Below are 70,091 nucleotides of genomic sequence, written 5' to 3' on the forward strand. Positions count from 1 at the left end.
TGTAGTTCTTTTTCAGATTACCTAAACTGCTAAGCAATGATCTGTATTTGACTATTAACTAAATACCATACAGAAAACATGACATATGCTTTTGTATGCCCATTTAAAAAACAAAAAACAAAAACTCACTCTTAAGTATACACACTAGTCAGCAGTGACAACTAATATAGGCTAATCAAACTATTCAAACAAAAATTAAAGCCCCACAAATTAAATAAATAAAAAGCTAAACACATTCAAGACTTAAAAACTATAGCTTAGCGGTTATTAGCTTCTTTTTTGTTTTGCTGTGTGCCTGCAATGAATCAAGCTTATAGCTTATAGATGATTTATCATATAACACAAACTACGCATTGTTTTGACACTGTTGCAGTTAAAGCTTTAATGCTTAACACTGAAAATTCACTGTTTCGAAGCAGCGATTTGAGAAGTGTGTACTATTTAGTTCCATTCGTCACTCAGGAACCTAAACTATTGTAACACCGGAAAGTTTAGTACAAGTGTGAGTGCAGGCCAGCGGGGCAGTCGGGAGGGGGGATAATCGCGCTTGGGCTCGGTCCAAAGCAACTACGCCTAGTGTCAGGACACATTCAGACGACTCTTTCAGAATGTTTGCTGCAGAACTTCTTGTATTCAGCTCTGTTCTCTCAGGTTGGTCTTCTTGTTTTCATATTAAAAACTTGGCAACCAGAAAGTTAATTTTACTGTATTTTATCAATTTTACAGTCTAATTAGAATACATTTGCATTTCAGCTGCTTGGTGTCAGTCGGTCTTTAACGTATCATACCCCAAAACCCTGAACAGCACCAGTGGCTCCTGCCTTCTGATTCCTTGCCTATTCAGCATTTCAAAGGAGAAAGAAAACATTCTTGACAATTCATCAGTAGTGACATGGAGACGAGGATCTCTGTGGTCACTCTACGATACAGATAATTTCACCAACGTTCACCGTCAGATGGAACCTGCGATGGAAGTGGTGGGTGACCTACAAAAGAAGAACTGCACTTCTGTCATGAGGAACCTCACCAGCCAGCATTCAGATCGTTACTACTTAAAGTTACAAACTAAGGGCTTTAGTGTCACTGAAACAAAAGCTGTGCGCATTCATGTGTCAGGTAAGGAAGAGCAAATGTTTTAATAATAAACCAAAGCCAAGTGGTGTCAGCGGCATCAAATCTTTGAAAAATGGTCAAGGTTTTGACGAGGCACATATGTGACCCTGGACCACAAAACCAGTCTTAAGTCGCTGGGGTATATTTGTAGCAGTAGCCAAATATACATTGGATGGGTCAAAATTATCGATTTTTCTTTTATGCCAAAAATCATCAGGAAATTAAGTAAAGATCATGTTCCATGAAGATATTTTGTAAAATTCCTACTGTAAATATATCAAAACTTAATTTTTGATTAGCAAAATGCATTATTAAGAACTTCATTTGAACAGCTTTAAAGGTGATTTTTTCAATATTTAGATTTTTTTGCACCCTCAGATTCCAGACATTCAAATAGTTGTATCTCTGCCAAATATTGTCCTATCTTGACAAACCATACATCAATGGAAAGCTTATTTATTCAGCTTTCACATTATTTATAAATTTCAATTTCGAAAAAAATTACCCGTATGACTGGTTTTGTGGTCCCTGGTCACATATTTCCCACATCTTAGAAGTTAATTTCACATTCAAAATGCAGAAAACTACCAAAACATTTGTTTCAAAATCAAATGGGTAAAATAGGTGCTCGCAGTTGTGAAGGGAAAATGTAATAGTAAGCAATAGTGGTGTCTGGTTCCTGAATGATCAGTTGATTCATTTCGTTACTGAATGATTCAGGGTTTTGAATGAAACTAATCGGTTGAATGACCCTCTAAAGACATTCCCATGGCGCGACATTCCCTTCACTTCATGATATAATTTAAAGGAGAAGTCCACTTCCAGAACAATAATTTACAGATAATGTACTCACCCCCTTGTCATCCAAGATGTTCATGTCTTTCTTTCTTCAGCCATAAAGAAATTATGTTTTTTGAGGGAAACATTTCAGGATTTTTCTCCATATAATGGACTGATATGGTGCCCCGATTTTGAATTTCCAAAATGCAGTTTAATAGGGCTTCAAATGATCCCAGCCGAGGAAGAAGGGTCTTATCTAGCGAAACAATTGGCTATTTTCTATAAAAAAAATACAATTTAAATATTTTTTAATCTCAAACGCTCATCTTATCTTGCTAGTTCAAGACAGTTAGGGTATGTTGAAAGACTCTGATCGTATTTTCTCTCTCAACTTTGTCTCATACCCCTACAATGAATGGAACATATTTTCTTACTCTTTGCATTTTTCACATCATTATGGTAAAGATAATCCTATTAAAACCAATGTAGTAGACAAGTTAAGTCACAAGTAATCTAAAAGTAATCTGAAAAAATTATATTACCTAAAATGTGTAATGTAACAGATTATGTTACTCTTGTAATCTGTCATGTAATCTGGAATCAGTAATGGATTACAATTTTAATTAAGTAATCTACCCAGATCTGAATGTAAGTGTGAGCTGTTTCAACTGAAAGAAACTTGCACTGACTGATCTTAAAATATACCAGTGCCTTTGTTTTGTCTCAAGATGCACACCAGTAATGTTTTTTTCCAAGGCACCTTTATAAAAAATTGTTAAATGTCTTAACTGAACCAGTAATCCTGGTTTAGGCTAAACCCTGTCTATGAAACCGGGCCTACGTGTCGTAAAGTGGTTATGCAAAAGTACTTATTAATAGAATACATATGCTATAGGCTTACATGGTAAACAAATATTACAGGTTTTCTTGGTCGCTTTGGCTGAATTCTCAGATTTCTCAAAATGAGTAAAAGTACAATTTTCTGAATGCACATTTGCTAATTAAAACTGAGAAGTTGATTCATAGTGAAATTGTCAAACTCATCATAACTTCTAAAGATTCTTTCATCACATGCAGGACAATCCATTCAATTATCAGAATCTGTCAGAGATATATGTATATAAATATGACATGCTGATGATATTTCGGTAATTCGGCAAATGTTGATTTTATGATTTCACATTTCAAAATAATTTTTTTTTGAACTACACATTTTTACATAAATAAATACTGTAATATGATAAACCTACTGCTGAAATTCATATAAAAAAAGTATGGAAGTAATTGTGACTTTTTACCTCACAATTCTGGCATTTTTCTCACAATTTTGAGTTCACATCTCATGAGTCGTACATTTTTTTTAGGACTGACCCTTCACACAGTTTGATTGACAGGCGATCTGACCAATCATAACGCAGAATCCGCCATTTTGTCTGACAAACAAATCAGACAGGAGAGTAGATTAACTTCGACAAACTTAAACTTAAATGGTTTGTACTGGCGTCTTTCTGCAGTTGAAATAAAATACATTCTGTCATATTGGTCATTATGACCAGTACAACACAATGATTAAACTTTTCATTTTGGTGGCATTGGCCATTATACTGTTTGCAGGGCTCTACGCTTACTTTTCTTTTTAGGAGCACTTGTGCTCCTGTTTTTTAAAAAAAAAGTCAAAATTTTAGGAGCATCTAATAATCAATAATCAAAAAATCTGATCAAAAATTAGCCTTCCCATTACAAGGTGATATTTGACTCTTTAAAGTGATTTACGGGGGAATTTTGTTTTTACCTTGTAATGGCATTTTTCTAACTTTATTTTTTTTTCTCATTTTGTCTTTTTTTTTTTAATTATATATATTTTTAGTTTTTTTTTTTTATTTCTAATTAAAACATGATAATATAATAAGAACAAGTACAATAAGAGTAAGTTACCAATCAAATGAAATCAGTATTAACATAAATTAGCATAGAAGAACACAAAAGTGGCTTGTAGGTGTATTTTCATGTTTAATGAGGCTCAGAGGTGGCATGAGTGCAATCAAACTCATAAATTCATGTTGAGATTAATGTTTTACATTTTTCTTAAAGAAATATTAAATTATTTAAATAACTGAATTGATACTTAAAAAAAAAAAAGTAGGTGGAGGCAATTCACTGATTTAAATACTGAATAATTCATTCAGTATTTAAATCATTTGTTGATTTGTTTGAACAGCTGATTCATTCAGGAATAAAGCGACTGTCTTTACGAATGGGAAATTGAATCATTTAACTCTTTAGATTCATTTAAAAATGCACGTTCATTCATAAACAATGAATGTGTTTGAATGGAGATGCGCAGTGACTTGTTTCAGACCATTTTTTGATGACGAAATAGAGCAAAATCAGGCAATATTGTTATCAATATTGTCAGACAACGTAAGTCAATTAATATAAACTTCTTGTTTATTTAAATCAATATCTCATTTACAAACTCCATTAAAAATCATTCAAATCTGTCACTCATCTTAGTTCATCGCAATCTCACAAAGTTCCATTTTAATCAACGTAGCTCTCTCCGCTGCACAATCAATCTCTTATTTACACTCTCTCTGCACTTTATGAAAGAATTTGTGAGATATGTCTGTGATACATTACTCAATGTTGCAAAAACACACAGAAACCTTTGAAGCTCCCCTCAGTGCAAACACAAATAAGCTGATCAGGTCACTCGCACATGGCGATCCTAAATATTTGCAAATGCGACTGAAATGATCGCACTGTAGAGCCCTGGTTCATACATCAGACATGCAGTACAGCTCCTATTGAACATCTGTGACAACTGCACTTACAGTTTAGAGAACGTTAGAATTGTTTGGGGAAAAAAATTATAAAACTAAACCAAACTGATTGAAAAACACTGTGATAGACGTTAAAAATTGTTATTTGTAAACTCTTCTCCACATTTGACTTTCTACAAATCAATATTATTACTAAGTTCTCCTCTCAATATCTTGATAGATTCCTTGGCTGAGCCGAATGTGAATGTGCCGGAGCTCAAGGAGGGTGAGGAGGTGAATCTGACCTGCATTGTTCCAGCTCCCTGCCCCAGTCACCCTCCAAATGTAACATGGGTTCCTGCATTAGGTGCTGACGTTACACAGAGGACCCAGCTGAACGCTGATGGGACTCACAGTGTTTCTGCCATCTTGAAATTCGTCCCATCTTTCCACCATCATGAGCTTAAAGTGAACTGTGTTTCCATCTATCCTCTACACAGAGAGGACAAACCCCTGCTAAGCCACAAAACCATCATCCTCAATGTGGAGTGTGAGATTTGAACTTAACAGCTTGTACCTTTTTCTTTTTATTGTCATTCTGAAAATACACACTGCGTTTCTTTTTTTTTTTGTATCCCACAGATGCGCCTAAGAAAACGTGGATCTCTCTCACAAGCTCTGTCTGGCTGGGTAATAATGTGACCCTCACCTGTCAAAGTAATGCCAACCCTCCAGCGACCTACAGGTGGTTTACGAAGAGAGCAGGTGTAGAGGAAGAAGTGGCCGTGTCACATGTGCTTTCCTTCACTGCGGCCCATGAGAACACTGGGGAATACATTTGTGAAGCACAGAATCCACAGGGTGCAATGAACTCCACAAACCTACAGATCACTGTCCCAGGTCAGTCTGTGCATTAGACTGTAGAGTTTCACCATTGTTACCAGTTTTTTTCAATCCCTTTGGCATCCATGTCTTTATCTCAGAAACACAATCAGGAATCAGGGAGGCAAACATCATTTTCACCAGATTTTGAGTGTATACCGTCATGGCCAAAAATATCGGCACCCCTGCAATTCTGTCAGAAAATGCAGCACTTCTCTCAGAAAGATGTTCCAATTGTAAATGTTTTGGTATTCACATGCTTATTGTTTTTGTTTGCACTGCAACAATACAAAAAAACAAAAAAAAAACAAAGAAGAGAAGTCAAACTTGATAAAATTTCACACAGAACTCAAAAATGGACTGGACAAAATTATTGGCACCTTGTCAAAATTGTAAGAAATAACTACTTTTTAAGCATGTGATGCTCCTGTAATTTGTATTTAGACACACCTGTGGCCAGTAACAGATGTGGGCAATATAGTAATCACACTTGCAACCAGTTAAAATGGAGAAAAGCAGACTCAACCTTTGGGTTGTGTGTCACACTGAGGGCTCAAGGAAGACTAATGAGTACCAAACTGATCTCAGACCTGTAACTACCCAAATGAACTGCTGATAGTCAGTGAAATAGGATTTACACCAGTTTTAGGCTGTCCCCAAAACGCCAAAAGCACTATCAGGACAAGTAAATAAAAGACTATGATTAACAGTATCAAAAGGAGCACTGAGATAGAGAAGAATGAGAACAAAAACTCAGCCAGAATCAGAAGCCATCAGCAAGTCATTGCTAACTTTGACCAAGGCCGATTCAGTACAGTGAAATTTATGAACACCTGACTAAAGCGTTTTGAAAAGATCATCAACTTTGAGGTGGTTATACAAGTTAGAGGCAACACCTATTTTTTTTTTTTTTTTTTTTTAGTAAAGAACGTAAGATCTGAGATCTTGAAGTTATCTAGGTCAGCAGGATGTTATTTTTTCTATTTGGCGATTGTTAATGCTGCTTTTTTTGTTTTTGCAGGCATATCCTTTAGTGCTTTCCTCTCAATAATGGCAGCTTTATCATTGCTCATATGTGCACTTCTTGCACTTATTACTCTTATGATTTACCGAAGGTAGGATCTTGCAAGATGTTTTAAATTATAAATGTTATACATTATTTGAGATAAATGAGAATGTTTCCTTGTTTTGCTATACAGGTATAAATGCTGGTCTAAAGAACTGATCAGAAGTGTAAGTATGTTTTCTGCCATGGTATGTTCTTAATGGAAGGATCCTTTATGAATATAGATGATTATGATGGTTATAATGTATGTATATATGTATATATATACATATATATATATATATGGTATATAATGGTTTCTATTTTAATATACTTTAAAGTATAATTGTCATCAGCCATTACTCCAGTCTTTAGTGTCACATGATCCTTCAGAAACCATTCTAATATGCTGATTTATTGTTAGAATTATCTATGTTAGCAACAGTTGTGCTGCCAAATATTGTTTTGGAACCTGTGATACTTTTTTCAGGATTTCTTTTTGAATAGAAATATTTTCTAACAATAATACTCAATACCGTTCAAAGGTTTGGGGTCAGTACATTTTTATTCTTTCTTTTTTGAAAGATATATAATAATATTTTTATTCACTTTTTTATATAAAAAAAAGTGATAGCAAAGACTTATATTGTCAGAAAAGATATATATTTTAAATAAATGCTGTTCTTTTTTCTTTTTTTTTTTTTTTTACTTATCAAAGAATCCTAAAAACGTACCACATGTTCCAAAAGAATATTAGCACAACTGTTTCCAACACTGATAATAAATCAGCATATTAGAATGATTTCTGGAGGATCATGTGACACTGAAGACTGGAGTAATGATGCTGAAAATTCAGCTTTGATCACTTAAAATGTATTCAAATACAAAACGGCTATTTTAAATTGTAATAATATTTCATAATTAATAATTATTGTAATAATCCGGTATTTTGATCAAATAAATGCAGCCCTGATGAGCATAAGAAATTTCTTTAAAAAAAACATTAAAAATCTTACTGATCCCATACATTTGAACAGCAGTGTGTGTGTGTATATATATATATATATATATATACATACACACACACACATACACACACACACACACACACACATATATATATATATACAGTTGGGGTCAAATGTTTACATCCCCCTTTCAGAAATTATTTTACCAAAATAAGAGGGATCATACAAAATGCATGTTATTGTTTATTTAGTACTGACCTGAATAAGAAATTTTATATAAAAGATATTTACATATAGTCCACAAGAGAAAATAATAGTTGAATTTATAAAAAATGAACCTGTTCTAAAGTTTACATCCCCTTGATTCTTAACACTGTGTTGTTACCTGAATGATCCACAGCTGTTTTTTTGTTTAGTAATAGTTGTTCATGAGTTCATTTGTCCTGAACAGTTAAACTGTCTGCTGTTCTTCAGAAAAAATCCTTCAGGTCCCACAAATTCTTTGGTTTTTCAGCATTTTTGTGTGTTTGAACCTTTTCCAACAATGACTGTATGATTTTGAGATCCATCTTTTCACACTGAGGACAACTGAGGGACTCATGTGCAACTATTACAGAAGGTTCAAACACTCACTGATGCTTCAGAAAAACAATGCATTAACAGCTGGGGGTGAAAACTTTTGAATGGGGTCATTTTTATAAATTCAGCTATTATTTTCTCTTGTGGACTATATGTAAACATCTTTTATGTGAATATCTTATTCAGGTCAGTACTAAACAATAACATGCATTTTGTATGATCCCTCTTATTTTGGTAAAATAATTAACATTTTGCAGATTTTGAAAGGGGGATATAAAAACTTCTGACCTCAACTATATATATATATATATATATATATATATGAGACCTACGGAAGTTCTTAGGGGCCATGCATTATAATTTTTTTCCGTCTTGTTTTCTCGTGATCACGACTTCATTTTCTCGTGATCTCGATATAACAAAAGTTGTTTTCTCGTGATCACGACTTCATTTTCTCGTGATCTCGACATAACAAAAGTTTTCTCGTTATCACGACTTAATTTTCTCTGCGTATCCGACATAAGAACATCAGCCAGCATCACTGCAGTATCATGGACGATCGTATTCGCTTTTATTTTGATCAGGGACTCACTCAAACTGAAATAGCGCTGTGTCTGTCAGTCACTGACAACTTACACTTAAGTGTTCGACACTTGAGAAGAAGGCTGGCCGGTCTGCGACAATATAGCGACCCTGAACGTGTAGTCAATTTCATTGCCAGTCAGCTTGATGGATCGTGTTATTTTAAATGCATTTTAATGTAATGGTATCAGTTGTAGACCAATCTGTCTACAATATAATGCTATCCAATAACTGCACTCAAACCCAGAGGATATGACTCGTTTAAGATGATCAGATCAAAACGGTTATTGTTGAATAGTCGATTCAAATCGAAATACGAACAGAGAAATGACAAAAATAGTTTGTATTATGATGATGATAATTATTATTATTATTATTATTATTTCGTTCAGTTTGAAAAATGGACAAACGAAAATTAAGCTAGATTTGTGAAAGAGCGTTTTATTATGTGCGTGGGCGGCCCTGTAAATCCAATTTTTTGGATTCTGTCTTTACTGTCTGTCCCATTGTGCAGAATAAGAGTTCATCCAATGTACCCCTTTGCAAATTAGTCACAATTAAGTTTCTTAATGTTTGGCTGTTGCATAGGCTATTTCTTGCGTACGTCATAAACGCAACACTGCACTTCTCGGATCGGCGGCGCGGGCGCGATCCCTTACATCGAGATAACAGAGGAACGAAATATAAATGTCTGCTTCATTTTGTGCACTTCCACAATAACAACAAAACGTTGCAAATTGCTTTTGCAAAATAACTAGGAATCGAAAACAAAATTTGTGTTTATTTAATTCGTATAAATCCAACAAGAGGTAGTGTAGCTACAGTCTTCCCCATCTGAGTTCATTATCTGTACTACTGTGCTCACTCCCAGGCGCAGCGCAACCTATTCCTAAAGCCTGGAATTCCGCCACGATGCCACGCGCGGCTGTATAATCAGAGTAAAATATCAAAGCCGCCAACGTATGTGAAACAAATATTAAAGCAATAAGCTCATTTGTTTTTACCCACGAACAAACATCTAGCTTAATTTTCGTTTTTCTGTTTCTCAAATACAACGAAACAATAATAATAATAATATTAATATTAATAATAATAATAAAAGGCTACATTATTATTATTATTATTATTATTATTATTATTATTATTATTATTACTACAAAATTTCGATTTCCTTTTAAATCATAGTTCAGTCCCTCAAATAAAGAAATATTCCAAGCCCAGAGTAGATTATTCAAAAAAACTGTTTTGATCTGATCATCTTAAAGGAGTCATGTCCTCTGGGTTATTGGATAGCAGTTATTGGATAGCAGTATATTGTGGACAGATTGAAGATGAATCCTAATAAGCATACCGCTACAATTAAAACCATTAACCGTGTATGTATATATATATATATATATATATATATATACTCAAAAAGGATTTGCAACGTTTTGTTGTTATTGTGGAAGTACACAAAATAAAGCAGACATTTATATTTCGTTCCTCTGTTATCTCAATGTAAGGGATCACGCCCGCGCCGCCGAACCGAGAAGTGCACACTGAAAAAAGTTTTTCAAGCAGTTCCTCATCCAATTAATAATTTGTCTTTCAATTCAGTTTACAATTTTTTGTTCTATTTTTCAAATAATATTTTTTTAGTTCAAAACATTGTTAAATATAAATGTTTTTAATTGAGAGCTCAACTAAAACATTTTTGTTTTGACGAATGTAAAATATCAAGGTTAAGTTAATTAACTTAAATTAAAATTATTAATTCATCTCCTGACCACGCCTCACCGACACTGGTGCAGTGAGTCGGTTAACGACGCCATTTCTGCCACTATGAGAGATCAAGGAGATTTGGATGGGAAGGTGGAAATTTAGTTTTAGATACTTCGATGGACGTTCTTTTCCGCTATTTACATTGTATCGTTCTTTCTTTCCCACGAAAAAACTGTTTGTGCTCGGCAAAAATTGTTGTTTGTTTAAATGATGGGACATTTCTCCGTTAGCTAGTTGGTTTTCTCAGTCGCCTGCAGCGGACAGACCAGCGAGTAAACGGGGCGGTTTTTCACCTATTCCTTTTTTTCACTCGAAGTTGTTTGTGAGGAGTGTAAACTGGTTTTACTCATACCGCAGCCGCGATTTCAGCGGAGGAGAGACAATGGTGGAGCTAATATGGTGAGTGCCATAATTTACCACCTTTATTTGAGACATGGCTATTGTTTGAAAGAGTACCTTTAAGTTAATTAACGGTATAAATACAAAAACGGATGAATATACTTCTGTTCTGTCTAGGCTGAGAGCCCTCTTAATGACTGTCTTGTTTTGGAGGGAACAAGAAATAGAAGAGATGCTCTGGAAGTGTAAGTATGATCTACATAACTGTTACAAGAGAGCACAGCTGTGTTAAACATTATACCCCCGTTTTCACAGACAAGACTTAAGGCTAGTCTCAGACTAAAATGCATGTTCAAGCAGTCTTAACTGAAAATATCTTTACTGACGCATCTTAAAATATGTCAGTGCCATTGTCTTGTCTCAAGATGCACACCACTAAAGGTTTTAAGGCCTTTTTATAAAAGTTATTTAAATATCCTAATTTAACTAAGGCATAGTCCTGACTTAAGCTAAGCCTTGTCTGTGAAACCCTGTCTCTGTGTTCAGACATAGAACTTATACAAGAACGGAACAATTTCCTTGTTTACATCAGACATGTACATACATTTAAATCACTTTATGCACAAAAACTGTACACTTATGCCACCACCATACCAAAACTCCAGATCAGCTGTATGTCGTGGATTAACTGAGACCTGGGGGCTGTTCCATAAAACAGGTTTACCAAATAAACCCGGCTTATTTCAGTTAGTCTGACTTATTGTCACTTGATTTGGTTTCAGAAAGCAAATTTACCATAGCTCAAGCTCAGTAATTCTGGCAACTTATGCTGGGAAACTAACCTGGTCCTGAGCAGGCTAACTATCAGGCTAAGGTAAGCCCTTTGTCTCTCACATACAATTATTTGACTTTATTACCAGTCCAAAAATAAAAGTATACAAAAAAAATCCAACTTAAATAAATCCAATAAATAAAAATAGCAGCCCCTGTTCTGACTTTATTGACTAGCACACTGCACAATTAAATGCAAACCATTAAGTCAGATGCCCTTATAAAGACTAACTTGCTCTTTTACGAACTTTTGCTCTTCACAGAAAAGTTGTCAGTGACAAGCCTGACATCACCCAGATGATAATTCAAAGGCCAGCTCTTTTTACAGTAAACCAGGTATGTAGGTGCATTCATCCCATGTTGTAATCACCATAATTACAAGATTCTAACTTGGGAAAAGTGTTCATGTCCTTATACAACTCATGATTATTCATAATGTCTTTGTCAATCTGTTTCTTCCTCTGTTAGGATGCAGCTGACAAGACAGACTCCAGTATGAATCCTCAGCATTGATCAAGAAAGTCCACAGCTCAAAACCCATCTAGAGTGGAAATCATCTTGGAAGAAAATTTTGTAATGGATGGACTGACCGATCTCAGACCTTCTGTGTCCATTGTTTTCAGACAGATTTATGCCCTGCACCTGGACTAAGTGTATGAAAAGCACTTTATATTTTACTCAGCAGGTAATGCTCAACCTCAGAAAAGGTGAGTTAGCACCTAAAATTCAGTACTGCCAAAATTGTGAACTGAGAGTGGAATAAAACCATAAAAAGTTTGTTAAACTATTTCATGTTTTATGTGGAAACATTTTCAGAAAAACGTTGTGTTTTGTTGTGTTTTTAAATTAACATTTGGAATTGAATTAAAATAAACCAGAATATTGCATATCGCTTTGTTTTGTTTTTCTTAATTTTATAGTTTAACAAATTGGAATAGTAAAACAACTGATGTAGATGTAGTAAAATGTTTTCATTCAACTAATTAACAAATTTTAGGGTAATGGTTCACATCTATATTTTATAATTTTAGCCAATAAAAAATAAATAACGTGTTCTAAACAATATTATTTTGATCTAAACGAAAAAAGAATTTAAATTAATTTACTTTGTTCAACAAGAAAAATATACTTTGTGTCAAGTTTTATAAAATAGTTTTCATAGACATAGAAAATATTGTTTAGGGCAAGTTATTTATTTTTCATTGGCTAAAATGATAAAATATAGAAGTGAACCATTACCCTAAAATTTTTTATTTATGTGAATGAAAATATTTTTACAGTGCAGTGTTGCGTTTATGACATATGCAAGAAATAGCCTATGCAACAGCCATACATTAATTAACTTAATTGTGACTAATTTGCAAAGGGGTACATTGGATGAACTCTTATTCTGCACGATGGGACAGACAGTAAAGACAGAATCCAAAAAATTGGATTTACAGGGCTGCCCACGCACATAATAAAACGTTCTTTCACAAATCTATTCAACAATAACCGTTTTGATCTGATCATCTTAAACGAGTCATATCCTCTGGGTTTGAGTGCAGTTATTGGATAGCATTATATTGTAGACAGATTGGTCTACAACTGATACCATTACATTAAAATGCATTTAAAATAACACGATCCATCAAGCTGACTGGCAATGAAATTGACTACACGTTCAGGGTCGCTATATTGTCGCAGACCGGCCCACCTTCTTCTCAAGTGTCGAACACTTAAGTGTAAGTTGTCAGTGACTGACAGACACAGCGCTATTTCAGTTTGAGTGAGTCCCTGATCAAAATAAAAGCGAATACGATCGTCCATGATACTGCAGTGATGCTGGCTGATGTTCTTATGTCGGATACGCAGAGAAAATTAAGTCGTGATAACGAGAAAACAACTTTTGTTATGTCGAGATCACGAGAAAATGAAGTCGTGATCACGAGAAAACAACTTTTGTTATATCGAGATCACGAGAAAATGAAGTCGTGATCAAGAAAAAAAATTATAATGCATGGCCCCTAAGAACTTCCGTATGAGACTGTATATGTTTGAATATGTTAAAACTTTATTTTTCAGCTTGTAGGAGTATATGGATAACAAAATAGACATTGAATAAAAGCTGTAAACATAAGCTTGTGTTTATATTGTGTCTGTTGTGAGAAAATTATCATAAAACTAACAGATTAAGTAGATGTTCAGAGCTAATTTATCATTGTATTTTAGGAAACAAGCCAAGACCAGAAAATTTATGCCAATGCGTCTGCAGCGAAAAACCAGCAGCTTGAATCAAAGCCATGTGACGATAGGGACACCTACAGCATTAACCCTGAATGCACATTCAAAGAGGATTTCCCCGACGAAAGCATCTATGCAAACTGTTGAAGTGAAAAGTATCCTGGTTTTAACAACCATTCATTGATCAGCACTGAACGAATTAGTCTCTGCATGTCGATAGTGATCATTTAAATAAGTATCAGGACAATTCCCAACATCTTAACACTGAATTTACAGTGAACTACCTGTCTTTATTATCTTTATTTTTTATTTTTATGTGATACAATTCCCTTCATGTAATTAAGGGAACTTTAAGAACCAGTTCTCACTATTAACTTACGATTTTTGCCTTAGTAAACTCCTAATAATTATTAATAGTTAGTAAGGTGGTTGTTAAGTTGTTATGGTGTGGGGTAGGGTTAAGGGATCTAAAATATGATCATTAAGGCATTAGTATGTGCTTTATAATTACTAATAAACAGCCAATATGCTAGTAATAATATATATGCAAGTTAACAGTGAGAATTGGTCCTCAAACTAAAGTGCTACTGAGAATGTTATAGTATTTATGGGTAATTTTTGCATTTGTGCATACTGTAAGAAGTATAGTACAAAAGTTTAGTATGCAGGTTGAAAAAAAAATGTCTTAGATCCTTTGTGAACCTAAATTTCTAAGACTCTTTCTCTGAATTTTTTTTCTCGCATTAGCGCGCCATGCAGTCAGACCAACCTCGGCCACCTGGTGCCAATATTAAGCATAAAATCTAATGATTTCTCTGCTTTCTCTATTGATTGGAATAATATATTTACATGGAGTTTTTGCACATCATAATTAAGACAAAATCAGGTTACATAATAAAGGTTCTAAGGATCCTCATATGTAAACGGTATGTGTGATGCTTTAAGAGAGCAATCATATATTTGTGTTTTGTTTTACTTTATTTTATATTCATTTATTTATTCATTCATTTATAATCATTTAATCATATTTTATTCCATTTAATCATATAATCATTTGTAATAATAATTATAGCTATTTATATACTCATTTCATTGATTCTTCAATGTATAAATCATCTACAGCTTATTATATTATTGTTTTTATATTATTTTTCCATTTTTGTTTAGATTTATGACTCTGAGGTTCAATAAAGCAATAAGCCCCAAGAAGCTGTGGTTTACAGTGAATTTATAACAGCTAAGGGGCATTGTTAAAAAAACTAACAAAAAAAACCTTTGTTAGATCAGAATCAAGGACTCCATTTTATAAAAGGATGTTTGTGTTCATGAATAAGAGATCAGTGGGAATGTATAGAAAACTGTAAACACAGTTTTGGGTACCAGAAAAAACATGAGATATTTCTAGCATGTAGGCATGATCTAACAATATGTACATATGCAATATTATGGATAGAGGACTTATATTTTAGCAGAAGCAGTGGTTTGAAGTCAAAAACACCTTGAAGAATTTGTTTATTATTGTCTATTACAAACACGCAGCGTTTTGCTTTACAAAATATTAACTGATGGACTGGAGTTAGACACGTCATAGAAGTGCTAATGGTCTGTGGTGCATAAAATCTTTATGAATATTTCACTTGCATTTTTTGCTTATGACATTTTAGACTCATATCACACTCACTATATTGTGTATGTGTGGTTTTAGATGTTTGTTAATAATAAATAGAATAACTAGTTTGTCTTCTTCTGTTAAAATTCATGCTGTGCATCAATGAACTGCTGTTTCCTGGTAGATTCTGTAATTATTTTGCAACATTTATTTGATATAAAAGTATCTTATCCACCTTTTTCTTCCCATAGACCCATTCATGGGTCTGGCTTCCGGTCTCAGCCGCATCCAGCTATATTTAGCAATAAAATTTTTCAGCTTGTTCTGCTGCTTGATTTTGCAAATTGGTGTGTCTTACCATATAATTTTAATGTATTATCTTAATAATGAGCACACAGTTTGTAGAGCAAAACAGTTTTACCGTTTACTACACGCTGTTATTCTTCTCGTTATTTCCCTATAGCGACTAATGAACTGGAAGTCTCACCCACAGGCTTAAGTCTATGCTGAGGAAAAAAGGTGGGTAGATGGTTTGAAATAAAAAAGAACATTTTGTTTCATGATCTAAAAGTGCTAAACACATTTACTTTTTCTGCAACTTCATTATCTTCACAAAATCTTGTTTGCATCTGCTTCCTTTCTCTACTTTCACACATTTGTATCAATGCATAAGAGCATGTGTGAGCAGTGTGGTTTTGTTTGGTGGGGTTGGTCACATGTGTTGGCCGCTGATTGGTCACATGTGTTGACGCAATCAGCGTGATGGATACTGGGAGATGTAGTCCGAGATGTGCATTACATCTCGTTCTACATCTCCCAGTATCCATCACGCTGATTGCGTCAACACATGTGACCAATCAGCGGCACTATAAAGCCCCGCTCTTTCCCCATGCAAGCCACGGATTGTTGTTGTTGTTGTTGTTATTTCTTTTGTTAGCGTTCCCTAGTTTCCTTGTTCCCTAGTTCCTAGTTCCCTAGTTCCTAGTTTCCTCGCCTGCTCCCCCGTTTTCGTCTGTTCGCCGCCTGCCTATTGGACTCTAGCTCTTGTTTATTGGTTTATTCTCCTAGCCCAGCGCCTTACGGATTACGTTCGCCACGGATCGACCCTCGCCTGTTTCACGGACTTCTATTGTGCATCGCCTTCGTTATACCTGTCTGCCGTTGTTTGACCCTGCCTGTTCGACCATGTATCTGTCTCGTCCCCTGAATAAAAGCTCGCAGATGGATCCGCTCGCCTCTCGTCTCTCACTCCTCGTTACAGAACAATCCGTCACAACAGGATCCAGCAGCTTTACCCCGGACATTCGTTTGACATGGACACTGACAGAATTCTTTTCAGAATCAAACAAGGACCACGCACACTAGAACAGTATATCCGTGAGTTTCTGGCCATCGCCAATTATTCCACCCTCCCGGACTGTACCATTATAGAAATCTTTTGCGATGGCGTAAACCAGCCTTTAAGGGCGAGGCTGAGACGCGAGGGTCCGCGTTCATCACTCGCGGAATTTATGGACTTTGCTCTGATGTGTGTGGGCTCTCCGTTTACCATGGGTGTCGCGGAGGAGGAGCGCGACGCCACGGAACCGCTGACCGCCTGGATCGCTCGTGAAATGGCTCGTGACCCTGGCGGCGACAACAGAGCACAAAATGGCGGTGACTGCGATGCCCGTTCGCAAGATGGTGGCGGCACCAGTGCGCGCTCACCAGATGGCGGCGACGGCGGAGCCCGTTCACAAAATGGCGGCGAAAACGGAGCTCCGTCACGTCACAGCTGCTATACCAGAGCCGTATAAAGTCACAGCTGCATTTCCTGAGTCAAGTCAAGTTGCAACTGTGTTTCCCGAGTCAAGTTTCCAACTCAAGTCAAGTTGCAGCTGTGTTTCCCGAGTCAAGTCAAGTTTCCAAGTCAAGTCAAATTGCAGCTGTGTTTCCTGTGTCAAGTCAAGTCAGAGCTATCGCTCCTGTCTCAAGTCAGGTTACAGCCATCCTTCCTGAGCCAAGCACTGTCAAGATGGCCGTCACGCCGGAGCCACCGCACAAGATGGCCGTCACGCCAGAGCCACTGCACAAAATGGCCGCTGTCTCCAAGCCATGCCACAAGATGGCTGCCATCCCAGAACTCTCGGCCAGCACTCGGACGCGGCCTGTGGTCATGATGGCCCACGTGCTGGATTCACCCCTAATGGCTGTATGGGCAGCTAAAATGGCGCTCCTTCACGTCGCGGCTGCTACCCCAGGGTCAAGTCAAGCTCCAGGGTCAAGTCAAGCTTCCAAGTCCGGTCAAACAACAGAGTCAAATCAAGCCAAAGCTGCTGTTGTTCTCCATGAATCAAGCCAAGACACAGCTGTCGTTCTCCATGAGTCAAGCCAAGACACAGCCGTCGTTCCCCACGAGTCAAGCCAAGTCACAGCTGTTCCCCACGAGTCAAGTCACATCACAGCTGTCGTTCCTGAGTCAAGCCATGTTGTTCCTGAGTCAAGTCACATTACATCGGCTGTTCATACTAGGTCAAGTCAAGTTACAGCCGTGTCTCCTGAGCCAAGTCAAGCTACGACTGTTGTTCCAGAGTCAAGTCAAGCTAAAGCTGTAGCTTCCAAGTCCAGTCAAGCTTCCAAGTCCAGTCAAGCTTCCAAGTCCAGCAACGTCAAGGCGGTCGTTCTTGCGTCAAGCAAAGTCACAGCCATGGTTCCTGAGTCAAGCAAGGTCACAGCCGTGGTTCCTGAGTCAAGCAAGGTCACAACCGTGGTTCCTGATTCAAGTAAAGTCATTGATCTTCACAAGCCAGTTCAAGTCACCGCTGTTCTTCACGTGTCAGATCAAGTCACTGCTGATCTCCATGAGCCAAGTCAAATCATCGATGATCTTCAAGAGTCAAGTCAGTTCACTACTGGTCTTCACAAGCCAGGCCAAGCCACAACCAATCTCCACGAACCAAGTCAAACCACAGCTGATCTTCATGAGCCAAGTGAAGTTATTGCCACTGTTCCAGAGCCAAGTCATGTCTCATCTGACTGCCCAGAGTCAAGTCACGTCTCGTCTGACCGCCCAGAGTCAGGTCACGTCCCGCCTGACGGCCCAGAGTCAAGTCACGTCCCGCCTGACGGCCCAGAGTCAAGTCACGTCCCGCCTGACGGCCCAGAGTCAAGTCACGTCCCGCCTGACGGCCCAGAGTCAAGTCACGACTCGTCTGACCGCCCAGAATCAAGTCACGTCTCGTCTGACCACCCAGAGTCAAGTCACATCATGTCTGCCAGTGTGATGGCGATCACTATTCTCAGTATGTGGGCCGCACACTACACTCCAAAGGTCATGTCTGTTCACAGGTCCGCCCCGGAGGTCACGTCTGTTCACAGGTCTTCCCCGGAGGTCACGTCTGTTCACAAGTCCGCCCCGGAGGTCATGTCTGTTCACAAGTCCGCCCCGGAGATCATGTCTGTTCACAAGTCTGCTCCAGAGGTCCCGTCTGGTCTCAAGTCTGCTCCAGAGGTCCCGGCTGGTCTCAAGTCTGCTCCAGAGCTCCTGTCTGGTCTCAAGTCTGCTCCAGAGCTCCCGTCAGGTCTCAAGTCTGCCCCAGAGGTCCCGTCTGGTTTCAAGTCTGCTCCAGAGGCCCTGTCTGACCACGAGTCAGCTCCAGAGGCCTTCCCTGTCAGAGAAGCCACGCCAATGCCTTCTGAGGTGTCAGCTTTGGCTGTAGATTCTCCTAGGGAGGCGGCGTTCATCCTCAAACACTCTGCTTCTCCCCTTATTCTGTCTGCCTCCTCTGTCCCTGTTCTCCCCAGGTCACAGTCTATTACACGGGTTCCTGCTCTGCCGTGGCGGCCTCCTGCTGCGCCTCCTGCTCTGCCTCCGGCTCCGCCCTGGAGGGCTCCTGTTCAGCCTCCGGCTCCGCCCTGGAGGGCTCCTGCTCCGCCTCCGGCTCCACCCTGGAGGGCTCCTGCGCCTCCTGCACCGCCTCTGGCTCTGCCCTGGAGGGCTCCTGCTCTGCCTCCGGCTCCGCCCTGGAGGGCTCTTGCTCTGCCTCCGGCTCCGCCCTGGAGGGCTCTTGCGCCTTCTGCTCTGCCTCCGGCTCCGCCCTGGAGGGCTCCTGCTCCACCTCCGGCTCCGCCCTGGAGGGCTACTGCTCTGTCGGTCCTGCCTCAATCACCGGGCCCTCCACATGGACCTGGTCCTCCAGCCCTCGCCCTGTCTCGCTCCCGCCCCACCGCTCCCCTGGACTGTTGTTCCCTTCGAGCGTCTGGAAGCCGCTCCTTGGGGGGGGGGCTATGTCACGAATCCGGTCGATGTTCCCCGGTCCGCTCACCACCAGATGTCACTCTCACCTTATCTCACACTGACTGTTGCATTACACCTCGGACTACATCTCCCAGTATCCATCACGCTGATTGCGTCAACACATGTGACCAATCAGCAGCACTATAAAGCCCCGGTCTTTTCCCATGCAAGCCACGGATTGTTGTTGTTGTTGTTATTTCTTTTGTTAGCGTTCCCTAGTTTCCTTGTTCCCTAGTTCCTAGTTCCCTAGTTCCTAGCTCCCTCGCCTGCTCCCCCGTTTTCGTCTGTTCGCCGCCTGCCTATTGGACTCTAGCTCTTGTTTATTGGTTTATTCTCCTAGCCCAGCCCCTTACGGATTACGTTCGCCACGGATCGACCCTCACCTGTTTCACGGACTTCTATTGTGCATCGCCTTCGTTATACCTGTCTGCCATTGTTGTTTGACCCTGCCTGTTCGAGACCATGTCTCGTCCCCTGAATAAAAGCTCGCAGATGGATCCGCTCGCCTCTCGTCTCTCACTCCTCGTTACACCAACAAAACATAACACCCATCACAATTACACCAACAGCATTCTGTGTGAGTTGTATTTTTACTCTAATGCTGTTATGGCTTTTCCCAATGCAGAATCCTTAGAGTATTATCTTAACAGTTTTAATTTTCTCGTTACTAATGTTTTACCAATGTTTATTAATCTACAATACAAGACAAGTAGTAACAAATTCAGTGACAATGTAGCATATTTTGGGTTCCTTTTCATCCGGCTCTCTGTATTGTTTGCTGATCTTGTTCTTGTAAATCTTGTTTTTCCTGATGTGTCCCTCAGCTGTCAAGGTACAGCAGTCCTCAAACTGGTTGTTATTAAGCCTAAAATAAGTTTAGTCAACTTGAAATGTGAAGTTGTATTAAGTAACAACTTAGATATTTGTGTTTGCTAAACTTAACAGATGGGTAAGTAACCCAGCTGACTTAAAATTTTAAGTTGATTCAACTCAAATATCTAAGTTGTCACTTAATTATGCCTTAATTTTAAGGCAGCCAGGTTACAAGTTTTTGTTTTCTCACCGATGGAGTTTTGGTTCCTTTGACACACTATTTTTCTGTTTTATGCCTGCCGGCTAAAGCCATGTGTTAAATCATAATATATTCTGTTCACTTCATGACTTAAAATACACTGGAAATTTTAAAAATATATATTTGTTACAAAACGCTGAGCACATTTACAACTTATTGTTGATTTAGTTATATAGAGGTCAATGTTCTGTGGTCTGTTTATTTTGGTGGAGCACTGTCTCAGTTGCCCATACAGATGAGCAGCAGCTGTTTGAGTCCCTGTCCCACAAGAACACTCTGCATGTCCCTGCCAATAATGAGTCTTATGGGGATGACACAGCCTAACAACTGCGTCCCCTGTGTCAGAAAGCCTCACTGGTGGAGAAGACGGGGAGGGGCTGAGGCAGGAATAGAATAATATGGAGGGTAATACAAACAGCAGTGTTATATCACAGGAACCTCAAACGGCCAGTAGTGCAGTTTCGACTTTTTGAAAACTTTTTTTTTTTTTAATCACTTGCACCTGTTTTTAAGTCTTGCCATTTTAAGCATTCAGGCTATTTTAAACAGTTTAAACCATGCATAAACACACAAAAATGACTTACATTTGGATACACTGCACTGAGTGCTAAGTTCTCTTTTGCGTTTTACCATGCTTGAAAGGACAAATAAACACTAAATTAAGTCAAAATGCCCTTTTTTGTTGAGTATCCTCATAAGATGAGTTAACAGAGTTAAAATAAGCATTTGGGGAAAAAAAAACTGATGTGTCAGGTCTGTGGTCTTAAAGTGACAGCCGCTTAAAGGAACAGTTCACCCAAATGAAAATTCTGTCAGCATTTACTCACCCTCAAGTTGCTCCAAACCCTTATGCTAGCACCCTTATGCCTTTATGCCGTTGTCTTCCATAGCATTTTCTCCCCATACAGTGGAAGTCAATGGCTACCTGATTTCCCACATTCTTTGAAATGTTTTCTTTTGTGTGATTACAGCTGTGTGCTTGTAAGAAACATCCTTCAAGACATTTTTCAGTTGCTTCCAACTATCTAGAATATATATTCAAAAAAATGTGTACGTATTTATATAATATTAATTTATTATGAGTTTAATCCATATTAAATTGTCACTTAAAAACATTCTTAAAAAATACTTAAAGTATTCTTGAATATTCTGAGGAATGGCAGTAAATATTGTAATTCTTCAGCAGCCAGAGGCAGTATAACTACAAGAATCATCTCTCTTAACTCCACTGTTAATTTTTAAGATATTTTAGCATAAGAATCAATACAATTACTGTTATTACTGAATGTGCAGTAAGCAATATCTGTGCATTCTGTAATCAACAAAGCATGGCAAAAAATAGATGAACAGTGTTTTTAATGTTACATTTCCCCCAGTAATTTCTTGACATAAGATGGTAATAAAATGAAAAGGATAAAATGAATGCTATAAATAAATGTATTAATGTCTCTAAAACTGCATGTCATAGTTCACACAACATTAGTTACAGCTATGTTTCTCATGCACACAGACATATTCATACAAACTCACAATGGTTCTACATGAAGATAAAAGACATTAGCAGAATCTACAGTTGAGATCAAAAGTTTACATACACCTTGCAGAATTTTGCTAAATGTCAATTATTTTACCAAAATAAGAGGGAAATATCTTATTCTGGTCACTACTAAATAAAAAAAAATAATATGCATTTTGCATGAACCCTCTTATTTTGGTAAAATATTTAACATTTTGCAGATTCAGCAAGGTGTGTGTAAACCTCTGACCTTAACTTTATGTGGAAAGTGCTGAACACACACACACACACACATACATACATACATATATACATATACATATATATATATATATATATATATATATATCCAAAAAAAAAAATGCTAGCATAATTGAGCAAATGCTTAAAATCTTTTAAAAACGGCCTATATTCACTTATGAGTTATTGATGCCTCAGTCTGTCACAGTCGTGGTGTGTGGGGAATAAGGAGGAGGAGCGAGGAAATCCAGAACATGTACATTGATTAAAACAATCCACACAGCGAGCAGGAATGGACAGGAACAGCAGGGAATCCAAATATAAACAGACTTAGAAATAAACGGAGTGAACAACAACAGACCGAGCATGATATTAACAAACTGAGAGTGACTTAAACAATACCCGACCACCAAACTTGTAACACAACCAAACGTATATACCCAGACTAATCAGGGGAGGACAGGTGTAAATGATTAAACAGTGACGTAATGACTGAAAACGGAACAGGAAGACCAAATAAGGGCATACACAGGGAAAAAACACACAAAACAGTCCACAGGGGTGTGACACAGTCAATGAGTAACAATGCAACTGCAAAATTATACAAAAATGCAAGTACTGAAAACAATACGTCATTTGGATTGCCTCAAGCCTGTACATGCAAATACAGACAAGAAAACAGCTACATCAGCTAGATAGCTTTACCTAAACATCCTCTGTACGCCAGCAAAACAATGTTACCAGCAGACGCATTGCAATTATTTTGAATTAACCCTGTATTTTGACAGTTTTGCGAGGAACAGAGGAACGTAATACTTTTTCAAGAGAACGCAAAAGTTTTTTGAGTGAAGACAAAGATTCTCAGGGGAACACAAAACTGAGAGAATGCAAAATGCAAACATCATGTTAACAAACACAAAAGCATTGAAACATATATTTTCTCCCATCTGACGATGCAGTCTGCTTGTTAAAGCATGCAGACTCTAACAAAACAGTGCTTTGTCTATAGCGGTTCACCCACCAACAGTTTCCTCATTCCTTTATAAGTGCCTACTTCCTCTATATTTCAAACGAAGTTAAAACCTGTTAATCCTAGAAGATTCTTGCTGAAACAGAATTGGCAAACTGAGTTGCATAAGGTGACCAAGATAAGGCAACACTCACTTATTTACTTCAATGAATGATGAACTTAATAATGAACTTAATATTGTGTTTCATTTGTGCAATTCAATATAATTCACACAGACACACTTGGATATTTAAAGAGAAAACGATATAACACTCTAGACACATTAAAAAATAGTTCAAGCACACAGTCTGAACTTCAAAAACAAATCATACTTTTACTTTTTTTACTTTTTTCTTTTAACTTATGACTAGGTTTAGTAAACACAGTGATGTGTATAAAGATAAGTAAACTGTTATCATAGATCACCAGTTTGAATAATTCATCTTCCACTACACTAGTGTTCCAGGAAATGTTGTTCCCAGTACCAGTTATTTTCAAGGTACACTGCCATCTTTATCACTTACACATGCGGAAATCCAACTTGCTTGCAAACTTGTTAAATAGTGCGTCTTTTGTTTTTAAAAATTAACACAGAACATATTGTGAAGAATGGACAATATATATATATATATATATATATATATATAAAATGCAGTCAGCGATGTCCAAAACGTTTCAACTTCAAAATAGGACATAAAAGCAGTGTGAATCAATCCATCAGCATTACTAGTATTGCATAATTTAAGTCAACTCTGTATGATGACTGAATCAAAATGTGACCAAACTATATAAAATATGAGAGCAACCAATGTTAAATACATTAAAAAAAATTCTCAAGTCATTCCAAAACTGTATGAATTAAGGACACAGAATATTTTAGTTTTTATGTGAATGCAAGGATATGAGCATACTCTATGCACACCATCCGATTTTTGTCACACATATGCACTGACTTGGTTTTGCACTAATCAGTTTTTACACAAGATGCCAACACTGTCCCAGGCCGTTGTGTAACAGTACAAAAACAGAACTAAAGGGATGTAACAGATGGCCACATTGACAAGCGGGTTATAAGATAGCAGAAATTTAGTTAGAAAGAGTACAAAGACATTTTTATCAGTCATAATTAATGGAGAAAAACAGAGCAGATACTGGACAAAAATAAAGCTTTCTTTTCGAACGCCTGCGTTCACTTACAAAAAATTTGGGTCTTTATTTTTTTCTGTGCACCACAAAAGAATATATTTTGAAGCATGGTAGCCACTGATTGGGCTTTGACTTCTTAGGTGAACTATCCCATTGTAAGGTTTCTGTTTCCATGTGTGGTTTTTTTTTGGGGGGGATTTGAGAGTGAATAAAATCAACTGTGATTCATTGATCATACAACATCCCAGCAGGCTCCAGACGTCAATATAATGTCAGGTTGACACTGGACCCCAACTTCAACAGACGTTGCATGTTGGTTGAGAATGAAAATCGGGTTGATGTCGGCATTTGACGTCAATTTGACGTCGACTTAATATTGGTTACACAGCCTAAAAACAACAAAATATCAATGTCAGCTGACTTCGGTATTGGACATCAAATTAACGGAAACATTAGACGTTGAACTGACATTGAATTTTGGTCACCAGATGTCGCAACTGAAATTTAACCTAATATCAACATCTTATGACATTGTGTGCCTGCTGGGATGATCATTACACTACAGCTGAATCATATGGGTTGCTTTCACACTATCTTTATGCCTTTTTTGGAGCTTTAAAGATCTGGGCCCGTATTCACAAAACATCTTCAGGCTAAAAGTAGCTCACAACTTGCAGATTTAGGAGAAAATCTTAAAAATAAAGGGCGTAAATTTTTGCTTTTTTTTAAGTGTTTCTTAAAGCGTTTTAGCAGTAAAACTAGCTCCTAAATCTGTGAAACATTAGGAGCAGTGAAGAGGACTCCTAAGTCACTAAGACCAAGTCTCAAAATATCCTAAGAAAAACAATACAAACCATCACAGAAATTCTAATGGTTTCCACTACAAACATTACAAACCATCAACTTTTAACCATTAAAACTATTAAAAAGTTTTGTTTTGGAACATGTTCCATTAGGATTTAGTGGTTTTAACAAGCCACCAATAGAATGTGACCAGATACCAGTACAGACCAACAGGCACCATTACAGTTACCATTAAAAACAGTACAATTCCCATTATAACCAGTAAAACTATTACAACATCTGTGATGGTTTCTATTGGGTTTTTTCACTTCCAAAATAAAAAAAAATCCTGATAATATACCATGTCATCCAAGAAGTTCATGTCTTTCCTCAGTCAAAAAGAAATTAAGGTTTCGAGGAAAACATTCCAGGATTTTTCGCCATATAATGGTGGCCAAAGGGTAGAAGGTCCAAACTGCACTTTCAGTGCAGCTTCAAAGATCTCTACACAATCCCAGCCGAGGAATAAGGGTCTTATCTAGTGAATCGATCAGTCATTTTCTAAAAAAAAATAAATAAATAAATAAATATGTATATACTTTTTTTAACCATACCTTGTCTTGCACTATCTCCATCTAACATATTATGTAATCACGCGCACGTGACGTAGCGGGAAGTTCCGACCTAGTGTTTACAAAGCGAACGTGCGAAGAAATTCAAACGATGTAGAACGATTGTGAAGCTGGAAGAGAAAATGAATTGAGGTTTGAATGAAATGAGGATTTTCAGAAAAATCCTCTAGCTCCTGCACATTATTTGATTTTTCCAGCATCTTCTACATTTTTGAACACTTCCCAAAAGTGACTGTATGATTTTGAGATCCATCTTTTCACACTGAGAACAACTGAGGGACTCATACATAACTACTACAAAAGGTGAAAACATTTACTAATACTTTGCATTAAGAGCCAGGGGGTTTTAACTTTTGAACAGGATGATGATTTATTCTGCAACAACATCCAAAATGTTCATGTCTTTCTCTTTCTTCAGTTAATAAGAAATTATGTTTCTTAAGGAAAACATTTAAGGAATTTTCTCCATATAGTGGACTTTAATGGTGCCCCCAAGTTTGAACTTCCAAAATGCAGTTTAAATGCAGGGCTCTAAACTATCCCAGATGAGGAAGAAGGGTCTTATCTAATAAAACAATTGGTTAAAAATTAAATTAAATTAAATAATAAAAAAAAAAAGACAATTTATTTACTTTTTAACCTCAAATGCTCGTCTTGTCTAGTCTCTGCGATGCACATGTGTAGTTTGTGTAATCCGGGTCAATACAGTTAGGGTATGTCGAAAAACTCCTGTCTCGTTTTCTTCTTCAACGTCAAAATCATCCTACATCGTTGTTTTACCATTTTTTGTAAAGGGCGTTTGATCTTCTTTGCATGTTCACTTCGTAAACACTGAGTCGGTACTTCTGCAGCGATGTAGGACGATTTTAAAGTTGGGAAGAAAACAAGATTGGAGTTTTTCGACATACCCTAACTGTCTTGACCGTATTGAACCGGAAAAAAACAGAGTTCACGCAGACTTCGACAAGACGAGCGTTTCAAACTTGGGGGCACGAACATCTTGGATGACAATGTGGTGAGTAAATTATCTGTAAATTTTTGTTCTGAAAGTGAACTTCTTTAAGATACAAGGGTATGTAAACTTTTGAATGGAGTCATTTTTATATATTCAGTTATTATTTGGTCTTGTGGGGTATAAATAAACATCTGTTATGTGAAATAGCTTATTCAGGTCAGTACTAAAAAAATAACACACAATTTTCATGATCCCTATTATTTTGATACAATTATTAACATTTTGCATATTCTGCAAAGGGTATGTAAACTTATGACCACAACCTAAACACTCCAATGGTGCAGAAAGTAATAATGCAAACTCAAAGCCTAAAAAAAGCCTAGGTCCTCAAATAAAGCTTAGAGATTTACTTTCTTCAGTAGAGCATGGGGATTCATACAAGACAGCTGGTGCTTGGCGATGTAGTGAGGTTTTCTGAAACAAAATGATTGGTCTGTGAAAAGGAACTGAACATTATTTACAACACCACTGTCTGTAATCCACAGTCTTGGGCAAACAGTCCTGGAGCCCAAATGTTCTGTCACATAATGACATACAGTACTTTTCTAGTCTGTAAATGTTACAATTTGTAAATGTTCACAATGAAGACTCTTTTGCTCACCAAGGCTGCATTTACGTGCTCAAAAATACAGTAAAAACACTAATAGTGTCAAATAGTTTTAAATAGTTTATTTTTATATATATATATATATATTTTTTTTTTTTTTTAAGAGAAAATAGTTCATCCAAATTGTAACATTTTACAACATTACTGTTGTACTGTATATGTGATCAAATAACTGCAGCATTGTGAACAGAAGATATTTATTAAAAACATTTAAAAAATCATGATTCCAAACTTTTGACAAATACTGTATGCAAATCTGTAGAAAATCATGTGTGAGTTGATGCCATTGTTGTTTATAACAGCAAGAGAGGATACATGTGCAGAAGGCCATATAATCAATAAGTAAATGAACACAACTTCCACTGCCAAATCACGTTGGTTCCTACAACCTGAAAGGAAAGAAAATGTCAAAGTTTAGTCCTCCATCAAAAACATTCAAACTGAATTCCCTATACTTACAGCTGAGTTCATTACTATGTAGACTTGTCCAATATCATACCGGAATATCCATTCTAATTTTACAACATGGAAGCCTTTTTTTTAATGTGAGAGACTTCTGATTTAATAGCTAATACAGGCAATCTAGACACAGCTTACAGTAAACGATAAAACCGCAACGCACAGTAATGGCGGCTTTGGTAATGGAATTCCCGCCTTCTAAATGAAAGAGTAAATGGAAGAGAAGCTGCTGCTAAGTTATAGGTTCCTGTTCTGGTAAACATGTGACATGAGACATGAGACATTATACACTAACTGGACCAAACTCGTTCAAACTCGTTCACTCGTTCGCTCTCATAACATCCTTCGGGCGACTATATGGTATTTAATTTTATTCGTTAGTACATTGATAGATGTACAACTGCTGCCATGTAAGTCTAATTAATATTTTTCCCCTTTAAAGCGGCATAAAATTTTATAGCAGTATTCCTCATCACACCGAATATAACCGTGTTTACAGTATATTATGTATTTAAAATGGAAAAAAACTTTTTTAAAATTTATTTAAGTCTTTATTTAAATTCAACATTTTTTTAAAATTTTGGGAAAACTTTAAACAACAAAATTTTTGAAAAATCTTGAACTCTTTAGCCTACCCACTGTTATTGCCTGGGATATTAAATGAAAGCCCCCCTTTAAAAAACTCCCCTTATAAGAATTTGAGGTTTGGTCAAATTTAAGAACCCCAAAAAAAAATGTTTTAATTTTTGACAAAACTCTGAAACCATCATTCTGTTGTTAAAAAAAGATGAAAATAAAATATCTGTTATTCCATAAAAAGAAAAAATTTTAAGCCCAATTAACCTCAAAATTTACATAAAATAGGAACAAAACTTGCAATTTTTAAATAAAACCCCTTTTCCCCGGTTCAAAAAAGTTCCGAGTTTAAAACTTTTCTAATAACTCACCTTTTTCTAAACACAACGCTAAGAGTAATGCTGGTACAACGGCAAAGGGGCCGGGGTCTTCTCAAACTATGGTGTGGGGCGCGTGTCCCCGGAGCATCGGCAAAGGTTTCCTGTAATTCAAAGGTTCCCGGGGGACTGAGTTTGGGTGGTTTCAAAAAAACCTGCCCATCAAAGGAAGTAGGAAAGGAAAATGGGCGGTGAAATCCCCCAAGAAGTCCCAGAAGAGAGGAATTAAACTGGCTAGGCTAAATTCAGGCCCAAATTTGGGGGCCCTTTTTTCGTCTTCGTTCAAACCCTTAAGCATTCGGTTTAAACCATTAAAAGTTTAAAAGAATTTTAGTTAAAACATTTGGAACAGTTTGGATTTGTAGGATCTCCTTGGAAAAGGAGGAAATTTGAACCAGAATGAATTTTTGGCTTCGGTTGTTTGGCGTCAACCTGTAGGACCGAGGAAAATCCTTTTTCCTTTCCACCCCTTTTGGGGGCTTAAGGGTTGAATTGGGCCCTTAGGAAGTGACTTAAAAGGGCCCAATTTCGCTTCCTTTTTTGGTCGCTATTAAGGCCCAATCGTCTATAATTCCTGATTAATGCTGATGGAAACTAAATTGGTTTAAAAAACCCCGTTGGTTCATTATTGAAAAATTTAGAAATTCGTTCCTTAAATTTTTTTAAAAACTTCCCTTTTAGTTTTGGGGCTAAAGGGAAATTTAATTTTTGGGTTCAATGCCTTTCTTAATTTTTTTTATTTTTAGCGTAACGGGAGTTTTCCTGTTTTTAAAGAAAATGTTTGGGATAGGGTGGCTAAAACTTTCATTAAAAAATAAAAAAGTTAGGAAAGGGTGAGTTATTCCTCCTTTTTTAAAAAAATTGGAAACCCAAAAAGAATTTTAGATTGGCCCTTTACAAAGGGGGCCAAGACAAAAAAGGGGGTCAAAAAAAATTTATTAGAAATACAATTAAAAAATACAAATTAATTTTAAAAAATTAAATTTTAGATGAGAACCCAAAAATAAAATTTTATAATATCTTTGGCAACTGTTTCATTAAATGTCAATTTTTAAAAAAAGTCACAAAAACTCTTTTTGTTTTTTATTTCAAAAAAAATTACCCATTTTTTTTTTTAGGGGAAAATTTAAAAAAAGGAGTAGTTAAAAATGTTTCTAATTAACAATCGGGCCCTTGGGGGGCCCCCAGGATTTTTAAAAAGCCGTTCCATGCCATAACAACCATTGCCGAACCAAATTTTTCAACTGTTTCATTTTTGAAATGGGCAAAACAAAAAAAGGAAAATAATTTTTTTTCAGTTAAAATTAACTAGAAAAAAGAAAAATTGAAATAGTTAAAAAATTCTTACTTTTTAATATGAAGACAATAAGTTAACCTTTTTAAATGAAAAAATTTTAAACTTTTAAAATTAAAAAAAAGGGTTAAATTGAAGCCTTTTTACACAACATTTGGGGGTGTGTTGTAAAACCATTTGGGTAGGACAAAGCATTAGGTGAATGGATATGTTTGGCCTTTAAAAAAAATTCTTCCCCTTTTAATGATTTTCCCAAATGTAAAAAATAATTTATTTTAGATTGTATAAACAAACTATAACAAGTATTTCATTACACCAGTTTCCTACAATGAAAGAGTCACAACACAAAGGGCTCTATTTTAACGATCTAAGCGCATGGTCTAAAGCGCAGGGCACAGGTGCACTTAGGGCGTGTCTGAATCCACTTTTGCTATTTTAAGGACAGGAAAAACGGGCAGCGCGCCCGGCGCTTAAAGGGTTGTCCCTATTCTCTTAATGAAGTCATGGGTGTGTTTTGGGAGTAACATGCATTAAACCAATCAGAGTCTCATGTCCCATTCCCTTGAAGAGCCAGTTGCCTAGGAGCATATTACTAATACGCTTTTTAAATAACTAAAAATATTGCGCCATTGACTTTAGACCAGGTTTGAGTTGGTCAATGGCGCGCGTGCAGTATAGTTCAGTTGCCTCAAAATAACAACGCGTCAACAAAGCGCTTGAACACACCACGTTTTCAGACCAGCACGCCCATGGGCACACAAATTGGCGCAAATGCATTTGCTATTTAAACGACGTTGCGCATGACGTGAAAATGATAATTGCATCGGGCTGAGACTAGCAATAAACACTTGCGTCGCATTGCGCCAGGTGTATGACAGGACCCACAGCGTACTAAATTTCTTGCTACATTAACAGTTACAGTATGTATTTAGTAGACAATGTTTCTTTTACTAGACTTATTTTATAGGAAATTATATTTCCACAACAATGGTCGATGTTTATGTGGTAAACAGACAGGAGAGTACTTTTTGAGATCTTTAATTTCCAGATTATTTTATTTGTATGCCTTATTTCATTCTTGACTTATGGAACACAAAAACCACAATCTGACACTACATATGTTAATACTTTTTGATTACTCATCAAGTAATCAAGTAACTGGTTTTGCTAGTTTAGTCTTGGTTCCTGTCTTCAACCACATCATCTCAGTAAGCTTTTCTTACCCACAGTAACAAAAAAGCTTTTTTTTTCTATTTGCACATTCTGATTTTGCATTAACATTGTTCATATCCTGTGGTGGCTACATACAGCTGTGCTAAATTGTCTCCAGTTTACCAAAGTCTTGTTTACCAAATAATGTACTTCTACACACATGTATGCATCCATTTGCATGTACTCTAGTTGTAATATGTTTAAGCCTTATTTCTTGTTTCAAAATCAGCAGTTCTAGTTTCATGATTATGAGCTTTTTTGTCCTTTAGTAATTTAGACATTTTATGGCTATTAAGGTAGGTAACACAATTGTTTGTCCAGACAATTTTGCCTCTTTGCACAATATATTTCCTGGAAAACATGTATACTTGTTTAGACTTATTGTTTTTGGTAACACTGTTTATTTTCTAACTCTGATCTGCCTCTATAATGTCTTGTATATTGTGTTATACTGTGCCACATGTAGTATGTTATTCACAAAAAGAATGAAAGGTGCTGTCTTACCACTGTAAAGAGCTGGTCCTTGAAAAAAGCAGAAACTGCATATGTCAACAAAGAAAAGTGTTAATTGGACAGGCACTGCTATTCATTGAACGTAAATGGTAAAACTGTTTGCACTACAAACCAGTGTGCTCATAATTAAGATAATATGTTAAAATAATATGGTAAAACACTAATTTGCAATATCAAGCAGCAAAACTAGCTGTTCTGTACAGCTGAAAATAGCTGAAACGCTAGGGCTGTTTGATTCTGAAAATTTTGGAATCGAGTCCGATTCCGATTCCTGGTTCTGGAATCGATTCCTCGATTCCAAGAATCAATTCCTCACTGTTGTTGTTTTTTTTTTTAGAGTGGAGGAACCTAATTTTGCCATGACTGCAGAATATAAAGGTCTTAGACAGTAGCCTTATCATAATATTAAGCTTTATTTTTTAAAAACTATGATACATTTCTGTATTCAAATTGAAATTTTGTCTGTATTGCACATTAAATTAGTCATAGCCCACAGCACAGCAGTGGACATGCGTTTATTGCATGAATGGAACAAGGCACAATTCAGCTGAATGATGTGTACTTTAACACCGGTAGCATATGCTTGACGCAAAATTAACAAACTGTACACTGAAACAAAATAACCAGAACAACAACACTGATGTAAGAGCTGGTGGTTTATCTGTCAAATCAGATGCGCGCTCTGCCACTGATCTGTGCTCTCTGCGTTTTCTTTCAGAATTAGCATTGGCTGATAGAAAGGTCAAAAAATAGTATTTTATTTAGGATGAAAATGATCTGTTCTGTCATGCGGTGCTCAAAACTGTTGACAATATAAGGCCGTTTCACCGTAAAATAACTTCTGAATTGTTTTGGAACTGGTTCATTAAAACGATCTGTCCCGAAAGAACCTTTTCATGGAAATGAATCAGACTTATAATCACTATTAGCGAGCAAGGCTGCATCCTCAAACTCAAACAAGCTCAGCACCGACTCTTTTCATTCAGTTTATTTTCATGAATCAATGTTCAGTGACGTTTGATGACAGCAGCCGAGATATGCAGCCTTCGTATGGTGCAGCCTTTTTTTTGAGAGGCGCCCATAGACAGTGTTGGGAAGGTTACTTTGGAAATGTAATAGGTTACAGATTACAAGTTACTCGATTTAAAATGTTATAAGTAGTGTAAACTTTTCAATTAATTTATTAAAGTAATTTTTGATTACTTTTCTAAATTTCTAATATTTTCAACTGCTAATCATTTTGAAACATTTAAACAAGGCAGAGTTAGCCTTACAGTAGCACTCAACACTGATTACTGTCAGACTTTCAAGGGATAATATACATCTTTATTTTGCGATAACAACTGGCTGGATGCACATTATCCCACTTATTACACAGCTGCTTGATAGATTATTTAGATGTTTTGTGTCAAAATAATTAGACATGAAACACTGATCTGAGTTGAAATATTTGAAAGCAAAGCTTCCATGAAGAAATCAGTTGCTAGCAAAGGGCAAGTTCAAACTAGACATTTTAGGGATACGGTGCAGTCATACCACTTTTCTTACACAACATTTCACCACATAAATAATCAGTGTTCCCATCAAGGAGAATCAACTCCCCATTCATAGCCGTTTTCAGTTCAACAAAAAAATCTATGAGCAGTGTTGTGAATTACTAGTTACATGTAACGGAATTACGTTAATTATTTCATTACAAAATAAATGTAATTGTAATTAGTTACAGTTACTGAGACAAAATGTGTAATTAAATTACAGTTACTTTTGAAAAATGCCAGTGATTACAAAGGGGATTACATCTGAATTTTTTCACACACCCACCCCCACTAACAGATTTAATTGACTTCTGTCATAAATTGCATTGACTGCTCTAAACTGAGACACCAATGTTTCAGGACTTTAGGACACAGAATAGGACACATGCTTATTTGATAACTGTTTTATTTCCTATTTGGGTTTATGCATAAACTTTATTTTTTTTTTAACTGTTTTTTCCAAAGCATTGTTAGATGCTGGTGTTTTCTGTCATAACTATGCAAACATTTGATTTCAAACCCAGTATCATAGCTATTAAACTATTTCCTGTTTTCTTGATTTCAAATCTGAATTTATGGCATCAGCGCCAATAGCCTTGTGGTTAGCGCACCGACATGTAGCGCAACTGCGCTCACGGCGACCCGAGCTTGATTCCCGTCTCGAGGCCCTTTGCCAATCCCGCTCCCCTTTCTCCTCCAAGCTCTTTCCAGCTGCTGCCATTTATTTATTTTTTTTGTACACTGTAATGTATTATAAGATAACTAACAAACTAGTACTACTACTTAATTATTTATGTGGTGAAATGTTGTGTAAGAAAACTGGTATGACTGCACTGTATCCCTAAAATGTCTAGTTTGAACTTGCCGTTTGCTAGCAACTGATTTCTTCATGGAAGCTTTGATTTCAACTCAGATCAGTGTTTCGTGTCTAATTATTTTGACAAGAAACATCTAAATAATCTATCAAGCAGCTGTGTAATAAGTGGGATAATGTGCATCCAGCCAGTTGTTATCGCAAAATAAAGATGTATATTATCCCTTACTTATTATAATCTTAATTCAAGTGATAAAGGATTTTGAAAGTCTGACAGTAATCAGTGTTGAGTGCTACTGTAAGGTAACTGTGCCTGGTTTAAATGTAAAATATTAGAAATTTAGAAAAGTAATCAAAAAGTAATTAAAAGTAATAAGTTACTTTACTTTAATAAAGTAATTGAAAAGTTACACTACTTATTACATTTTAAATCAAGTAACTTGTAATCTGTAACTTATCACATTTCCAAAGTAACCTTCCCAACACTAATATAAAGCTTCCGCCAAGAAAAACTATCAAGCATATAGCATTGACTTCAGTTGCCCCAAATGAGTCTGAGTTATTAGTTTTTACCAATTGTTATCAGGGAATAACATACCTTGGAATGTCATGACTGACCAATCAGAATCAAGCGTTCCACAGAGTGTAACAATTTAATTTTACAGCACAGCCACCACAAAATCAGACTTTTTATGAGCTTTTTATGCCTTTTATTGTGATAGGACAGTAGAGAGATGACAGGAAAGAGCTGGGAGGAGAGAGGGGAGCGGGATCAGCATTTGAAATCATAACAAGAAGTATCTTAATAGCTATGATACTGGGTAACTAGTTACTCCCCAACACTGCCCATAGATAAGCTTTGTTGAACTAAAAACAGCTATGAATGGGGAGTCGATTCCCCTTGATGGGATTCCAACCTTTGGAATCGAGGAATCGATTCTTTTTGGAATCGACTCCCAGCCCTACTGGACGCAGATGAGACCAGAAACCAGACCCATAAAATTTACAAATGGCTGCGCCTACTCTTACAATAAGGTAAAATGTGGATATGGATCAATGATTTTGATATCACCCTGCACATCAGCTTCTAATCAAACTTTGTCCAATCAAATGCTCTCTAGAATCTAAAGCGCCCCACCCCCAAAATAGACGCTGAAGCTGTGACTGAGTCAGTCACTTGTTCAAAGAATTAGCATTTTCTGTACGATAAATGGCACGTACACTGTAAAAAACAATGTGTTGAGTCAACTTAAAATAATTTGTAACCTGGCTGCCTTAAAATTTTAAGTTCAGTCAACTCAAAAAAAAGTTTATTCAACTTGAAATGTTAAATTATACTAAGTGACAACTTAGATATTTGAGTTGAATCAGCTTAAAATTTTAAGGCAGCTGGGTTACTTACCCATCTGTTAAGTTTAGCAAACACAAATACCTAAGTTGTTGCTTAGTACAAATTAACATTTCAAGTTGACCAAACTTATTTTAGTTAACTGAACTTAAAATTTTAAGGCAGCAGGGTAACAAATTATTTTAAGCTGACTCAACAAATTGTGTTTTTTATTTTTTACAGTGTAGTGGAATAGGGAATGATTCAGACAGTGTAAATATCAAGGCGAAAGAAGTCAGGTTTCTGGTGTCACGCAAACCGCAGAAGCGCGTACTGCAGTCCGCTCCGGTCCAGAGACACGATAGCATTGGGTGGGTCGTATGCACAAGTCTCAACAGACTATTAAAAGTATCGGAGCCATTTGAATTCTACACAGATTTATAGCGATACGGATGAGATTGTGGCTGCCATACACTGTCAAATGCAGCTTTACTGAGCTCAAAGGCTCTGGCCCAAGCTGTGATAGAAACAAAATGCTATTGGCTATTTAAAAAAGGGGGCGGGACTGCTTGATATGTTGAAATCACGTCAACACATAGAATAATGCTGCGTGTTTCAAAGCACTTCAGTTGACCTTCAACCTTTTAGTATGTGTTAGGCTATTTTGACATAGCATATTTTTGTCTATCGCGGTGGGTATCACTTACTTTGTCAGTCATTGCCGTTTTGAGAGTGAATCTTGCATTTAAAGCAACTTTACGTAATTTTTATTTATTTATTTGTTTATTTAACCTTGAAATGTACGTTTTAAAGTCACTCTCGACTTGGAATACATTGAATAGCTTCTCTTTCTTTCCCCCACTCCCCACTGGGAGTATGTAAGTTTGGTGGGCAGGTACGAAATTCGGCGAAAAGGATTGCTTTACAGGAGCAGCAAATGCAAATGTACAGCTATCCACTGGAATTACGACAGTGAATTCCACTCACTTAACTGTAGGGGGCTGCAAAATCACGAAAATACACAGAACTGCATAGTTGTTGCTTTGAATGTAGTTGTCACCCCGACACTTTGCTGCATATACGCTGCTTGCCTTTTGACAGCATAAACTAAGCAAAGAAATAGTTTATATCAGGGGCGTTTCTGGGATTTGAAAACATCTGGGGCTGGTGCCAAAACATCAGGGGCTAGTAGTGGTGGATGGGAGCTCACATCATAATTACGTAAGATTATGTTAGACACAGGTGGGTGAACCTGGATCCTTTCTAGGGAGGTCCAGGGGGGCATACCCCCCAGGAAAAAAACTGATATATTTTTAAGTTAAATTCATTAATCTGGTGCACTTTTGGAGTTCAAAAATACAAGTTATAAGTCAACCCATGTTCAGTGTGCAAATTGAACAAAGAAAAAAGGTTGATGACCTGACTCACCCCTCTTCTGATACTCTGAAAACACTGGATCATGAACTCATCATGTGAGCAAAGTCATATTGTGCTTTCGATTTTATTTCATTTGACAGATACTTCCCAAAAGCAGTGGCACAAAACAACATTGTTACACTATGAAAAAGTAGTAAATAGTAATCACTGCAAATAGCAAACATATCAAAGCATTATCACAAAATTATAACTTTACAAAAATATATTACACAAATAAAATAATACATTTAAAAATATATTTTTTTCATGCAAAAATAGGGCCCCATTTTTTGTTTTCTTTTCAAATTCCATTTTATTTATTTATTTTTTTCTAAAAAAATTTTCTATTTTAATTTTTCTGGACTCCTTTTTAATAGGTAAATTAAATTTTATTAATCAAAAACATGTCTAATTAATTAAAACAATTAACTTATACAATTTAATGTAGGTTAAAGGTACAAACATTTTACTGAATGATAGTAATGTATTTCTGCCATAATGTCTATACAAGCTAAACCGAACTTTGATTTTATTTCTGTTAGTATATGACCCTGGTTTACTCAAATGAAAGTACTCTCAGAGCAGTTCTGGAGTTCATGCATTTTTTTATGGCAGACACTGAAATCACCGCGAGCGTCACGCGCGCTTGTGTGTAATAAAGGAAACCGTGCCTGCGTCTGCACCATTCATTCATAAAGAGACACACAGAACATGCAGGATTCATATTTAAATGGTATTTTGTGGAGTAATATTTACAGATACACTGTAAAAAATAAAAAGTTGAGTTAACTTAAAAAATTAAGTTAATCTGCTGCACAGCAATTTTGAGTTTACTCAACTTTAAAAGAGGGAAGTTGTGCCAACTCATATATAAAAGTTCAGTGAACTTCAGTGAAGTTGAGTGAACTACCAGTCAGAGTTGGCACAACTTAGTTCTTGAAGTTCAGTAAACTCAAAAATGCTTTGCAGCAGATTAACATTATTTGTTAAGTTGACTCATCTTAAAATATTAAGGTAACCAGCTGCAAAGCTTTTTTGAGTTTACTGAACTTCAAGAACTAAGTTGTGCCAGTAATTTTTTGCTTGAAGTTCAGTAACCTCAAAAAAGCTTTGCAGCCGGTTGCTTTAGTATTTTAAGCCAACTCAACTGCATTTTTTACTATTTAAATGTATAACTTTAAATCTTACATCCAGACTCTAAGCCACATTGTATGCTCCTCCACATCCTTTAAGAATACAAATGCATGCAGTATGAACAATGCTGTAAATATAACACAAACAAGATTTTGTCATCATTACAGAAAGTATTTATTGGCATTCTGCAAAATGAACATAATTTAGCTTTTCTCCACTCAAACTATGATGTAACTAGGATGTGACTATTTACAATAAAAACACTCTTAAACAAAAAACACACACTTAAAAATTATTTTTTTAAGTGCCAGAAAAATGTAACATTAAAAATATTAAAATTCTGCAGCCTTAAGTAAAGTTTTAAATCAAAAGTCACAAAAAAACTTTTATATAATTTAAAGGAAGCTAAACTTTACCGTCATTTTAAACGTTCATCTTGCTCCATCTATTATTTTGGCGCATCCATAATGCAACAAACACACTGGATCAAGAAACAAAATATTTCAACTATTAACACAACACTTAAAGGAATAATTCAACCAAAATTATTCTGAAAATTTATCATTTACTCACTCCCATGTTGTTCTAAACCGTTGTTCACACTCAACACAAATTAAAATATTTTAATGAAATTTGAGAGACTTCTGTATTGAAAGGCTGTTCACCCAAAACTTCAAAGCGTTCATAAAGAGATCATAAATAATTAAATAAATATATAAGTTAATATGAATTGAGCAGTTGAAGTCTCCTGAAGAGACGCAATTGTAGGGATGCATGAAATAGGATTTAGAAAATAGTACATTTGAAAATAGTTTATTTTCATTAATATTAGTATATTTATACCTTTGATACTAGTTTTACTTATTAATATTATTTACATATATTATCTATTAACATTTTTGTTTTTCCTATAATGTATTTTAGCCTGTATTAGGGTTTTACACACTCACACAAAAACTAAACAAAACAGCATGTAGTTTTAGTTAGGTACTTTTTATTTTTTTAATTGACATGAACTTGAAGCAAAAATGAAAATGCTCTAAAAACAGTTATTGGCTAAATACAAATAATAAATGACAGTTGACAATGAACATGAAAAAAATACATCAGAAAGTAAAAATGGAAATAGAAAATAAATGACAAAATTTCCAGGAGTAATGTATCTTCAGGATCCTCTGTGATGCCTTTAAGCCCATCGATGTGGTGTGATTGAGTGGCAGTTTCTCTGCAGATGATGAGGTTGTGAATATGATGCATCTGAAATACACAGTTGAGTTTACAGTTAAAGAGTGTCCATGTGTTTATGTAAAAACAATTATGCTTATGAAGGCCATAAGCAAAAATTGACATATAAGCAGTATGCCCTTCAAAATATTAAAAAAAGAAAAAGTGATTTAAAGTGGGATCTTAGGATAGTTTTATATAGCTTTAACACTTAAGCATAGACTCAAGTAATAATTTTAAGAAAAATCTAACAATGAATAAACTCATTACCTCTATTACTTAGTGGAGAAGAGAGTATCCTTAACCGAACAGAGCTGGTCACACAAAAAAGAACCTAAAAAAAAGAAAAAGACATTATTGGCAATGGGAAACAAGTTACAATATGAAAGTTAACATTTTATAGACATTGTAAGAAAGAACTTCACCTGTTGAAACTGTGTTGATAGTCTGTGTAGCTGGATAGTTGATGTCCAGAAAATGAGTAATGAGGTGTTTTGACAGTTACAATTTTTTTTTTTTTTTTTTTTTTTTTTAAAAAAGCCAGGAATAAAAAAAAAATACCTAAACTCGGTTCTAAATAGACCTTTAAAGAACCATCTTTTTAGAGTGTACTTATAATGCAGTGCTAATTGACATAGCTTTTAAGCTATCACTGTATAGAAAACTAAAATATAATACAATTTCTGGGGTTTTTTTTAGTACATGTTATATAAGACTCAAACTCACAGCACTTGCAGAGATGGAGCAGCATTTAGTGTGAAATGCGTGATGTGTAATGTGATCACGTCTCTTCAGAAGACTTTGTTTAAACCATTCGATTCTTATGTATTTGTTTTACAATCTCTTTATGAACATTTTGAAGCATCAGAATTTTAGGTGAATAGTTTTTCAGTGAATGGACAGAAATATCTCAGGTTTCATTAAAAATATCTTCATTTGTGTATTAAAGATAAACAAATGTCTTATGGGTTTGGATCGACATGGCTGTGAGTAAATGATGACAGAATTTTCATTTTTTTGGATGATCTAAATTAAGCCAAAGAGGACAGCAACAGCAGTGGTAAGGCCATGTATATATTCCAACACAATCTGCGTCTCTAGTACTACATCCTAGGCACCTTTAGGTTTGAGTGGATGACAACATCATCTTCCAGTAATAGTTAAGATGCTCATCTTCATACCCTTGGTGTGGACATCCTCTGGCTTTGTGTCCTGAAGTAAAATAATAATAATAAAATTCTGGATAAGGACTAGTTTTTACCAGTACAGAAATAAGTCAGAAATAATACAAAAAATACATGTATAAAAAAAATACTGCATATCTTCACTGTATGGAATAAACTGACTCTTATTGAAGCTGCTAAATTTGTTCAGTCAAGAGGAGTGAGTGTTGTCTTAGCTTTTTATTTATTTATTTATTTATTTATTTATTTATTTATTGTAACATTAACGGAACAAATATCAGCAGGTTTATGAGGCTAACGTTAATGCACGGATCAAATTTACTGACACACAGGCGATTCTATCTCAGACGTTGACTCTCATTTCAGACTTACAAGTGATTGTTTATGTAAATAATCACATTTTTACATAACTTTATGTGTATTTGACAATTTAAGCGAACTAAGCTGCTACAGAGAGATGAATCTGTGATCGCATATTTTCTGCACGCTTCGGTTGTGTCAATAAACACGTTTATCATCTTACACGTCTTGCACCAGTATATGCACCAGTATCGCGGATTCACAAAAAAACAAAACAACAACAACAACAACTGTGTGCCAGATAAACTAGTAAGTTATATCGCCTAGCACAACGAAATACAACACATAATTAACCTCTATCTGGTTAATTATATACTCGTTTAATCGACATTTGAACTGTATCTATAAAAATATATCTGTATACATACCTTGCAAATGCTAACGTTAGCTGATCGTGCTTGGAAAAACAAAGCTAGCTAACTAGTTAGCCGCCAGACTTAATTCAACAATGTTTATTCTTTCTTTAAAGAATATTTACAAACCTAACTGTGTAGTTTATTTGGCTTACTTTCTATATTAAATCTGGGCAGAAAGAACTTACCTTAAAAGAAGACATCCACTCCCTTTGCCATCGTTGTTTATGTTTGAAGCAGTAAACTCCATGTATAGTTCAGCGACGGCACTTTGCGCATGCGCAATAATGTCAAGTTGACCGCTCAAATGAAGAAATAAAAATACTGAGTTTGCTCAACTTTCTTATTTGTGTTCATTGAGAAAAATATAGTAAACATTGAGTTAACTTGTTTTTATGTGTAAACTCAACATTTTGCTTAAAAATGTGTCCACTTGACTTACATTTTTAAACTGAGTGAACAATTTGCAAGTTTTTACAGTGTACTAGTCTATATCGCGATTTGTTTTAAGTGCAATGACCGGCTTTTGATTAATTAATTCATACTTTGACAAATTCCGTGACATTCCTCGGAAATCATAGGACGATACAAAAACATTCGGGGCTAAAGAAAACATTTTCGGGGCTCGGGCCCTGAATGATTAGCCCTAACGACGCCCCTGGTTTATATTATCTTTCAATATTATGTAGGCCTAGTCATTACTATGGAAGCCTGTTTCCGCCACTGAAAATGAAACAAGAAAATTGCGACTTTTTATCTCACAATTCAGACTAAAACTCAGTCTGACCAATCATAATGCTGAATCCGCCATTCTGTCAGACAAACAAAGCAGACAGGTGGGTAGATTAACTTCGGTTGACTTAAACTTGAAAAATATGTGTTGACGTCTTTCCACGGTTGAGATAAAATACATTCTGATGTTCATTCATGTTTATTTTGTGCTTTAATTAAATATGAAAAGATTATCAGTTCACATATCATTTGAATTGAGGCAATACAGTGATCTGACACATTAAAGAGCCACAAAACATTTATTGTTTGAATTTCTTAAAAAATGACAAAATTTTAAAGCTGAGACTTTGTTTTATACCAGACGTAACCTACTCTGTCTTGTCTGATGGCGTGTTGCCAGTTTCTTCTTTGCTCAACGATGTATTTTTCACTGCATGAGAACATGATGTGTAGTGTGAGAGCAACATGTTTGCTGGACATAGCAACAGTGACTAAGAAGGGCGGATTTTTGCGAAGGGTCAATTCTAAGAAAAAGTCAAAATTGGGAGGAATAAAGATGAAAATGCAATAGTGTTATAAAGTCAGAACTGTGAGATATAAAACTCGCAATTGTAAGAAAATATTATCTTTTTTTCCCTTCAGACATTAAAACTTGCAATTGCATGTTTATATTTCACATTATTATATATATATATATATATATATATCAGTTTATATTTTGCAATTCGGACTATAACGTTATTTGTGACTCACAAAATTCTGAGAAAAAAAGTTGCACTTAACTATTTTTATTCAGTCCCGGAAAACTGGCTTCATACATTTCTTAGGGCTCACATAAAACCGAATAATAAAAGAACAAAATGCATCTTCTTCAGCGTGGTGAGGAAGTGGTTGTTCCCGGAAATGAGTCACGACGTGTGGCTTCAACAACTTTACACACCACACTGAGAAAATGCAGCTCTATTCATAACACGTATAAAAGTCTTTATAGCTCATATATAAATAAGTAAACCGTTCTCAAAACCCTGTTTTGTTATACTTTATATTTACACTTTAACATGAAAAGGCTCATCAGCAATTTGTCTTTCAAATATGTTTAAGCTGGAAATTATATTCAAATAGACATACTTTCTGTTTAACAAATGTTCCAGTGAATGTTTACTTTTTAAGTTATGAGAGAATACATTTTTTTAATGTTGCTTAAATGTTGTAACAAGCATTCTGTTTGAACTTAATTTATACCCCAAAAGTCATAACACAAATAAAAGTCATATATAATATGTACATAAGTACATAAAGTACATAAATGAGTACACCCCCTCTGAATAAATATAAAAGGTGTATTGCTACATTTGCTATATATATATAGCAAATGTATAATATTCTAGTACTTGGTATGTTCTCCAGAACTTTAAGTATACTGCTCTGACCCTTCTTGCCACTGAGTGTACAAGTTCATGACAAAATGTCACATCTGTCCTGTTTAACTCCTGGAGGACGACCTCCATAAAAGCACTGGTCTTTAATGAGGAGTGTTGCTCAGCTCGTCTCTACAGAATCCCCCACAGCTGCTCAAGAGTGTTAAGATTGAGTGAAATACATGTCCACTGAAGGATTTTCACCTTGGGAGAATGAATATCTTCATTGTCATGTTGAAAAAAATGCCTATGAATGCAGGGAATGAGGAAAGGGTTGCATCTTCTGTTTTAGGTTTTTGCATTACATCACACAGTGGTGTGTGAATTCATGACAGCATTGATAAAGCAAAACTCCCTCACACCTTTAGCACTTATTTTCAGGTGAACTATCTTTAAAATCTCATCATATAATGACAAGATCTCATATAGCCTACTCCTACTTCTCTGGCTCTTTTTCTAGCAAAAATTCACTCATCACTAAATGAAAAGTTAAATTGTTTTTGAATATCAGTTTTACTTCTGCTATATTTTAACACTTAAAACAATACTTTGGTATTGCTCTTGCACCATTGTCCTCATTTGTGCTAAGAAATATGTCACCTGGCAATTCTCTTCAAAGTTATATGTAATATACAGGGTGGGCCATTTATATGGATGCACTTTAATAAAATGGGAATGGTTGGTGATATTAACGTCCTGTTTGTGGCACATTAGTATATGTGAGGGGGCAAACTTTTCAAGATGGGTGGTGACCATGGTGGCCATTTTGAAGTCGGCCATCTTGGATCCAACTTTTGTTTTTTCAATAGGAAGAGGGTCATGTGACATATCAAACTCATTCGGAATTTCACAAGAAAAACAATGGTGTGCTTGGTTTTAACGTAACTTTATTCTTTCATGAGTTATTTACAAGTTTCTGACCACTTATAAAATGTGTTCAATGTGCTGCCCATTGTGTTGGATTGTCAATGCAACCCTCTTCTCCCACTCTTCACACACTGATAGCAACACCGCAGGAGAAATGCCAGCACAGGCTTCCAGTGTCCGTAGTTTCAGGTGCTGCACATCTTGTATCTTCACACCATAGACAATTGCCTTCAGATGACCCCAAAGATAAAAGTCTAAGGGGGTCAGATCGGGAGACCTTGGGGGCCATTCAACTGGCCCACGACGACCAATCCACTTTTCAGGAAACTGTTCATCTAGGAATGCTCGGACCTGACACCCATAATGTGGTGGTGCACCATCTTGCTGGAAAAACTCAGGGAACGTGCCAGCTTCAGTGCATAAAGAGGGAAACACACATCACATCATCAATGGCCCCCAAGGTCTCCCTGAACACATTTTATAAGTTCAATTCAATTCAATTCAAATTTATTTGTATAGCGCTTTTCACGATACATATCGTTGCAAAGCAGCTTTACACCAAATTGACATTTTTACTATATATGTAGTAGTAGCTGGATGTACATATGGTAGAGATGTCTGGTAAAGATCAATTAATGACGTAATCAAACAGACAAAGAACACTATAAATTTGTAGCAGAATTTGGTAGTGCTGTATGTTTTCAGGGTTGGCATCATCTGAAGTCCTCTGAAGGGTTGGCATCATCTTTTCTTAAGTGTTCTGGATCCACACTGGAGCTTGTGAATTCCTAGTTACCATGGGATGTCAATCCCATGGCAAAAACAGAGAACAAATAGGAACATAATTAGCGTAGCTGCTGTTCAAACTAAGAAAAGGAAGGAAGGTTTGTTAAACCAGAGCTAAAAGATTAAAATGAACATTTGATCAGATATAGCTGCAGAAAAAGTTTATGAGATGCATTATTTGAATGCTTGGCTAAAAAGATGTGTCTTTAATCTAGATTTAAATAGAGAGAGTGTATCATAATACATAAGTGGTCAGAAACTTGTAAATAACTCATGAAAGAATAAAGTTACGTTAAAACCAAGCACACCATTGTTTTTCTTGTGAAATTCCGAATGAGTTTGATATGTCACATGACCCTCTTCCTATTGAAAAAACAAAAGTTGGATCCAAGATGGCCGACTTCAAAATGGCCACCATGGTCACCACCCATCTTGAAAAGTTTGCCCCCTCACATATACTAATGTGCCACAAACAGGACGTTAATATCACCAACCATTCCCATTTAATTAAGGTGTATCCATATAAATGGCCCACCCTGTATAATATATATATGTAGCCTGTAGGCCAGTCTTCATTGATTTTACATTCAATCAGTAAGAGAACAGTGTGAACGCTGAGTTAGCAGTGCAGTAGCACAGCTCTACATAAAATAATCCAGTCCACACAACATATCTATCAGACATCTATCAGAGTTCAAAAGAGGACAAATTGCAGGACAGCAAGTCTTTGTGATGTAAAGAGAGCTAGGGCATCCAGGGTGGCATAAAACCATTAGGGACGAAAGATACCTGACATACCTGTCAACGCAACTCAGCGCAGATGCTGTCTGAAAGGGATGTCCGGGTTATTAACTTGGACTGTATCCAAAAAATATATTACCACACCTGACCATTACACTGCAGAATTAAATGTGCAGCTTGACTGTTTTGTTTCCACCAAAACTGTTATCGAGAATACCACAAGGCCAATATTTATGGTCAGGCTGCTATAGCCAACGCTAATGTTGTGGACTAATGAACCATTCTGGAGGACCATATGTGCACCCAATAGTTCAAACATTGTACCATGAAGGCGGTGCTGTGTATCAGTTTGATAATGCACCAGTACGCACAGCAAGACATGTGACAGAGTGGTTTGAGGTACATGAAGATGAACATGACCTGCCATACTTTTGAGCCACTTTGGGGTATTTTGGAGGATCAAATCAGGATAAATTTTCCTCCGAGATGAACGGCTCAGAATCCCTCAGGCCAACTGATGCTGTATTGGGGGCAAAAGGAGGCACTACACCATACCAATAATTATTGTGGTCTAAAACCAGGTGTTTCAGTTTCATAGTCCAACCTCTGTATATAGCTCTAAATGAGCAATTTTGAAAAACACATTTAAAAAGCAGTAAAGAATTCAAATCTTAGATGTTTACTAAGATCATTTTATTATCTGGTGAAAGCCACAATAATATTTCAAATGTCAGTAAGATTAATATATATAAAATCTTCATTTATTGGGTATTTTCAACATGGAGGTAACTCTCCTGAAGCCTAACCCATAAATTTCAACTATGAAAATGATATTGAGATAACTGTATTTTTTTTTGCATTGTTGTTTTTAAAAGTATCTTTTTGATTCTTTTAAAAAGTGAAGTGAAAAAATTCTTTATTTTATATTTTCTTTTTTGTAAATTAGGAAACTTGAGACTACACCCCTACATATTTATGTGTCACTCTCTCTCATAGCCACAAGGAAAATCTGTGTGTAACTTTAAGGACCGTCACTACCGAACACCATTTTTCTATAATTAATCACACTATTTTGGGAGTTATTCTATAACATTTAGTTAGTATATGTGTACAACTGTTCAGAATTGTGCTAGCTAACCATGTGCTGATTAGCACCTTTGAACTAGCTTTAAAAGTATCTAAAATTGTTACTACTGAAACATTTGGTGGAGTTTTGGTAGTGACATCTTTGTTTTTTGGGTGTTGTCCTATAAAATGATCACTACTGAAACATGTCATAATTGACAAAAGGGAACACATAATCTTTTCTTTGGGGGAAATAAAGTTTTACTACAACTATGCAAATGTTTTTAGTAGTTTTAGTATGCAAGTTAAAATCCTGTAATGTGATGACAGTAAAGCATTACTGTCACTTATGAAACATGAGATGTTTTGTCAAAAACAAAGCATACTGAATTATCAGCTAAGATGTTATGATAGTTTTTTGGTTCAATGCATATTCAAACTAATGAATCCTTAACTTTGAAATCAGTATGATCATCTTTTAGCCTTTTATAAAGAAAAATTGGATTCAAAATACAACAAATCTCATAAATCACACTTGAAATATTGTTAAACTTTTAATTGTTATTGATTTACCTCTGAAAACTTTTTAATAAAATAAAAAACATGTATGTATATACAGTGTAGATGTATGTAAAGTCTTAATAGGTCGATAAAACCCCTCTAATTAAATTATTCTTATTTTGCTAGTGACAAATTTGGGGAGAGGACAAATATTAGGCTACAAAACTTTCTGAAAATACAATATGAGAATTACTAGAAATATGTTCCTTAGATACTGTACAGTTTGCATGCATGCACATTTTTTGGAGAAATCTGTAGAATGGCCTATATACAATTACTTTTCTCTTTGACATAAAATATAATTTATTGTAATACCTTTTTTGACCTGTAAAACTATTCAATTACTTTACGACTCACAAATTCCAGTCCACCATGCTGGTGCTACTTCTCCTTTAAAATCTTAAGCATATGCCCCTAAAGCACAGACAGAAGTGACTTGTTTCTCCCTTTTTGGATAGTCAATAAAATCAGACTGTACAGGTTGAATCAGTTGTTATTTTACTTTTTTTCTTCACATGTCAAAATAAAAAAAACAAACTGCAAGAGCATTTCAAATAATTTTTTCAAGATTAGTCTACGCAGGAATCAGCAAGCAAAAACATCTGCAGAGATATAAGGTATGTTCTTTCCAATAAGAATAAAAATATATATGCCACTACTAAAGAATTGAACAGGATGAACCTAGGTGTTTTGTGCTCAGTAATACAGGTGCTCTGTGTCAGCCAGAGCACAAGGCAGGTGTGCACAGCACCCCATAACATTACTGTAGCTGGTTTCAGCTCTCATGCAACACTCCCACAAATCCCATTTAAACAAGCAGCCCTTCCTTTCTTTAGTGTTCTCCGAGGTCTGGCGGTACGGCCGTGTCATTGAGACAGAGAGAGGTAAAGCAAGGACGTTAAGGCACTGAGAGTTGAGCTGGTGGTGAAAGAGAGCGGGATGGAGATAGTCTGTACTGAAGTCAGGGTGTTAAAGGCACGAGGCAGAACGAGCGGCAAGGGGCAGAGGGGAGGAAGAGGATCCTAGCGAAGGTCACTTTCGTCTTCTTGTATGGATTTCTTGATACGAAGCAGCATGGTGGTGAGCCACTGATCCAGTCGTGAGATGGTGTCATACTCTTTTACCTGAAAAGTAATTATAGTGACAGACATCAATAGGCATGTCATGTGAGCAGCCTTACTCAGTTTTAGTGAAACTAGGAAGCTTCTTGTAAACTGAAAATTCTTTAAGAGGTTTTACAAGCAACAGGAAGTGTCTTACAGCGTCGGTATATGCATCCACATTCTGTTCCTCAAATGCATCTAAAAGTTTCTGTTAAAAAACAAGAAAAAAGAACATGTTAAGCACATTATTTATCCATCATCATTCTGTCTGGACCACAATGTACTGCTGTTACCCAACACTCTTCACAGACAAAACAATTGGGGTTTACTGACAGTACTTTGACATCAATGGTATGATTCTGTTAGACAAATAAGTGTAAACTCTCAATACATGTGTTTTCACTTTCACTTCACTTAATTAAAATTAAAGCAAGCAAATCCAGATACGTACATGTCTTCAAGGAAATATATACAAAACTCGTTTGCCTTGTAAATTGATGAATCACCTCTCATTTAAAATCTTAAGCATATGCCCCTAAAGCACAGACAGAAGTGCTTGTTTCTCCCTTTTTGGATAGTCAATGAATCAACTCAAGATTGCGTAAATTTGTAAGTTTACACAAGCTAAACATAGAGCACCCTTAAAGGAGAAGTCCACTTCCAGAACAACAATTCACAAATAATGTACTCACCCCCTTGTCATCCAAGATGTTCATGTTTTTCTGTCTTCAGTCGTAAAGAAATTATGGTTTTTGAGGAAAACATTTCAGGATTTTTCTTCATATAATGGACTTCAATTGTGCCCCCGATTTTAAACTTCCAAAATGTAGTTTAAATGCAGCTTCAAAGGGCTCTAAATGATCCCAGTTGAGGAAGAAGGGTCTTATCTAGCGAAACGATAGGTAATTTTTTTCAGAAAATAAAGATGTGTATACTTTTTAAGCACAAAAACTTGTGTAGCACAGGCTCTGGGACACACGTTCACGACACTACGTACTATTGAATCAAGTCGAAAGGTCACACGGAACGTAGGCGGAACTACAGACCCAGTGTTTACAACGCGAATGTGCAAAGACTAAGAAAGTGCAAGTAAGTCCAATGCTGTTTACAAACAAAAAGGTACAACGTGTCGGACTATTCTGAAGTTGTAGGAGAAAATAAGATGGAGTTTTTCGCCATACTCTACCTTTTTTAGCCGGAGTACACAGACGATTAACTTAGACGTGATTCGTAGTAGTGATGGGAAGTTCGGATCATTTTACTGTCTCGTTCAGCAAAATGAACGAATCTTTTTCAAGTCATTTTGTTAATTTTAGCAAAATCAGCATCACGTGACAGCCCCATAACATAACGATTCAAAAAACCCAAAGACAGGTGAACTAATTCCAGTAAAGAACCTTATAGGATGTTGAGCATGCACGACTGAACTAATCACTCCCCGAGACGACTCGTTCTTCCGAGAGCCTTGCTACGTGAGCTTTTGTGCTTAAAAAGTATACAATTTTTTCTTTTTCGAAAAAAATGACCAGTCGTTTCGCTAGGTAAGACCCTTCTTCCTCAGCTGGGATCATTTAGAGCCTTTGAAGCTGCATTTAAACTACATTTTGAAAGTTCAAAAACTGGGGGCACCATTGAAGTCCATTATATGAAGAAAAATCCTGAAATGCTTTCCTCAAAAACCATAATTTCTTTACGACTGAAGACAGAAAGACATGAACATCTTGGATGACAAGGGGGTGAGTATACAACACAATACTTTACAGTGTTATAAAAACCTTTAATCAGCCATAAAGTTTTATGAAATACTTTAAAATAAATAAGTAAAAATAAAAAAAAAAATAAAATAAAGAATAAATAAATAAATAGGGAAAAAATAAAATTAAATACATACATACTTTAGAAATTTAAACACAAATGCCTTAGGGTTGGGGTTTGTTCAAATCCCCAGTATGCGCAAAGAACTTTTCAAGTTTTATATGATTTATTTGTAAACATTTTGGAAACAAGAAACATTACAGAAGGGGGATAAAATGAAATTGAGGGTTAAATTACAATGAATAATAATTAAACAATATATATGTGTGTGTGTGTGTGTGTGTGTGTATATACATATACATATATGTGTGTATATATATATATATATATATATATATATATATATATATATATATATATATATGTGTATAAAAGTGAGTTTGCCTAATATATGTGTGTGTACTGTGTGTAATTAGTATGTATATATAAATGCAAACACATTCATGTATATTTAAGAAATATTTACAAGTATATATATCTATTATTTTTTTTATTTAATTTATATTATATATAAATATAAATCTTTTGTACATAACATATTTCTCTTAAATATATACATTAATTTGTGTGTATTTATATATACATAATAATTACACACAGTACACACACACATATATTAGGAAAACTCAAACTTTTATTTTATATGCGATTAATCACAATTAATCGTTTGACAGCCCTAACGCAACAATAATAAATAAAGAGAAAATAATAGTTGAATTTATAAAATAACCCTGTTCATAAGTTTACATACACTTGATTCTTAATACTGTGTTGTTACCTGAATGATCCACAGCTATGTTTTTTGTTTAGTGATAGTTGTTCATGAGTCCCTTGTTTGTCCTGAACAGTTAAAGTGCCCACTGTTTCATCAGAAAAATCCTTCAGGTCCCACAAATTCTTTGGTTTTTCAGAATTTTTGTGTATTTGAACCCTTTCCAACAATGACTGTATGTCATTGACTGTATGGGTGTTAAACTTTTTGATTTCAGGATTTCTGTCAAGAACTGCAGACCGTTTAACTGTTCGTACAAACAAGGGTTTCATGAACAACTATCAATAAACAAAAAAACACAGCTGTGGATCATTCCGGTAACAACACAGTATTAAGAATCAAGTGTGTGTAAACTTTTGAGAACAGTGTCATTTTTATAAATTCAACTATTATTTTCTCTTGTGGACTGTGAACCTCTTTTACATGAAATATCTTATTCAGGTCAGTACTAAATATAAAATGACATGCATTTGGTAAAATTATTAACATTTTGCAGATCTGCATGGTGTATGTAACCTTTTGACCTTGATTGTAAATAAGTTATTTTTAATAGCAATTAGACATTTTGTTGCTGTGGTCATTTTATGCTGAGATCAAGCCTTACCTTCACCAATTTGCATTCACGTGAGTCTGAAAAGGCTGGAAACATTTCCTCATACTTCTGAATGGCAAGCTACAAGGGGTGGCAACAGTGACAAAGAATATGACAGGGAACTGCAAACGAGACAGCTGTTTCCATCAGCTTGTTTAAAGATGTGGTTATGTTGGGGTGTTTTTCATACCTTAGCATTTAGCATGTCCACGCAGAAGTGGCAGAGAGCTGCCTTAAAGAAATAGTCCTTTGCGCTGTATTTCAAAAGAGCGCTGTCCATTGCGTGTGTTGCAACCTGGAAATCCCCCATCACAAATTAACAATTAACTTTGGAGTTTTACTGTTAGTGGCTGACATTTGACCCAACAAAGAAAATGCCTGACAGGTATCGAACAGCTAATATTTCTTTCACGAGGTCAGCCAGTTAATTTCAGCTAGAAAACACTGAAATCTATTCAAAAATAGCAGATTACATTGATACAAATCTATATTTTTCTATCCGCAATGGGACAAAGATTTAATATGCAACGTCTAGTTTCCATAAAAGCCACTGCATTTCCAAGATAGGTTTGTTACATAAAGAAAGCCTCACATGAATTACGAATAAATCTTCATTTGAGAAAATGAATGACAGGAATGACTACCTTTAATTACATACTCAAAATCAATGTTTGCTACACATGGAGGCAAAATATTTCTAAATCAACACTGATGACCTTTATTTGAGATGTCCCAGGGGATCAAATGCACTGAAACCAGACTGACATGGTTTTGTTTACCTGTTCGTAGATCTCAATGGCTTTAGGGTACTGCTCCAGTTGAGCTGCATAGGTGGCAACTTTGAGCAGGCACTTGTTGGCTGAACTTTGGCATCAAACAGAGAGAGCAAACAGATAACCAAAAATTTTAGAGTATTTTAGAGTATCAGCTACAATTATGGGAAAAAGTTCCTCTTAAAAAGATCAAGCTGTAATACATAATAGGGTCAGGTGTCTTTTGTGGCCTACAAGGTGGTGTATCTCAATAACGGTACTGTAAATGTAAGACAGGGGCAAAGGTCTTTACCTTCAGCAAATATGAATGCTATGCATTACGTACTGATACTGTAATGAAAACCCATTTATTGGATGAGGTCTGACTTTATAAGTAACCCATTTATTTCTGGTCCTTCCTAGATCATTTAGGATTGGTAAGTCTTGCGCAACAGGACTGAAACCAGCTTTAAAACTGCCGTACCTTGTGGATTCCTCGCCTTTATAATAGTCTGCCGCCTGTTCATAGTGAGCAATGGCCTAAGGAAAAAAGGTGTTAAAGTACTCTTAATAAATCTAACTTTCAGATTTTGAATACATTTGACAGATAATAGAAAATAATCTATCAATGTGACAAAAGAAATCTGACCTTGTCAATGTCAACCAGTTCGGTCTCATAAATTTCAGCAATGGAGACGTGGTGTTTTGCTGCGATTGTAAATCGACCCTACAAGAGGAGATACAAAAGAAATAGTATTATGCTTACAATCTATGATTTTGTGTGTTGATTCCTCTAAGGAATAAATAAATGTATACACGACCGACAGCTTAAATTCCTTTTATGAGTTCAGCTGTTAAGCTTTAGCTGAAAAACACCATTTCGCGTTTTCCTCCTTTGAAAGCCATCCAAAACAGCAGATTATATTGATAAAACAATTTATGCAAGCAAAATATATTTATATTTACAAAACAGTATATTTAGAAAACAATAACTATAATCACTTTTTCAAGGTTTTACAAATACAGTGGGCCAAAAAATTTGATCCCCTGCTGATTTTGTACATTTGCCCACTGACAAAGAAATGATCAGTCTGTAATTTTAATGGTAGGTTTATTTGAACAGTGAGAGACAGAACCACCAAAAAAAAAACATAAGAACACATTTCAAAAAAGTTATAAATTGATTTGCATTTTAATGAGCGAAATAAGTATTTGATCCCACATCAATGAGTAAGATTTCTAGCTCCCAGGTGTCCTTTATACACTTTATATGACTTTATACTCTCTTAAAGGGAGTGCTCCTAATCTCCACTTGTTACCTGTATAAAAGACACCTGTCCACAGAAGCAATCAATCAGAATACAACTGATTTGTTTGATTTGTTCAAACAAATCAAATCAATGATATGATTCAGAAATTAAATCAGTGACTTGCCGCCACCTACTGGCAGTATTAGGTTCATTTTTATCTTCTTTTTATTAAAATCATTTAATATTTCTATGTTCAAATTGTATATTTAAAACATTAATCTCAACAAGAGTATAAGAATTTGATTGCACTTATACCATCTCTGAGCCTCATTAAACTAATTAAATATATACCTAAAAGCCACTTTTGTACCACCTCTTTACAAATGAAATTTATTAATACTGATTTTATTTGATTGGTAACTTATTCTTATTCTGTTGTTTTGATTAGAAATTTTAGAAATATATGCTTATAAAATATAATTGTTTAAAAATCTGACATAAAAGATGACATACTTTTAATAAAGCTAAAAAAATGCCATTACAAAGGTAACAAAATTCCCCTTTAATTCACTTTAAGGAGTCAAATATCACCTCGTAATGGGAAGGCTCATTTTTGATCAGATTTTTTGATTATTGATTAGAAGGTGCTCCTAAAATTTTGACTGTGCTTCTAGAAAGAAAAGTAAGCGTAGACCCCTAATGGATTTATTGCATTTTGGGAAAAAATAATCAGTTTTTATAATAAATCTTTGAAAAATCAAAATCTGGATTTGAATTTTGAAATGTTATTATAACCTAAAGATGCTATGTGAAAGTTTGAAACAGAAAATTGCTTGCCACATTCTTGGTAAAGAAAACACATTTTTACTCAAATTAATCAAAATGGATTTATAGCATTTTGGAACCAAACTCTTTATATTTTCTATGATAAAAAAACTAAAAAGGGGCAAAAGTCTGGAAACACAAATATTTTTTCCACACTCTGCTTTCTTTTTTCCATACTTTTCCAGACCTGGAAAATGCTTACATTAAATTTCATAAATTTCCACATTTTTTGGGAATACAACCCCGGTTAGTGCACACTAAACCATATGCATTGTATTACAGTGCCCTCCAGTGGTGTGTCAAGTAATTTGCAATACGTTTTATGAGCAATTGCTTTGGTTATGTTAAAAAGTTTCCAATTTTTCTTTTTAAACCGCAAAAAGATAAATGTATGAAAAGTGTCAATTCTGTACAACAAAAGTAGCTCTACTTATATTTAAAACACCATCTACAGCCAGCACAGATGAAAGAAATATTCTTACCATGTCTGTATAGATCTCAATGGCCCTATTCAGACAGTTTATGGCCTCTGTGGAGAGAATGACAGACAGATAACTGAACCTTAATCATTTCCAATGAACTATATATAGACAGTGAGATAATTCTTAACACAAAAGTAAGAAGAACAATTTTTATTTTAAAAGAACAATGGGACTCGCTCACTGTGGACTATTCATATTTTTTTGCACAGGAGAAAAAAAATTCACCTAATTCACAACACATGCATACTGGAGATTTTAAAATGAGCGACCAAGTATTCAAGGCTAGACATTTTCATAAAATATATATCCATATAAGCACTTTCTGCAGCTTTGAGGAATTTTTTTTTTTCAAGACAAAAATTCAAAAGAATATAGTTTATTTGAAAGAGAAATATTTTTTACCATTATAAATGCATTTACTGTCACTTCTGAATGTTTTTATTGTTGTTGCTGTTTAAAGAAGTCCACTTCCAGAACAACATTTTACAAATAATGTACTCACCCCCTTGTCATCCAAGATGTTCTTGTCTTTCTGTCTTCAGTCGTAAAGAAATTAAGTTTTTTTAGGAAAACATTTCAGCATTTTTCTCCATATAATGGACTGCTATGGTGCCCCGATTTTGAACTTCCAAAACGCAGTTTAAATGCAGCTTCAAACGATCCCAAATGCGGTTGTAAATGATCCCAGCCGAGAAAGAAGGGTCTTATATAGTGTAACGATGGAATATTTTAATAAAAATATTACATTTTTATTGTTTCGATTGTTTCACTAGATAAGACCCTTCTTCCTTGGCTGGGATCATTTACAACCGCATTTGGGATCATTTGAAGCTGCATTTAACCATATCAGTCCATTATATGGCGAAAAATGCTGAAATGTTTTCCCTCAAAAAACACAATTTCTTTATGACTGAAGAAAGACATGAACATCTTGGATGACAAGGGGGTGAGTACATTATATGTGAATCTTTGTTTTGGAAGTGGACTTCTCCTTTAAATCTTACTTGCACCAAACTTTTGAATGGCAGTGTATGATGGTTTCCACAAAACATACTTGTTAACAGCAGCTGGATGCTGAGAATTATGAAATAATTAATGTGAAATTCAGATGAATACCTTGAGGGTCTGATTTTTTAAAGGCATTGCCGGCATCAATGAAGTTTGTGGCTGCGTCATGTTTACTCTGCATCTGCAGGTGTAGGAGGGCCGCCTGGGAGAAAGCGTTTCCGGCAGCTAATAAACACATACAAATATTACAATAAATATTGGTAAAAATACAATACGCAATAGACATGCATAGCCTGTAAGCTTTAACTAAAAATTCATTCTCATTTAGAAAATAAGTGCATTTTTGATTAATTCACACAAATTAAATTTAAGAGGACAAAATGTAGATTTGTATATCGATTTTTATATTGAAACAGAGTGTATGTCTTTACCACTCCAGTTCTTGGCCATCTTAAACATATTTGCTGCCCTTCCATACAAGTCACAAGCATCCTCCATCTTTGAAGAACCTCTGGAAAAATATAATATGAAAATATGAATATAAAATATGATTTGATGTTATGATACGATGAATATGATATTCTAAAGTGTTTATATACACTACCAGTCAGAAGTTTTTGAACAGTAAGATTTTTAATGTTTTTTAAAGAAGTCTCTTCTGCTCACCAAGCCTGCATTTATTTGATCCAAAAATACAAAAAAAAAATGCCTTCTATTTAAATATATTGTAAAATGTAATTTATTTCTGTGATCAAAGCTGAATTTTCGGTATCACTACTTCAGTCTTCAGTCACATGATCCTTCAGAAACCATTTTAATATGCTGATTTGCATTTCAAGAAACCTTAATTACTATTATCAATATTTAAAACAGTTCAGTACATTTTTTTAGGATTCTTTGATGAATAGAAACATCCAAAGATCAGCATTTATCTGAAATAAAAAGCTTTTGTAACATTATACACTATAAATTATACAAGCTTTTGAATGGTAAAGTCAGTATAATTTTTTGGGGGAAAGAAATTATAGAAATTAATACTTTAATTTAGCAAGCATGCTTTAAATTGATCAAAAGTGATGATAGTGTCATTTATAATGTTACAAAAGATTTCTATTTCCGATAAATGCTGTTCTTCTGAACTTTCGATTTCATCAAAGAAACCTGAAAAAATTCTACTCAGCTGTTTTCAGCATAATAATAATAATAATAATAATAATAATAATCATAATCATAATAATAATACATGTTTTAATGAACAGCAAATAAGAATATTAGAATGATTTCTAAAGGATCATGTGCCTGGAGTAATGAAGCTAAAAATTCAGCTTTAAAATCACAGAAATAAATTACATTTTAAAAGATATTCAAACAGAAAACAGTTATTTTAAATAATAAAAATATTTCAAAATTGTACTGTTTTTGCTGTACTTTGGATCAAATAAACACAAGTTTGTTGAGCAAAAGAGACATCTTTAAAAAAATTTTTTTTAAAAACTTACTGTTCTTCGACTTGTAGTGTATATTAAATTTACATAAACACATACATGATTACATATACATAGCAAGTGTCTAATGTTCCAAATAACTTTTAAAAGTACGGTTCAAATAAGTTAAAAATAACAACATAACTATTCTGACCTGTACTTATTAAAATATATAAAAGAAAACTGATCATACTAAATTTTATTATATTTTAAATTATTAAAAACATCTTGCTGACAAATAGGTAAAACCTAGTGGTTTGACATCTAGAGCTGTGTTCTTTTAATGACTAATAATTTGTGTTCTAAATATGCCTTTGTTGCTGTTTTTAGAATATCTATTGATACACTGAATGACAATTTAATAAGTCTTCTGTAAATCATGGCTTAAAAGTATGATAGTCATTAGTTTTGGTCACAAAAAAAAAAAAAAAAAATAAATAATTAATTAAAAGTACACATTGTAAAGTACAGGGAAAAAACACAACATTTGTCATAGAAAACACTTATCAGAAAGTTGATTACTTTTTTGCTTTTGTTTTCCTTAAACGTATTAACCATAAAATGAGTATTGATTCCGTTTCTCAGCTATTACAGGTTTGGAATTCCTCAGAGTCCAAGCAGAACACGCAGCTTAATGTGTTCGTGTATGTCTAGTGATGTTGTAACTGGCTCATCTGGATGTCAGCTGACTGTTAGCAAAGCCAGTTACATTTCACTTAGTCAGTCTCATCGGCTATTTCACAATTAGCTTTGTGGAAGCATTACGCCTGATCACAAAACTTCATTCCAAACTTTACAATATAGACACAGAAGTATAGATTCATACAGACACAAGACCTAAAATGACAATATTTAGGTTTGTTACAATTAGTCGTTGCTTGAACACATTACGAACTCACATCTGGAAAACAAATAGAAATAAAACTTACAGACATTTAACATCAATTGTGAGTTCATACTCCACATCCAAACAATCTCATTCGGCAGGAAAAGTCGTTTTTAGACCTTTTTTCCACTTTGATAATCACTTATATGAAGTTCGCGTTTGACAGCTAACTGACTAGCATGCTAGCTGTCTGTTTACCCGGGTTGGCCTGTCAGCAAACCTGTTAAAAGTTTTAAAACATACCCAAACAAAGAACCAAAGAACGACTGCGAGGACTTCACTTTCTTCTCGGCTTCAGCCATGAGAGCCATGGCCTCTTTCTCTTTCCCGGAGTTATCCATGAATATTGTTTACAGTTCAACTTTAGCAGCACACTCTGGAATCCAGCCACATCAACACATCTCTGCGGAAACTTCCAACATGTCCGGCTGCCGCCTCGTTTCAAAATAAAAGTTGCGCTTGGACAAAAATAAAAGCATATTTATAAAATAACAAGAACCAACATTTACCATACAAATAGTATCATTTATATTTGTAGAAAAAAGCATGTGTGCTTTTAAAATACACGGATTTATTTTATCTATGCATTTAACCAAAACAACTTATTTACATTTTTTTCCAACGAGTTAATGCACTGAAAGTTACAGTAAAAGCCTGACATATAAAATTATATAATATGTTTAATATTATATTTGATACATCAGGGTTTTATACAGTATGATATAGTGAGAATATGGAGGTTTATCGATTTTATTGCATTAAGTGCAATGGTTATTTATTTGGACAAAAGGTAAGGTGAAACTCTTGAGTATTTATAGGAAGACTACTTATATTAAAAGAATATAAATATCAGTTTTTACTCTATACCACTCAAAATATGCCTTGGTCAGATATCTAAAAGCTTAGTTTCATGATTAAAGTGTTCTGTTTTGTTCTGTTTTTGGTTCCGTTTTCGTTCTTGTTCATTGCATGGTTTTTTAGGCATGTTCCCATTTGTTGCCATTGTTACTTATTAGTTCCCTCAGTTTGTGTTCTCTGTTGATTTAAAGTGGTTTGCCTGAGTATAACCTGATCTCCTGAGAGTGTTATTCTGGTTCATTGTTTAAAGTTGAATGCTGCATTTAGATTCTGCCTCAATTCATCCTTTGCTGCAAACTGTCGCTGACAATACATATATTACAACAATGACAGCTGTACAAAAAACTCAAAAGTTTGATGTGTCATAGTGATACTCTCAGTTTAACATAATTTTTCTAAAAATGATGTATGGACAATTAAGTAAAGGTAGTTTGTTTAATTCCAGTAAGTGTTCATTTTGAAAGACTAGCAATATAAAACTTAAAAAAAAAATCTGATTTCACAGAAAAAGACACCTGTGCCACAGCCTAAAGGTGAATACTTTTAGAATTATACTAAAGGTTTTTTTTTTTCTTACTAAAAAAGTGTGAACTACTAATTAGAGGGAAGAATGTTTTTCAACAAAGTTTAGCCAGGCTCTCATAAACTAACCATAAACACGTTTAAAATAATATAGCTGCAAACAGCAGTTACCGGGGTTCAAGCATTTTAAGAACTTTGAGCAATTATAGATATTTTAGGATGATTTTACCCAAAAAGACTAAAAAATAATTAATAAAATCACTATAAATATTATTTAATGATTTATCACCAATAGGTGACGCTGCTTCTAAATTAATGCGGTGTGGTTAACTAGGGGTGACAGTGAAGACACATACATAGTTTGGTGCCAATATGCCAATGAAATGCAGAAAAACAGCCTTAGATCCATTTTGGCATTTTTAAAAATATCTCTTGACCACTAGGTGGCACTGTGCCAAAACTGAGAAGGTAACCTGCACTGTAAAAAACAATTTGTTGAGTCAACTTAAAATAATTTGTAACCTGGCTGCCTTAAAATTTTAAGTTCAGTCAACTCAAAAAAAAGTTTAACTTGAAATGTTAAATTATACTAAGTGACAACTTAGACATTTGAGTTGAATCAACTTAAAATTTTAAGGCAGCTGGGTTACTTACCCATCTGTTAAGAATCAGAATCAGAATCAGAATCAGAAAGAGCTTTATTGCCAAGTATGCTTGCGTACACAAGGAATTTGTTTCAGTGTTATTAGCTTCCAGTACACAGAGACAACAACGCACAGACAATAAAAATAAGAGAATAAGAAAAATACACATAGAACATAAATAGACCAAAATAAAATAGAATAATTATAATTTGTAAAAAATAAATTGACAAATAACTAGGTGGTATGTACAGTTGTGCTGTATGTGATAGGATGGAATGCAGGGATGTGTTAGGGGAGTATTAGGGTGGAGGTGGTAGCGGTAGATGTCAGATTATTCTACAAATTTTTATTGCACAATGGGAGGAACATTTTAACTGTTCATAAGGTGGATTGCCTGGGAGAAAAAACTGTTCATGTGTCTGGTAGTCCTGATATTTGGGGCTCTGTATTGCCGGCCGGATGGTAAGAGTTCAAAGAGGGGATGGCTTGGGTGCGAGGGGTCCAGAGTGATTTTCTGAGCTCTTTTCCTCACTCTGGATGTATATAGTTCCTGAAGGGTGGGCAGGGGAGCACCAATAATCCTCTCAGCAGTCCGGACCGTTCTCTGCAATCTTCTGATGTCTGATTTTGTAGCTGAGCCAAACCAGACAGTTATTGATGTGCACAGAACAGACTCAATGACGGCTGAGTAGAACTGTCTCAGCAACTCCTGTGGTAGGTTAAACTTCTTCAGCTGGCGAAGGAAGTACAACCTTTGTTGGGCCTTTTTAACAATGGAGTCGATGTGAGTGACCCACTTCAGGTCCTGGGAGATGAAACATCCCAGGAATTTGAATTTCTCCACTGTAGCCACAGTGCTGTCCATGATGGTGAGTGAGGAAAGTGCAGGGGGGTTCCTCCTGAAGTCCACTATCATCTCTACAGTTTTAAGCTTGTTCAGCTCCAGGTTGTTGTGACTGCACCAGACAGCCAGCTCTTTTACCTCCTGTCTGTAGGCAGACTCGTCACCGTCCCGAATGAGGCCGATAACCGTGGTGTCGTCAGCAAACTTCAGGAGCTTGACAGAGGGGTCTTTAGAGGTGCAGTCATTGGTGTAGAGGGAGAAGAGCAGTGGAGAGAGAACACAACCCTGAGGGGCACCAGTGTTGGTGGTGCGGCTGCTTGATGTGAATTTCCCCAGTCTCACCAGCTGTCAGAAAGCTGGTGATCCATTGACAGATAGAGCTAGGAACAGAAAGTTGGTTAAGTTTGGTGTGGAGGAGTGAAGGAATGATGGTGTTGAAGGCCGAACTGAAGTCCACAAACAGGATCCTCACATAAGTCCCTGGTCTGTCCAGATGCTGCAGGATGAAGTACAAGCCAATGTTCACTGCATCGTCCACTGACCTTGTTGCTCTGTAAGCAAACTGCAGGGGGTCCAGTGAGGGTCTGGTGATGTCCTTCAGATAAGCCAGAACCAGTTTTTCAAACGACTTCATGACGACAGATGTTAGCGCCACAGGTCTGTAGTCGTTAAGTCCTGTTATCTTGGATTTCTTTGGAACAGGAATAATGGTTGAGCGTTTTAGGCAGTCAGGGACTTCACACAGCTCCAGAGACCTGTTGAAGATCTGTGAAAAGATGGGGGCCAATTCGTCAGCGCAGGTTTTCAGACAGGCTGGTGTCACACCGTCTGGGCCTGGTGCCTTTCTTCTTTTGTTCTTCCTGACGACCTGGCGCACCTCATCTTCGCTGATTTGAAGTGAGGAGGGGGGGAGAGGGGGGTTGCTGAAGGTGGTAATGGTTGTGTGAAGAGATCATCAGAGCGGGTGTGGGGGGTTTCAAATCTACAATAAAACTCATTCAGGTCTTCAGCAAGTCGTTGAGTCGCCTCAGTGCTGGGGGATGGTGTCCTGTAGTTTGTGATGGTTTTCAGGCCTTTCCACACTGAACTTGGATCATTCGAAGTGAACTGATCTTCTAACCTTTTTGCATAGGTCCTTTTAGCCACTCTAATCTCTTTATTCAGTGTGTTCCTGGTCTGGTTGTACAAGACTCTATCCCCTTTTCTGTAGGCATCCTCTTTGGCCTGACGAAGATGTCTGAGTTTTTCTGTAAACCATGGCTTGTCATTGTTGTATGTTAGATAAGTTCTGGTAGGAATGCATAAATCCTCACAGAAACTGATATATGAAGTAACAGTCTCTGTGAGCTCGTCCAGATCGGTGGCAGCAGCTTCAAAAACACTCCAATCAGTCAAATAGAAACAGGATTGTGAGACCTGTTCTGTTTCGTTGGTCCATCTTTTTACAGTCTTAACTACAGGTTTAGCAGATTTAAGTTTTTGCCTGTAGGTTGGTATAAGATGGACCAGACAGTGATCAGAGAGTCCCAAAGCTGCCGGTGGGACAGAGTGATATGCTCCTTTAATTGTGGTGTAACAGTGGTCCAATATATTACTGTCTCTGGTACGACATGTAACGTGCTGTCTGTATTTTGGCAGTTCACGTGAGAGATTTGCTTTATTAAAATCCCCAAGAATGATTAAAACAGAGTCCGGGTGTTGTTGTTCTGTCTCTGTGATCTGATCGGCGAGTTTCTGCAACGCCAGGCTTACGTGCGCTTGCGGTGGAATGTACACGCTCACGAGAATAAACGAGCAAAACTCTCGCGGCGAATAGAACGACTTACAGTTTATGAAAAGCGCTTCTAGATCAGAACAGCACATCTTCTTTATCACTGTTACATCTGTACACCACCTCTCATTGATGTAAAAGCACGTCCCGCGGCCACGCGATTTCCCCGTTGATTCCGTGTCGCGGTCTCCTCTGAACAGCTGATATCCCGGTAGATGAATCGCGCTGTCCGGTATAGCCGCGTTCAGCCAGGTTTCCGTGAAACACAGAGCAGCAGAATGTGAAAAATCCTTATTTGTCCGGGAGAGCAGAAGGAGTTCGTCCGTTTTGTTGGGTAGAGAGCGGAGATTCGCAAGATGTATGCCCGGCAGCGACATCCTAAATCCACGCTGACGAAGCTTCACGAGCGCGCCGGCGCGTTTTCCCCTCCTGCGCGTCCGAAAGCGTCTGATCAGCGCTGCCGCTCCGCCAACTACAATGTTCAGCAAAACGTCCGAATAATCAAAAACCGGTAGGAGATTTTGTGGTGTGTTCTGCCGAATGTTCAGCAGTTCATCCCTGGTAAAACTGATCGTGTTTGCAAACACTCCTGTTTAGCAAACACAAATATTTAAGTTGTTACTTAGTACAGCTTAACATTTCAAGTTGACTAAACTTATTTTAGTTGACTGAACTTAAAATTTTAAGGCAGCAGGGTAACAAATTATTTTAAGCTGACTCAACAAATTGTGTTTTTTATTTTTTACAGTGTGGGAACATCCTTGTCATAACAAACTCCAAATTTGGTCTGAACATGATAAAGCGTTGAGGAGATATATCCTCATGTTTACATTGGCCAGCTTTTTTTCAAATTCAAAATGCGTTATTTGAGAAAAGTTGGGTCTGTATCAGTTTTAGTGAAAAACAGACAAACTGTCCAGAACGAGTTTGAAAAAGTACTTTTTTTATACATAATGTCAAATATTTAATTAACAGTTTGATTGACAGCAGTGGTTCTAGAGGCAAAGTTGTTCAGAATGATAAGATCTAACATATAAATATTCTTTGTATGTGTAAACAGAGCTGGGCAGATTACTTACAAATTGTAATCTATTACTGATTACAAATTACAAATGACAAAAACTGTAGTTAGTAATGTAATCCGTTACATTACACATCTTAGGTATGGGGATTTCTAACGGTTCGATTCTCTCAAGTCTGCCAGAGACTGTGTTCCATTCGGAAGAGCTCATCCCTATGCCCTAATCCCTTCAAAGGGTTTACCCTCCGGAGTGAGAGCTTCAGGGTTGAAGTGTGTAGGGGACCAAACAACTGTTTCTTGAAGTGCCCTTCTGCGTCATCATCCCGTGACCACACGGAGGCACTGTAATCATGGAAAGAATCAGCGCAAAGGATCATGGGGGCCCAAAGTGTCCATCAGTTGTCCCCTTCGAAATCCTTCATTCCGGAGGGCCCTTTGAAGTGGCCAGTTTTGAGCACTTCAGTTTGGAACGACCCTTCAATATGGCGGCCATGATTGTTTTCACTCCGAAGTGCCCTTCGGAGGGCGATATATCCCGTTTGGAGAGATTTTTTTACTATAGGGATATGAGAGTGTCTGTATTACTTATTATTGGAGAAAGCATAACGGGTAACTTCGATCACGTGTTCCTTAATAACCAATCACATTACAGCCTTGACATCATTGGATTTCCGTTTCAACTCTGCTTTGTGTGACACTCTTTGGCCATTTACGGATACCATAGGAATGAATGAGAAGTGCCGTAAGCTAAATCTTACCTGTCGCAAAAAGTCAGTGACAGCATTTTTTTCATGGTAAACTCTAAAAATAGTTCAATCCAAAAGTATTTTAGTGTAAAACATGTTGAAGATTAGCAGATAGGCTGTTGGTTCATTAAATGATTAGCCGTTTCCTCTAAAAAGCTGTTTAGTCAGCGTAGTGAAGCGTTAGCTTCGCTTTTACGGCTAATGGTTGCAGGCTTGCCATCTAGTGGCTTTGAAGTCTGCATTCGATGCATCCTCGATTTCAAAAACACATCCGGGCACTTTCATGTGTCCTCTGTACTTGCATTCTTGAGTACTGGAATTGAACGTCGACGGTTAATGATGATATAAAGCAAGAACACAAGAACACAAAAGAACACATTGAGAAATGGCCAAAGACACTGCATGCTAAATTTAAACTCAATCAGACTGGGTGCATATAGTTACAGCCAATTTCAACCAATTTGATTTCCTGTTATAGCACCACCAAGTGGTCAAACTTCCCAATTTTTGTAACTTAACCAAAGGTCGAGCTTAGTCATACCTGTTCTGAGTTTGGTAAAAAATATCTCTTTCTATTCAAGAGTTACAGCCATTTTAGTAAATGTGGCTTCACCTATTTCAAACATTTTGGGAAAAAAGGAAAGCATGTGACCCATACTCAGAATCTGTGCTCTGCATTTAACCCACCCACAGTATTGAAAAGTGTGTGTGTGTGTGCGCGCACGCACTTGGTTCTGTCGCATGAATCACTTATCTAAATTCTTTTTTTTTTTAAGATTTATTTTTGCCGTTATTTGATACTGTGTGTGTACTTGTATGCCATTATTTGGATAGGACAATGTAGTTGGACAGGCAGCAAATCGGGAGAGAGAAAGAGGGGGATGGGATCGGGAAGGGTCCACGAGCCTGGATTCGAACTCGGGTCGCCCGTGGCGCAATGCGCTATATATCGGCGTATTAACCACGAGGCTATCGGCAGACCACCAACCGAAATTCTTTTGATAATTTTTGATAATTCTCTAGATGAAGCATGTCAAATTTTGAGTGAACTGGACAAATAGCCTATGAGGAAACGTTAGAAAAAGTAGATTTTCCAGAAAATCCAAAATGGCAGGAAAAATTTTATGACTTTTCAAGTTTTGTTTGTCTTGAGACAAGGATTCTAATGATATAATACCTGAGTCTACGACAAACGGTCAAGGAGTTATGAGCGATTTCACGTTTTTGATCGCTGTAGCGCCACCTATAGGCCGATTGGGCTGAGTCTTTGCCAGTGTCTCCCCAAAATGCTTAGCGCTTGAACGCCTAATACAAATAAATAAGTTAACATTTTACCAGCATAAATTTCCCACATGCTGTGCTGCCGAGCTCCACGTTATCTTTAACAGTGCATCCACTGTAAATGTCCACCAGAGGACGCGCTCGCTAAAGTGAAATGACACTCGCCCGGGCTAGCGTGTGGGTTGTGGGGCATCTTTGTGAGGAGTTCCCCTTGTAGGCACGTGACGTACATGCAGACCCCTGTGTGCTGGACTGTGAGAGGGAATCCCGGCGTGGAGGCGGTGTCCACAACATGTACAAATACTGTGCATGTTTTCTTGTCTCGGTGGTTGCTATGCAGTCAAGAGACTGCCACGTGTTTTGTGCCTTTACGTAACTCCTTTTTCCTTCTTAAAATACAAAATGTCTCATAGTTCGCATAGAGACTATGTGAACACTTTGAGACGTTTGGTAAGAGGCTTATGGAAAACTACGTGCCATTGTGTCCCTGAGGGAATATTGTTATGCTGACACTGACTAAAACATGTACTTTTTTGTTGTTGTTCAGTATATTTATTTATACTGTATTTTAATAGTATGCACATTTTTTGTTTCAAATATTTTAACCAGCCGGTTTTGTTTAAGGAAATTGTTCAGTTTACACTGTAGATGATTATAATGATTTATATTTACTTGCTCAATTTTATGAGGTGGATCTCAAATGCCTGTATGTTCACACAGCCTGTGTCACCACACACATATAAACTTGCAGGCTTCTGGATTAAAACCATCCCTGAAGAAAAGTCCAAATAGGGGGATGTTAACGTTTTCCATTAAGAGATGGCGCCTGAACTTGGACTTTAGGAAACTTAACGGACCCGAGGAAAAGAGATATTAATAACTCCTTCAGGCCCATCCCACCACATTCTTCACTACTGAGTCACAATGTAAACCAGCTAGCAATGGAGCAATGGGTGGATTGCCTCTGTTTCTCTTTTATGTTTTTTTCCACTAATAAATTGAGGAAAGAAACAGGGAGATACCCTTCCTCTCTTTCTTCTTTTCAGACCTGAAGGGTTACACACACACAATGCTTTCACAGGTTGTGGGATTGTATGAGGGAAGAAGTATTGAGTAAGATGTGAGATGTTATAACAGCGTCTGGAATGATGAAGTGCTGGAAAGTATAAGCAAAGAGAGGAATGGGTGGTTGTGCTGGAAGATGGAAAATGGTGGTATGGGGTTTTGGCAGAGAGATCTGTGACTCACTGTTTATCTGGCCTGTCACCGAGCAACTGTACAGCATATGTGTGCACAAGCTGCCTTTCTGCCTGCTAGTGCCTCCTTTCCCAAAAATTCAAGATTCGTTAAAAGGTCTTTTCATGGAAAAGAGGCTTTGAAACTTTCAAAAGTCTTTTTTTTTCCTTCTCGAGGAAGAGTCAGTGAAAGGAGCACATATTAAATGTCAACCTAAGGACATAAAATAAAATATTATATAGTCTTTTGTAAATTTCTGTTTATTTTGAGTGAGGGTTGCATGACCCTGTTATCGAAATTTGGTATTTGATTTGTGGAATTTTGTTATTTTCTAGCAATAATCATTACATGACAATAAAAAAATATAGCTGCTAGCAGCAATTACAGGGTTCAAGTGCTTTAAGACATTTAAGTACATATGAAAGAAGACATTACATATTATTCAGCAAGCCTTTAAAAAAGGCAAATCTAGGTAATTTACTATAGAAATATGATGTTTTTTTTAACATGTATGATTGTTATAGTGCCAGCTGTGGCCTGATATCCCTAAAACTTCACGCTTGTTTGGAATCACCTGTCGCATGTGCTCACCAGGTTTGATAAAGTTTTGAGTTTTCGTTTAGGCTTTATAGGCTTTTTGGTATATTTGGACAGGCCCCTAAACTACCTCGTTATGGCTTCCCAGAGAGTACATTTCAACATTTTTGATAATTATTGATATAGAGAGTCCAGAGAATTGTACTGCAGTGTTTTTTTGATTGATTTTTAGATTGGTTAAAAAACCTAGGACTAATTCGCAAAAGTAGGTTTTACATTTTCTCAATCATTTAACAAATGGTTTGATTGACAGCAGTGTTTCTAGAGGTCTAAAAGTTGAACGAGGTCTATCGTATTATATAAATATACTGTGTACACCCTTTGAAAAATGTGATATTGTCCCTCCAGTGGTTGGTTACGTTCAAATTTCTCACAGGTCTTTAGCGTCATGAAGCAAACAGGCTTCCGAGGTTCGTTTTAATCAACCTCCATTAACCTTGTCTAATAGGTGCTCAAAATTCATCGGCCAGTTGCGGCCATGTTTTTTTTTTAAATACGCAAATGTCCTCATAGACAACTGTGGCACTTTGGACCGATGCCGTCCCTTTGCAACGATGGGTCAAAAATTTAACTACTTTTTGACAATTATTGACCTAGAGGGTCCAGAGAATTGCACTAAAGTGTTTTTATTTGGACTGAGCAAAAAAAACTAGGACTAGTTCACAAAAGTAGGTTTTTTACATCTTCTCAATCATTTAACAAATGGTTTTGACAGCATTGATTGATTGATTGACAGCAGTGCTTTTTTGAGACAAAGTTGTTCCGAACAAGAACTACAGTAAGAAACGAATGTTTTGCATATGTGTGAAAAACCATGCAAAACAATCATGCCCTTGAAAAACCATACAATCAAACAGGCCCACCAAGTTTCGTTCCGATCGACCTCCATTAACCTTGTCTAATAGGTGCTCAAATTTCATCGGCCAATGGTGGATGTTTTTTTGAAATATGCAAATGTCCTCCTTTTCTCTTGTAGTGCAAACCAATTGGCCAAGCTCTGTGACTTTTATTTTATAACATGACCTCAGATTCAGCTCTTACATAGGCATTATGAGTTTGGCAAAGGTATCTCATTCTGTTTAAAAGTTATAGCCGTTTTAGTAAAAGTGCCCCTGCCCCTTTTGAATGTTTTGGAGAGTCAAAAGTTGAACTTTTTTTTCGATAATTATTGCTATTTACTCTCGGGAGAATCTTTCTGCAATGGTTTGGTTCTGATCGGGCAAAAAACCTAGGACTAGTTCACAAAAGTAGGTTTTTTACATTTTCTTAATCATTTAACAAATAGTTTAATTGACAGCAGTGTTTCTAGAGGTCTAGAAGTTGTTCGGAATGAGGAGGTCTATCGTATGATATGAATATCGTGTGTACAACCTTGAAAAATGTGATATCGTCCCTCCAGTGGTTGATTTCTTTCAAATTTCTCACTATTGACTTAGTTTGCAAAAGTAGGTTTTTTACATCTTCTCAATCATTTAACAAATGATTTAGACAGCATTGATTGACAGCAGTGCTTTTTTGAGACAAAGTTGTTCCAAACAAAGTCTACAGTAAGAAACGAATGTTGTGCGTATGTGTGAAAAACCACGCAACCGTACAATCGTATACACCCTTGAAAAATGTGGTGGCCGATTTCTTTTAAATTTCTCACAGACCTTTAGGGCCGTTAATCAAACAGGCCCGCCAAGTTTCATTCCGATCGACCTCCATTAACCTTGTCTAATAGGTGCTCAAATTTCATCGGCCAATGGTGGATGTGTTTTTTTGAAATACGCAAATGTCCTTATAGACGCTTGTGGCACTTTGGACCAACACTGTGCGTACCAATTTTCATGACTTAAGGACAAGCAGCTGCATAGTTATGGTCGTTATGTTTTTTTTCTC

General features: G+C 36.2%; 3 protein-coding genes and 2 long non-coding RNA genes across 5 annotated transcripts; 3 read left to right on the forward strand and 2 right to left on the reverse strand.

Moving 5' to 3' along the window:
• Positions 1–512: 512 nt before the first annotated feature.
• On the forward strand, positions 513–14,393 carry LOC127181180 (sialic acid-binding Ig-like lectin 13). The gene is made up of 7 exons (XM_051135740.1): positions 513–651; positions 754–1,116; positions 4,897–5,205; positions 5,298–5,555; positions 6,559–6,652; positions 6,737–6,770; positions 13,857–14,393. Exons 1-7 carry the CDS (start codon positions 609–611, stop codon positions 14,013–14,015), a joined length of 1,260 nt encoding a protein of 419 aa, XP_050991697.1. The 5' UTR covers positions 513–608; the 3' UTR covers positions 14,016–14,393.
• LOC127181181 (uncharacterized) lies at positions 10,384–12,518 on the forward strand. The gene is made up of 5 exons (XR_007829740.1): positions 10,384–10,874; positions 10,992–11,059; positions 11,597–11,688; positions 11,909–11,981; positions 12,114–12,518. It is a non-coding gene; the product is annotated as an uncharacterized LOC127181181 (long non-coding RNA).
• A 3,511-nt stretch (positions 14,394–17,904) lies between the features above and the next one.
• Positions 17,905–19,327, forward strand: LOC127180563 (MAGE-like protein 2; the record flags this gene model as incomplete). The annotated part of the gene is made up of 1 exon (XM_051134690.1): positions 17,905–19,327. A coding segment is annotated over exon 1 (1,164 nt), but the record flags the coding sequence as incomplete, so codon positions are not given.
• A 19,590-nt stretch (positions 19,328–38,917) lies between these two features.
• LOC127180418 (uncharacterized) lies at positions 38,918–42,016 on the reverse strand. The gene is made up of 3 exons (XR_007829638.1): positions 41,740–42,016; positions 39,925–40,866; positions 38,918–39,687 (listed from the first exon to the last, which is right to left on the reverse strand). It is a non-coding gene; the product is annotated as an uncharacterized LOC127180418 (long non-coding RNA).
• Positions 42,017–48,202: 6,186 nt separating this feature from the next.
• napab (N-ethylmaleimide-sensitive factor attachment protein, alpha b) lies at positions 48,203–59,124 on the reverse strand. Its single transcript, XM_051135580.1, has 11 exons — positions 58,934–59,124; positions 56,752–56,831; positions 56,429–56,545; positions 55,313–55,359; positions 53,405–53,482; positions 53,240–53,295; positions 52,783–52,867; positions 52,194–52,298; positions 52,016–52,084; positions 48,982–49,032; positions 48,203–48,845 (listed from the first exon to the last, which is right to left on the reverse strand). The coding sequence occupies exons 1-11, from the start codon at positions 59,029–59,031 to the stop codon at positions 48,744–48,746; spliced, it is 888 nt and encodes a 295-aa protein (XP_050991537.1). The 5' UTR covers positions 59,032–59,124; the 3' UTR covers positions 48,203–48,743.
• Between the last annotated feature and the right edge of the window lie 10,967 nt (positions 59,125–70,091).

The sequence above is a fragment of the Labeo rohita genome, chromosome 18 (genome assembly GCF_022985175.1).
Source record: "Labeo rohita strain BAU-BD-2019 chromosome 18, IGBB_LRoh.1.0, whole genome shotgun sequence".
Taxonomy (NCBI): Eukaryota; Metazoa; Chordata; class Actinopteri; order Cypriniformes; family Cyprinidae; genus Labeo; species Labeo rohita.

What these genes read in the sequence shown, in the direction of transcription:
- napab (XM_051135580.1), bottom strand. Translation starts at nt 59,031, where the DNA reads ATGGATAACTCCGGGAAAGAGAAAGAGGCCATGGCTCTCATGGCTGAA. An exon ending in GATGGCCAAGAACTGGAGTG is followed by an intron (nt 56,546 to 56,751) that starts GTAAAGACATAC and finishes TGTGTTTATTAG; the next exon opens with CTGCCGGAAACGCTTTCTCC. An exon ending in AACTGGTTGACATTGACAAG is followed by an intron (nt 53,296 to 53,404) that starts GTCAGATTTCTT and finishes TTTTTTCCTTAG; the next exon opens with GCCATTGCTCACTATGAACA.
- LOC127181180 (XM_051135740.1), top strand. Translation starts at nt 609, where the DNA reads ATGTTTGCTGCAGAACTTCTTGTATTCAGCTCTGTTCTCTCAG. An exon ending in ATTCAGCTCTGTTCTCTCAG is followed by an intron (nt 652 to 753) that starts GTTGGTCTTCTT and finishes TTTGCATTTCAG; the next exon opens with CTGCTTGGTGTCAGTCGGTC. An exon ending in CCTACAGATCACTGTCCCAG is followed by an intron (nt 5,556 to 6,558) that starts GTCAGTCTGTGC and finishes TTGTTTTTGCAG; the next exon opens with GCATATCCTTTAGTGCTTTC.